General features: G+C 46.4%; 1 long non-coding RNA gene across 1 annotated transcript; it reads left to right on the top strand.

The window, feature by feature from the left end:
• Nucleotides 1-39764: 39764 nt before the first annotated feature.
• LOC310762300 lies at nucleotides 39765-56706 on the top strand. The gene is made up of 3 exons (XR_014547940.1): nucleotides 39765-39889; nucleotides 42771-42918; nucleotides 55038-56706. It is a non-coding gene; the product is annotated as an uncharacterized lncRNA (long non-coding RNA).
• The last annotated feature ends 15383 nt before the right edge of the window (nucleotides 56707-72089 follow it).

Genomic DNA, 72089 nt, shown 5'->3' with positions numbered 1-72089 from the left:
AAAGGGAGGATATTGTATTTCGTGGAAAAGTTAAGTGAGAATAGCCAGGAGGGTCAGCTTTCAGAAATGGCACAAATGCTGCCATTTTGGATCACACCCACCAAGTGTTCCTGTTTTCCAGGAACAGCCCTGGATTTACAGAAGCCTTAAATAGCTCAGGAGCTCAATAGCTCAAGAAATGCCTCTTTCTATATGAACCAACCCGGACTCTGTGCTTGGCATCTAGGACCCTTCTCTATGTCCCCCCGAGAGGTCCTGAGGGTGAGAACACGAGAATGGGCCTTTTTGTGGTGGCTCCCTGTTTGCAAGATGCTCTCCCCAAGAAGGCTCACCTGGTACCCTCTTTATGTATCTTTAGGCACCAGGCAAAAACTCTCTTCTAGGCCTTTGGCTAATTAAACACTCTATGGCCTTTTAAACCAAGGGAGGATATTGTCTTTGCTTGTTGCTGTGGGATATATTTCTGTGTTTTTGTATTGTAAACAGCAGTAGAGACATCACCTTGCCAACAAAGGTCCGTATAGTAAAAGCTATGGTTTTCCCAGTAGTGATGTATGGAAGTGAGAGCTGGACCATAAAGAAGGCTGATTGCCGAAGAATTGATGCTTTTGAATTCTGGTGCTGGAGGAGACTCTTGAGAGTCCCATGGACTGCAAAAAGAACAAACCTATCCATTCTGAAGGAAATCAGCCCTGAGTGCTCACTGGAAGGACAGATCCTGAAGCTGAGGCTCCAAGACTTTGGCCACCTCATGAGAAGAGAAGACTCCCTGGAAAAGACCCTGATGTTGGGAAAGATGGAGGGCACAAGGAGAAGGGGACGACAGAGGACGAGATGGTGGGACAGTGTTCTCGAAGCGACCAGCATGAGTTTGACCAAACTGCGGGAGGCCGTGGAAGACAGGAGTGCCTGGCGTGCTCTGGTCCAGGGGGTCATGAGGAGTCGGACACGACTAAACGGCTAAACAACAACAATTGTAAACAGCCCTGTGATCTTCGGATGAAGGGTGATATACAAAGTAAGTAAATCAATCAATATGGCATCAAACTGGCTAACCCTACGCTGGTCCAGCTAGCCAGTTTTGTCTACTCTGACTGTCAGTGGCCCTGCAAGGTCTCAGCCCGAGGGTCTCTTCTCCAGGGAAGCTACCTGAGATACTTCTGATGATAAATGCTGGGCTTTGAGCCCATGATATTCTGCATGCTTAGCATCCGCACTGCCACTGAGCTACATCGCCCCTCCCACAGCCTCGTTCAACCCAATTTTACTGCCCAAACCGGTATGATCCTGGCTGTCTGGCAACCCTGTTCCAGAAAGTGTTTCATCGCTTTCCTTCGCCTTTGGAATCCAGCCAAACGGAAGATTTTAGAGGCACATGACGCTCCTCTTCCAAATGTTATGTTACGAAATACGTTTCCTCTAGGAAAGTGGGGGGGGTCACATGGTGGAGAACTTCTCCTCCCCTCATAATTCCATAACAAGTCATAAATTGTTCATGCCACCGATCGTCGGAGATCAGAACTCCTTCACCAGAGCGGAATTATGAAACTGTTACTGTCTTAAAAGGGCTGGATCCCTGGGAGGGGCTGCTTGTGCAATCGGCGGCTAAATTTAGCCTGAGATTTTCCTCTTTGCCTACTGTTTTCACACACTGGGAGAATTAAAATCTTGCCCTTCCAAGTTCTTAGGGTGGGGTTGGGGTATGAGTGGCGCAACCTCAAGGGGTTGGAGGGTACAAAACAAAACCATTAAGGAGTTAGATTGCCTGTGTTTGTGGATCTCTTACCACATGCTCCTCTGCAGAGGGAGGACACAAAGATCAGTTGGCTTGTGTTACGCAAAGTTATGTAACTTTTATGCTAAGCATGGGAGAGCAGAAAAGGACCCAGGCGAGCAGTTGTTCTGTTGGAAGGCTCAAGTTAATAGAGACCATTTCCACCAAAAATATCACAGTCTGGAGGAGGGTGGAAGATTCCAAAGCAGTGTGTTTGTATGTCTAGGGCTGCAATATAATATCAGCCTGGTCCAGTCATTCAATAAGGTGTTTAATGAATCAGCGTGCCTGCATGTGTGCACCAGCGGCTAGAAATCTCAGGAGGAGAGTGTGCACCTGAGTTCGAATCCTGATTGCAGGTTTCCCACAGGCATCCAGTTGGCCACTGTGAGAACGGGATGCTGGACTTGGTGAGCCAACGCCTGATCTACCAGAGGCTTCTTATGCTCCGATGGGCAGAGGGCCTTCTTGGTGGTGGCGCCGGCCCTGTGGAATGCCCTCCCATGAGATGTCAAGGAAATAAACAATTGCATGGCAAGTTCCCGCCCCCCCCCATGGAAATAATGATACTTGACACAGTTATTAAAGTTAATGGGCTAAATAAGGCCACAACTTTTATTGGTTACAGGTGATGAGCAGTATTGGCTTAGGCATTGGTCCTAACTGACTATATCCAACTTCAGCCCGTCCGCTAGAAGTCCAGGAAGGGTTAACCACCAGTAGGGGGAGTCCTGCTGAAGCACATCAACTAGGAACCCCCCCGGGGTCACCGTTAGGATGCATGCCTTAGGCCCACACCTCCCTCAGCTTCGGACAGGGCCACACCCCCCAGAATCCTTTATCGGACTACCCTTCAATATGCGGGGCAGGTGATGGCGCTACCTCCCCTCTTCCATCTACAGAACAATACCTAACTGCCAATACCAAGAAAGTTGTGACGATTTGCTATGAGGTAGGCAAAAACCAAGTGGCTGGTGCCAATTTGCCAAGTGGCAAAAAACCTACCAGGCCCCTCAATGGCGACCAACCAAGGTCCATAGCAAGGTCAAGGAATGAAAACCTTAAAGGGCGGGAGGGTGGGAAAAGCAGGAACAGCTGGCAGGCAGCAAAAGAGGGAGATCCCCGGTCGCGTCCTGGTTTAAATAGGGCAGGCCACGCCCCCAGAGCCAGCCGATTGGCTGGCCAGGGGATGACGTGGCTGGGAATCCCCCCCATCGCGTGGGGCTGGCTCCAGCCGCCGCATGCATAGTGGGGCCACGAAGCCTGCAACCCCACCTCCTTGAAGTGGCTCCATCTGCCTTTTAGAAGACATCTGAAGGCAGCCCTGCTTAGGGAAGTTTTTAATGTTTAATGGTTTATTGTGCTTTTAATTCTGTTGGGAGCCGCCCAGATTAGCTGGGGAAACCCAGCCAGGTGAGCGGGGTATAAATATATTATTATTATTATTATTATTATTATTATTATTATTATTATTATTAGATTGCAGTGGCAGGATACGCCCCATGTCCCGCACCTCAAGAGCTCAGGAGCTCTCACTCGCATGGTTGCAAATCCTGCCTACATACATTACCCTGGTGGTGGACAGAGGCCATGGCGCATATAGCAGGATACAACAATGGCCACTGGTGTAGCTTGACTGCGTCTGTGGGGGCGGTGGCCCCGGGCACAAGATTCTGAGAGGGTGTGAGAGGGCACAACCAGGTGCCCCCACAACAGGCACCCTGCGGGGAGGTAAGCCGCGCCAGGGCTGGGCCTTTGGGGCTGGGACGGCACCCCCTTCTTATAGAGAGAGTGGCTCTGCATTGGCTCTCTGGGGTCTGCCCCACCAGAGTCAAGTGGGACCGCACTGCCTGCTCGCCCACTCAGTGCCCACCCCAAAGGATGCATCGGTGGCATCGGTGCCAGGGGCTCCGTTGACCCTCTGCTCCCTGCCCCCGCATTTGTGGTTTAGAAGAAGAAGAGGAGTTTGGATTTGATATCCCGCTTTATCACTACCCGAAGGAGTCTCAAAGCGGCTCACATTCTCCTTTCCCTTCCTGCCCCACAACAAACACTCTGTGAGGTGAGTGGGGCTGAGAGACTTCAGAGAAGTGTGACTGGCCCAAGGTCACCCAGCAGCTGCAGGTGGAGGAGCGGAGACGCGAACCCGGTTCCCCAGATTACGTGACTACCGCTCTACACCACTACACCACACTGTTTACCTTTAAATATACTCACAGCAGATGGGCTTGAGTTAAATAAATGGCTTCACCCCGTGCCTATGGCAAACCTTTCACATCTGGAGCCTATTTGAATCCCAAAACTAAGGTAAAGGTAAAGGACCCCTGGACGATTAAGTCCAGTCAAAGGGGACTATGGGGTTGCAGCACTCTTCTCGCTTTCAGGCCGAGGGAGCAGGCGTTTGTCCACAGACAGCTTTCCAGGTCATGTGGCCAGCAAGACTAAACCACTTCTGGTGCAACGGGACACCGTGACAGAGATTAGAGCACATGGAAATGCCGTTTACCTTCCTGCTGCAGTGGTACCTATTTATCTACTTGCACTGGTATGCTTTCAAACTGCTAGGTTGGCAGGAGCTGGGACAGAGCAACGGGAGCTCACCCCGTTGCAGGGATTCAAACCACAGACCTTCTGATCAGCAAGCCCAAGAGGCTTAGCGGTTTAGACCACAGTGCCACCGGCAGTTCTGTGTGCTCTGGTTTCCATTACAGTGTCCTGTTGTGCCAGTAGCAGTTCAGTCCTGCTGGCCACATGACCCGGAAAGCTAGCTGTGGACAAAGGCTGGCTCCCTTGACCTGAAAGCAAGATGAGCACTGCAACCCCATAGTTGCCTTTGATGGGACTTAACTGTCTAGGGCTCCTTTACCTTGAACCCCAAAACTACATGCGTCCCAAACCTATTCTATGCCACTTCTCAATACCAGTTGCTGCGAATCACAAGTGGGGAAGTTGTTCTTGCGCTCAGGTCCTGTTTGCAGGTATCCAGCTAGGACACCTGGGTTGCCACTGAGAGAACAGGATGGTGGACTAGATGGGCCCCTGGCCTGATCCTGCAGCCAGGCTCCTCTTAGGTTATCCGTTCCGTTGTCCAAATAAATGGCTGGTTGATGGAGCAGGGCTGGCCCAAGACATTTCGTCACCTGAGGTGAACACCCCAGGGAAGAGGCAAATGAAGATCTACACTGGGAACAAAGGTGGAGGATGTAATAATAATAATAATAATAATAATAATAATAATAATAATAATAATTTATTTATACCCCACCAATCTGGCTGGGTTTCCCCAGCCACAATGGGTGGCTTCCAGCAGAATATCAAACAGAGCTGCCTTCAGATGTCTTCTAAAAATCATATAGTTGTTTCTTTCCTTGGCATCTGACGGGAGGGCATTCCACAGGGTGGGTGCCCCTACTGGGAAGACCCTCTGTATGGTTCCCTTAACTTCACTTCTCTCAGTGAAGGAACTGCCAGAAGGCCCTCAGAGCTGGACCTCAGTGTCCAGGTAGAACGATGGAGGTGGAGACGCTCCTTCAGGTATCCTGGGCCAAGGCCGTTTAGGGCTTTAAAGGTCAGCACCAACACTTTGAATTGTTGCTCGGAAATGTACTGGGAGTCAATGTAGGTCTTTCAAGGGGCAGCCACTCCCTGTCACCAGTCTAGCTGCCGCATTCTGGATTAGTTGCGGTTTCCGGGTCACTTTCAAAGGTAGCCCCACTTAGAGCACATTTCAGTAGTCCAAGCAGGAGATAAACAGAGCATGCACCACTCTGGCGAGACAGTCCGCAGGCAGGTAGGGTCTCATCCGGCATCCTAGATGGAGCTGGTAGACAGCTGCCCTGGACACAGAATTGACCTGCGCCTCCATGGACAGCTGTGGGTCCAAAATTACTCCTAGGCTGTGCACCTGGTCCTTCAGGGGCACAGTTGCCCCATTCAGGACCAGGGAGTCCCCCAAACCTGCCCGCCCCCTGTCCCTCAAGAACAGTACTTGTCAGGATTGAACCTCAATCTGTGAGCCGTCATCCATTCTCCAACCGCAGCCATGAAGTGGGAATCTAAGGCCATCACAGAGGAGAGGCGCTCTGAATCGTGCCAGGCAGGTACAGAGCCCAGGAGACCCCAAATGGCAACGCCAGCAGCGCCTCCTATTTGTGAGGCAAGGAGAAGGGGACGACAGAGGATGAGATGGTGGGACAGTGTTCTCGAAGCTACCAGCATGAGTTTGACCAAACTGCGGGAGGCAGTGGAAGACAGAAGTGCCTGGCGTGCTCTGGTCCAGGGGGTCACGAAGAGGCGGACACGACTAAACGACTAAACAACAACAACAAGGAAAAGTGGGACATTCTGGGATCAAACCAGAAACTGGGACAGCTTCTTTAAATCAGGGGCGTCCCTGGATAACAGGAATACTTGGAGGGTCTGCCACAGTCAACACAGGCTTGGCTTCTCCTTGTTTCGAAACCTGTTCCTCTGTACAGATTGCAGGCTGGGATGACATTATCTGTAAATGCAGCAAGCCAGCCTGATAGGGCAAGAAGGAAATTTAAATAAATGAGATAGGATAGCGTGCGTGTTGCTGCTTGACTCTGCACACTGCACAAAGCTTCGTCTTTTTGCCTCAAGAAACCAGTTGCAAGGTTCAGGCAAGGAGCTTGGTAATGGGCCTTGGTCTCTTGCAACATCCCGGAGAGCTGAGAAAACAGCCCAAATTCTAGATCTGCACTGATTTCCTTCAAAGACTCCCCGACCCATCTCTGAGAACCTGTGAGGTTCCCAACAGGTGTAGCCTCCTGGTTCCCACCCTTTCTCCCCAACTAGAACGATTCTATCTTCCCTTCTGCAATATCCCACAGAACCAAACACACCCCTGCAGGGAAGAACAGGGATATCTCCAGTTCAAAACAAACCAATTGTGGCTTTTTAATTAAAGTCAAAGACAGACTTTCACTGGATTGAGGCAATGGGAGGAATGCAACAAAAACACACAGGAGGAGGAGGAGGAGCGGAAAGTTGCAATTGCTCCGTGAGAAAAGATCCTGCAGGTTACATCCAGCCCTTTTTGTGTCTCACGTAGGTATGATGTCTTGTGAGATAAAGCCCGCCAGCTGAACAAATTGGTTCCTTTGGAATGCATAACTAGAAACGCATTTGACAATCTGCATCCCTTTTCTCCCCTAAAGAAAGGTACTTTCCGGTTTCTCAGAACGATGCCCAACAGCTTGCGATGGCTTTATTTGTTTTATTTATTCCATAAAATTTATATGCTACTTGTTTGTTCTTTAACCCTCTAAGTGGCTTGCGAAGAAAATAAACAATAAAATTATCTGTGAAAGCATATCCATTCAAAACCCAAAAATCAACAATTAATTGAAAATGCATCAAAACATACCTACGTATTCTACACGTCTGCATAGGCTTGTCTGAACAGGAATGTTCAGAATACAGTGAAGGCACTTGCCTGATGTCAATAGGCAGGGAGTTCCACAGTGTAGCTGTTGAGGGCCAAGGCCCTGTGACCCAATAGCTCCCTATGGGTCATGACAGCAGCATATAGTTTTGGGGTTCAAACAGGCTACAGATGTGAAAGGTTTGGCATAGGCATTTATTTAACTCCAGTCCACCTGCTGGGAGTGTATCTAAGGGTAAACCACACATGCCCCCCTCCAAGACTTACATCAGAAAGGGGTACCCCCCAAAGGGTAGGAGGAGTTCTATGGCCCAAGCCCCCATCTGGGCATCGGACAGAAGCAACTCACAGATCCTTTCAATGAGATACCCTTAACCAAAGAGGGGCTACAACCTTCCCTCCAGCCAAGGCTAGGCTTAAAGGTAAAGGTAAAGGACCCCTGATAGTTAAGTCCAGTTGCAGACGACTCTGGGGTTGCGGCGTTCATCTCGCTTTACTGGCCGAGGGAGCTGGCGTTTGTCTGCAGACAGTTTTTCCAGGTCATGTGGCCAGTATGACTAAGCCGCTTCTGGTGAACCAGAGCAGTGCACATAAACGCCGTTTACCTTCCCACCGGAGCGGTACCTATTTATCTACTCGCACATTTTGGCGTGCTTTCGAACTGCTAGGTGGGCAGGAGCTGGGACGGAGCAACAGGAGCTCACCCCGTCGCGGGGATTCGAACCGCCAACCTTCTGATCGGCAAGCCCAAAGGCCCAGTGGTTTAGACCACAGTGCCACCCGCGTCCCAGTGCCTAGCCTCACCAAGTTGTGACGATTTGTCCATAGAGAGTCTGTAAACAAATAAATCTTTCTATATACACAATTCTTATTGTCTGTCTATCTAAGAAGAACAACTATATACAAAATGGATAAAGACAATGCGGAAAATTTAGAGACGATATAAAAAAGCCAGAAGAAGGAAGGAGGGAAGTCAACTCTTAGGAGCAAGTATAAATGTAAAATGTAATGTAATATGTGTATGTATAGTATGTAACTAAAAAACTAATTAAGATTATCTTGGGGGGGGGGGGGGAGTTGTGACAATTGCTTTGAGGTAGGAGAAAACCAAGTGCCCGTGCTATTCAACTTAGTGGGAAAACAGCTGCCCAGCTCCAAATATCACCATAGCAAGGTCTTAGCATGAAAGAAGAAACATTTGAAAAAGGGAGGGGTGAGTGGGAGATCCGACGAAAAAATCGAGGAGGCATTGGGCCAGCCTTGATTTATTCCCCCCGGGGCAGACCCAAGTCATGCCCATTCGGCAGTCGGACCAACCTTCCAGGGGACCCCCTGACCCAGGCCTGCCTGCCATTGGCTAATCCGCTGGCATGGGGACAGTGGCCCAACCGCAATGCTACCACGCCAAGGGTTCGATCTCTTGCAAATGCGAGAAAGGTCTTATGTGTCACCTACAATGGTGTCGGTTCCTATGTCGCTGTGAAGTGGACTGGCATGTGGTCAGAGTGCAGGTGGTGAATGCAGTGGCATCTCTTGAAAGGCGGCCATCAAATGGTCTCCAATACCTGGACTCTTTACCCAGCTCAATAATAATAATAATAATAATAATAATAATAATAATAATAATAATTTATTATTTATACACCACCCATCTGGCTGAGTTTCCCCAGCCACTCTGGGCGGCTCCCAATCAAATGTTAAAAACAGTACAGCATTAAATATTAAAAACTTCCCTGAACAGGGCTGCCTTCAGATGTCTTTTAAAGATAGGATAGCTGCTTATTTCCTTGACATCTGAAGGGAGGGTGTTCCTCAGGGCGGGCGCCACTACCGAGAAGGCCCTCTGCCTGGTTCCCTGTAACCTCACTTCTCGCAATGAGGGAACCGCCAGAAGGCCCTCGGCGCTGGATCTCAGTGTCCAGGCTGAACGATGGTGGTGGAGACGCTCCTTCAGGTCTACTGGGCATTTGAGGCCGTTTAGGGCTTTAAAGGTCAGCACCAACACTTTGAATTGTGCTCGGAAACATACAGATCTCTCAGGACCGGTGTTATGTGGTCCCAGAATCAACCACCCAGAATCCATTTCTGTCGTCACAGACGGAGAATAGCCCTTGCTTTTGACAGATGCAGCAATCTATCTGCAATCATGGATATGGGGATTTTTTCCTCTTTTTTTTTGCAGGATTTTATCAAAGGGCTTTGGATCCATGTATATTCTGCATTTCCCCTGATGGCTTTTGGGTCACCGTGAGGCTGATGATTATCTAGTCTGGGCTTTTCTCTGCCAGTTGCAAAATTCCCCATCATTGTCAACTTTGCTGCTCTTCTTTCAGAGGATGCAATAAAAATGCAAGTCCTTCACACTCCTGCCAGTGCTTATTTCAGACACTCCGTCTAGCTGCCTATTTACATCAAATGCATCACTGAACCCCTGTGAAGACTTTGATGCCAGCTTCTCTCTTGAAGTCAGCCTCCGCTCAACTTTCAATATGTCCCAGCATTGCGTCTATATCAGGTGAACAGCTTGGAAATACCTCAGCATAAGGCCTGATGGTCTGGTTCTTTGGTCATCGCCAACCCCAAACTTTGGACTGGTATTTCCTGTTTTCATCTGATCTGTCAGGTATCTTTTTATGTTCCTAAGCTGTGTTTAAGTACAGATTTCAGAGCAAGGGCTCCCAGAGTGGGCTGTGTGAACCCCCCCCCCGGGGGGGGGCAATGGGGTGGGCAAGCGCTCAGAGGCAAGGGGTTGGCAGGGTGGGTGTTGGAGGTTTAAATGACCATCAGCCTTTGAAAACCTGGTATCTATGGATCAAGTTCCTCCGCTCTGTTGTATTAATAAGACTAAATTGCTTTAATTGGACTCGAATGAATGTGTGATTAATTCTTCCCCTTCCGAATTTTACTGTGTCGTTATCTTCCTTAGTGGGTTGTGCAAACTGATATTCTGATTAATGCTTTTTTATGGGGTAGGAGGCACTTAAGGGGGTGAGTTCATGGATCCGAGAGGGCAGTGGCCTCAAAGGTTTTTGGGAACTGCTGTTTTAGAGAGCTCTCTCAGGCTGCAGTCATGTAACCTCTCACCTGGGAAGTCAAGGGGGTGGGGGGTGGGGTGGAATTATTTCCAAATCACCAGGTGTCCATGTGTACAGTTAGACTGTGGCCTCTTCCTCCCTGGGCTGGAGGAGCTGGGTGTTGCTCTCAGCTTCTATCTGCCTGCATTTAATGGCTCTTGCGTATATCTGCCACGCTCACACGCCCACAATGTGTTAATTAGAACGGTCCAGATTGGATGGTGACGAAACCATCTGCCAACAGCTGCCTCTGGTTAGACTCCGAACTAACCTGGCCCAGCTTCCATCATTCTGGAGTAATTAGGCTAATGACCCCAAGAACATGTCGTATCCATTGCTTATCTCCTCCTTTGTGGGATGGCAAGGATAACATTTTATTTATTTGATGGGATATGTATGCCACTTAAATGACGAAAACCTCTAAGAGGGGAAGGGAATGCTATTGGGTTGTTTTTGTTTTTATTATGTATTTTGTTGTAAAAGACAGGTCGGAGTCCTGACTGGTTACTCACGAGCAATCACCAGCAGCATCTGACAGTGGGGAACTTTGAGTGACAACCCTAGTTATAGAATGGTCACAGGGACCGTGATTGAGTTTGTTGCGTCAGAAGAGGATAAGATGCAAAGTGGGGAATCCTCTGAGTCAACCACACATCAGTCATCAGTTACGGATGCATTTAATAATGCTGACCTACATTACAGGGTTCTCACTCGCTGGATCATCACCTTGTCGCAGTGAGTGGGCTTGCATGTTCCTTTGACCCTTGTGAGCGAAGCCGTTGGGAATCTCGTACTCCCAGCCGGGTCACCCAAGGCGGTAAGGCCAAAGGGAAGGAGCTAGACAAAGAATGATCCAAGAAGTCCTCAATGGCAGAACAGGCGGATGATAACAAGCAGTATGTTACAACAGCTGTGAAGGCGGATGAAGGCTGCAGCGGATAAGAGTCTACCAGTTGTTGTGAGTACTCACGCCATCGGATCAGAGCCTTACTGCGAAGACTGATCTACACACATAAAACAAATTCATAGCACAGGCATCTTCCAAAAACCCATCCCAAACCCCAAAAGTCCCATGGCGATTGGCAAATGGTAATGGGGGCAGGATCGTGGAAGCCCCTAATAAATAATAATAATAATAATATTTTTTTATTTATATACCACCATCCCTGGCCAAAGCTGGACTCAGAGCAGCTAACAGTAAAAATAGCACAATTTACATAAAATCACAGTCAATTAATTAAAATACATTCTAAAATCAATTCAGAATCAAATTAATGGCAACCATTGGGCTATAGCTCTATGAGGATTACAGAAGGAGAGAGGGGGTCAGACTATGCCTTGGCCAAAGGCCTGGTGGAACAGCTCCGTCTTGCAGGCCCTGCAGAAAGATGTCAAGTCCTGCAGGGCCCTAGTCTCTTGGGACAGAGCGTTCCACCAGTTCGGGGCCACGACCGAAAAAGCCCTGGCTCTGGTTGAGGCCAGCTTAATCTCCCTGTGGCCTGGGATCTCCAAGATGTTTTTATTTGAAGACCGTAAGGTCTTCCGTGGGACATACCAGGAGTCATGAACAGGCACATGGGCGGTGGATACAGAGTCAGTCGTTCTGACTCAAGGAACGAGGCAGTTGAGCAGCTCGGCAGCTGTATCCACGACTGAGCAGCCCTTTTGGGGATCCACTCTGCTCACCCCTGTAGAGGAGGAGGGGCTCGAAAATGTGCCCTAAGGCACACTTGGCAAATCCACGCTGTGATCAACTCCCACCCATAAACCTGTGTCCCCACCATGGAAGGACATGTGGATCCAGAATTGGCCTTCACAGTCACTTACAGACTCAGTGTTAATGTTCATGGAAGACAATCTTACTCAGCTAAGAGGGATCACCAAAGAAGACAACGACATTACAGGGTTGTTTTAAGAAATGCTGGGATAATAATGCAGAAATCCTTGCACTTAGGGTTGCGGCCTTGGCTCAAGGTTATGGATGCAGAAGTTGCCAGGATCAGTCCGTGGCCTTTCCAGGTAGGACTGGGAGAACGTTCTGCTGAAATCCCTGAAGAGTCGCTGCGAGTCAGTGTGGACAATACTGAATTAGATGCACCAAGAGTCCGACTCAGTAAAAGGCAGCTTCTTGTTTTCCTGTGCACCTATCGTTGTTTGTGTGGCAAGTCCCCTCCCCCATGTGAAATGAAGACACAGGACACATTATTTAAGGTTAATGGGCATAAAAAGGCCACAACTTTATCGATTACAGGAATAGGAAGGTATTGGCCTTAGGCACTGGCTCCTATCGACTACCCGGCATGGGGACCGGGAAGGGTTATCCACAAGCCGTGGGAGTCCTGTTGAAGTACGCCGACTAGGATCCCACGGGTGTCACCGCTCGGGGGCGTGCCGGAGGCCCTCACCTCCCTAGGTTTCGGACAAGGCAACGCCCCCCGGAGTCCTCTACCGGACTACCCTTTTCATTGGGGGAATGTGATGGCGTTTCCTTCCCCCCCTTCATTTGCATAACAATTAACCCCTGCCAATGCCTAACCACTAATACCGAAGAAGTTGTGACGTTTGCTACGAGGTAGGCGAAAAAACCAAAAGGCTGGAAGTGCGCCAAGTTGGAAAAATTCCTACCAGGCCTCTTGCGGCGACCAACCGGAGTCCATAGCAAGGTCAAAGCTAGCTAAGCCTAAAGGGTGGGTGGGATGGGGAAACCGGCCAGCTGGAACGGGGCAAAGAGGGCGGTCCCCGGGCGTGCCGGCCTTAAATGAGCTACGCCATGCCTCCCCAGCCCGCCGATTGGCGGGCAGGGTCGCAGGTACACCCGGGGATTCCCTCGTTCTCGCGGGGGCTAAAGGCCAGCCCCCGCATGTGTGGGAGGGGGTGGGCCCGCAACCCGACCTCCTCCCAAGCTCGGAAGTTGGCTTTGTGTATTTAGCTCACCGAGCAAAAAGTTTGCAACGAAAGCAAATGCAATATTTTTCAAAATGCGGTGCTCAAATTAATGCAAAACCATTTTTAAATCAGCTAAATTGATAGATCGGCTAACTAAGGAGGCAATCCTGAGGGGTTGTTGTTTTGCAGCGGAACGTACTTCAAAGGAAAATATGCGCAGGATTGCACCGTGAAGCTTTTACAATGCCATTTACCTTGCATAAAGCATCTTGGTTGCTAGGTGCTAGGCAGTCATTACGTTTCTCCAAGAACCATCCAGCCTGCAAGTCTACAGTCTGAAAGGGGCATTAATCAGTGGGGCTTATTTTTAAAGGCATACTGATTTAACCTTTTTGCAGTCACCTTGGTTCCAGTGTGTTAATGCAATATCAGTCGGTGGGCTTGGTGGTGCTTACCTGACCTCTTGCCCTGGTGCTAATGCAGCTTCCCAGCAGGGAGAGAGACGCAAGGCAGCTGGGAGGTCAGCGCGGTGCGCGCACACCGGCAGAAATGCCAGAATGCTTCTGCACTTGTTCTGGGCCAAACTTGCCATGGCCTTATTGCTCCCCCTCCTTGGTAAATGATGCTGGTGACTGAAGGCTGGGTAATTGCAGCTGCTGCTGCCACCACCCGCTTCTGTGCATGCATCCCCTCCAACATTTCTCCGGTAAAAATAGGGGTGTCCTATTCTACACCAGGAAGCGTCTCCTGAGTTTGATCTCTTGCGCAAATGGATATCCTATACATACTGACACCGGTCACCTTGAGCCAATGACAACCTCTAAGTTGAACCTACCTTGCAAGATTGTTGTAAAGAAAAAAAATGTGTGAGGGACAGGATCGTGTACAACACCTTCCACAGATAAATGGAGTGAAATTGTAGCTGTAAGTTGCCTTGACTCCCTGTCTAGGGAAAAGGCAGGATATAATAATAATAATAATAATAATAATAATAATAATAATAATAATAATAATATAGATAGTTAGAGAGAGAGATCCAAAAAAAATGACCCTTGAATTTTTGATTTTTTCTTGATACTGATGCTGCATTTTATGTTGTATTTTATGTTGTATTTTATGCTGTTTTATGCTGTTCTTAAGTTGCATTTTAATCAATGTTTTATATTTGCTATTAGCTACCCTGAGCCTGGTTTTTAAACTGGGAAGGGCAGGGTATAAATAAAAAATTAATAAATAATAATAATAATAATAATAATAATAATAATAATAATAGAAACTCTGAGAATGCTCAGGAACACACCAGAGAGTAAATCCTGTTGAACTCAGTGGGACTTACTTCTGAGTAAAAATGGTTTGGATTGCAGCTTAAGGCTGCCCAGTCTTCACCCAGTTACCTGGGAGTGAGCTCCATTAAATACCTTGGGGCCTACTTCTGAGTAGCCAGAGGAAGGCTTTTTTAAATTTTAATTTTTACAATAAAGGAATAAACACTCCGTGCATTTCCTAAGAAACGGCTGACTGCTGAAGCATTGCAAAGAAAGGATATAAAATAGATTGGTTACCTTTTCCTTCAAAATTATAGGAAGAGCTTTATATGCCAGCTTCACTGTTTCCTTCACTCGGTGCAGGAATTTTATGTATATTTTCATCTCCTCTCACCCCTCACTGTTGGTCACACTGGTTGACTTCACCACCCCGATGTAGGGAAAGAAAAAAACGTAGAATTGCAGAGTTTGAAGGGACCCCAGAGGCCATCTAGCACAACCCCCTGGGACGCCCCTGCCTGCAGTACAGAGAATCCCTTCAGCTAATCATTTCCTAAGAACACTCCATGTTTCCAATTCTAAAATGGAGATTGTCGTGTGGTGGCTTTCTTTGTCCCCTGGATTGGGGCAGACTTGTCACCGCTAAATTGATTTTTGAATTCTAAATAGATTTTTGAATTCTGAATTTATTGTTATTCACGTTTTATACTGTATTTTATGCTGTTTTTTGTTGCATCAATTAAGTGTTTTAAATTTGTTGCTAGCTGCCCTGAGCCCGGTTTTCTGAACCGGGAAGGGCGGGGTATAAATAAAATTTTATTTATTTATTATTATTTTTATGCTCAGTCCTGAACAGTTCCTTCCATCTCTTCAAGAGGCAAAGTTTCCCGAAGGGCCGCTATGAAGCTTCCAAACAAACAAATGTTATTGCATAAACGTATTTAAATGTAATCAAGGAAATAATCAATTAGCTGATTACAAGGGAGATGGCTAATCAACGTAAACAATCCCTAATCGGTTGACGTTGGCAGCTGTTTTTATTATTATCATTGTCAGGGTGCTGGAGATGCAAAACAAGGCCAGGAGCTGAAGAACTCAGAATCCAGCCAGCCCCCTGGAAACCTGGGACTGTCCGTAGCTCCTCTTACAGATAGGTAGCCGTGTTGGTCTGCCATAGTCAAAACAAAAAAAAAAAATTTCCTTCCAGTAGCACCTTAAAGACCAACTAAGTTAGTTCTTGGTATGAGCTTTCGTGTGCATGCACACTTCTTCAGATACACTGAAACAGAAGTTGCCAGATCCTTCTATATAGTGAGAAGGTGGGGAGGGGTATTACTCAGAAGGGTGGTGGGAATAGGTGGTTGGCAGATAGCTGTGATGAGCCTGTTGACGACTCTTAACGACTGCAATAGGTCTTACAGGAAAAAGCAAGGGGTGAGAAGGTGAAAAATGGCTTTGTCATGTATAATGAGATAAGAATCCAATGTCTTTGTTCAGACCAGGTCTCTCCATGGTTTTAAGTTTGGTAATGAGTTGCAATTCAGCAGCTTCTCTTTCCAGTCTATTTCTGAAATTCCTTTGTAGTAATACAGCTACTTTGAGATCTTGTATAGAATGTCCTGGGAGATTGAAGTGTTCTCCTGCTGGTTTCTCTGTCTTGTGATTCTTGATGTCCGATTTATGTCCGTTTATTCTTTGGCGTAGCTCCTCTGAATAGTTTGTCTAGGGTCATCTAGTCCAACCCTCTGCAACGCCCGAATCCCAAACACTTGTTCAGATCAGATAAGGGAAATGGCTGCAGGACTGGAGCAGCTTGTCTGGCTGGGTGTGTGTCTGTTCCAACTTGCTCCAGCTTCTGATGTATCCATTGAAGCTGTAAACAAAGTGAATGTCATTATGGAGTGGGCAGGAGTCCTCAACGCAAGACTGCTGACCATGTAAACAAGCCCAGAGGCTTAACTGCACCTGAATCTGGCAAGCTGAGGAGTAACATTCCTAGAATTTCTCCTTCCAGCCATTTCCTCCCTGGCTTTGTTCTGGGTTACTTTGAGGAACTTGGGCTCCCAAGAGAAAAGGCACGGGTTTGTGATTCCTCCGGCCTTCTCCGTCCCCGGGAAATGGATACCAGGCGACCGGTTCCATTGCAGCAAATTCCGAGGTCTCCTTTCCTTTGCGACGCGGACAAGTCAGCCTGAAGGATACGGAACAACCACCCCCAGAAATTTCACTGAAACTCATTGGGTCCCCTTGCCTGTCACCCCCTTTTATTATTTAAATTTGAACAAAAATCTGTATTGATTGCAGGGAAACCTCTAAGAAGGAATAACAAAATGATCAATGAAAGCAGATGAAAACAATTTAAAGCATTTGGAAATAGTACAAACTGATAAAGATTTAAAAAAATTAAAACATCTACATGTCTGGATAGGCTTTCTCAAAGGAAAAAAAAATGTTTTAAGCAGGAGACAGCAGAAAACAAGCTTGCTCCATCTTCCATGTGAAGTGGCTCAATCGGTCAGTGGATCTTAATTGGTCAGTCTGTTAACCTGAAGGTTGGTGGTTCAAGCCCACCTAAGGATGGCTGTGGGCAAGATTCCTGCATTCCAGGGGTTTGGACTAGATGATCCTTGAGGTCCCTTCCAATGCCACTCTTCTATAGGAAGGAAGTTGAGCAGTTGGGGGAGTGAATGGAGAGGTTTGATCTTCTTGCAGTCCATGGGACTCTCAAGAGTCTCCTCCAGCACCAGAATTCAAAAGCATCAATTCTTCAGCGATCAGCCTTCTTGATGGTCCAGCTCTCACTTCCATACATCACTCCTGGGAAAACCATAGCTTTTACTATATGGACCTTTGTTGGCAAGGTGATGTCTCTGCTTTTTAAGATGCTGTCTAGGTTTGTCGTTGCTTTTCTCCCAAGAAGCAGGCGTCTTTTAATTTCGTGGCTGCTGTCACTACGAAACAGCAGCATAGCAAAAGCAATGTACAATGGAAGTTCCCAGCAGACTGTGCTGGAAGTAAACAGACATGTGACATACAACAATCTAAACATCTGTTCTAAAGGTGGGATGGAACTATATCCTAACAGAGTTATGGCTCTCCAGCCCCTTCCTAAACGCTTTGCCCCTTTGTGTGAGTAACGAGGGAAGAGGTTTTCTCTTAGCGCAACACGGAGGAAACATCTCCATGACGCAACCTGCAAGGGCCGTAAGCAAGGTGGCAGCGCACCTGCCTGGCATTCAGGTCACAAGTTTGATCTGCAGCATTGCCACTGATCACGCCTCTTCTGCACAGTGGTTGGATACGATGGGCGCCCAAAGGTCTTTGTCCTTCACAGCTGAGCAGAAGCGTCCCCACGAGGGGGTGGGGGGGTCTGGAGGTAGCATGTGACAGCCCTGCTTGCAGCCACACCTCCTCCAGGTGCGACAGTTTGGAATTATAACCTGCCATTCCATTGGGATGATCTGCTGGCAGAGATTGGGGTGGATTTGCATCCATCGCAGGAAGGGGAGAGGATCTAGTGCTGCGTGACTCACTGGGTGATGTTCCAATCGTGGGGAGGGGCAAAGCTAGATAGCACCCGTCAGGTAGCTGATTGCGCCCACACTTGTTCATAAATCAACAAGCGCTGGCTTTAAACAAGGGCCGCAACTTAATTACCAGATTTACAACAACCTAATTCCTACTCTTTGCATCAACCTCATTCCTGCTCTCCTGCCTCCACCGTGCAGCTACAGTTCCCTGAACGGAAGCAGAAGTCCTACTGTCTCGCCCCAACTTTGAGTGAGGACCCTTGTGAGAATGTAAGAAAGGCCTGCTGAATCCGGCCAATGGCCCACCCAGACCACATCTGGAATACTGTGTACTGTTCTAGTTGCCTCACCTCAAAAGGGAGGTTACACAGTATTCCAGATGTGGCGGCACCCAAGATTTGTATACTGGTATTATGATACTGGCCATCATTTCCATTCTGCAAGTACCATGACTTAGTTAGACGCAAGCAGTGCTTTTTTCTGGGGGGACGCAGGGGTATGCATACCCCTAAACATTTCGTGAATCTTCGTACTTTTGTCCATTTACTGTATTTATTTTTCCTGATTTGAACTATAAAACGGTGATTTTCTTGAGTCAAAATGAGGGTGCCTCTAAATATTTTTTTTTAGAAAAAAAAACACTGTCTGCAAGAATTGTTTTTCTTCAAGCTACCTGCTTTTTAAAAATGCAGCTAATTTTCACTATTATGAAATGTACTTATGATGGAAAGACTGTGCAATCATATTCTTTAGGCCTCACCATGTACCGCAACCCTTCCTGCTTTTTAAAAATAATCTTAGTCCTGATTCACACATGCATGGACGTCACATGCGGTCCCCTCATCGGATGACTCACAGCTCAACGTGTGAACTACCTCAGGTGAAAAGATCTCAGGAGCTTGCAGTGGCACTGAAAGTGAAATGCAAACTTTCTCTCTCCCTTTCTTCTCACTTTTCATCTATGGCTGGTGAGTCAGAGGTGGGTCAAGCTGGAAGGTGTGCAGAGGAGGGCAACCAAGATGATCAAGGGTCTGGAAACCAAGCCTGATGAGGAACAGTTGAAGGAGTTGGGGATGTTTAGCCTGGAAAAGAGGAGACTGAGAGGAGAGAGCCCTCTCCAACTCTACAATTTAATGAGATTCAGGACAGACAGAAGTCGCCACCATCAGTACCCGGTAACCTCCCCCAAAACACAGCTGTTCTTACTATTAATCATTATGGATTATTACAATTATTGCCTGTTGTCTTTGTCCATGGAGTTTTCTTGGCAGGGATACTAGAGTGGCTTGCCGGTTCCTGCTCCAGGTGGATCACGTTTGGTCAAAACTCTCCACTATGACCTGTCCATCTTGGGTGGCCCTGCACGGCATAGTTCATACCTTCTATGAGGTATTCAAGCCCCTTCGCCATGGCAAGGCAGTGATCCATGAGGGTGAAAGAGGAGAGTGCAAAATATGGTTTGAAGCTCAACATCAAAAAAATGAAGATCATGGCCACTGGTCCCATCACCTCCTGGCGAATAGAAGGGGAAGAAATGGAGGCATGGGCTCCATGATCACTGCAGATGGTGACAGCAGCCACGGAATTAAAAGACGCCTGCTTCTTGGGAGAAAAGCAATGACAAACCTAGACAGCATCTTAAAAAGCACAGACATCACCTTGCCAACAAGGTCCGTATAGTTAAAGCTATGGTTTTCCCAGTAGTGATGTATGGAAGCGAGAGCTGGACCATAAAGAAGGCTGACTGCCGAAGAATTGATGCTTTTGAATTCTGGTGCTGGAGGAGACTCTTGAGAGTCCCATGGACTGCAAGAAGATCAAACCTCTCCATTCTGAAGGAGATCAGCCCTGAGTGCTCACTGGAAGGACAGATCCTGAAGCTGAGGCTCCAAGACTTTGGCCACCTCATGAGAAGAGAAGACTCCCTGGAAAAGACCCTGATGTTGGGAAAGATGGAGGGCAGAAGAAGGGGATGACAGAGGACGAGATAGTTGGACAGTGTTCTTGAAGCTACCAGCATGAGTTTGACCAAACTGCAGGAGGCAGTGGAAGACCGGAGTCCCTGGCGTGCTCTGGTCCAGGGGGTCACGAAGAGGCGGACACGACTAAACGACTAAACAACAACACAATTATTGCGTTTGTTAGTCGCTTTCTACAGTCTGAAGCAACCTAACAGCATCATAAAAGTATAATCAATTAAATGACAAATCAAAAAAACAATGTGTAATACTACATTCCCTGCTTCTTTGTTTCTCTCTTTCTCCCGTTCCCACTTTACCAAAGGGGAGGTCAGAGGAGCGATTTTTCAGCCATAACCGGAGGGCCAAGCAGAGTCCTTTCATTGCCCCAGATTTGGCGTGTGGGCCGCAGGTTGCTGACACTCGTCACACCTGCAAAGAGCGCTCATCCGGTTATAAATAGGACAGGGGTCACATTCTAGCAGGAGGTGGTGTTTACAATAGCTGCGGCCTCCCTCCCAGGCAGCTGTGGTACCAAAAGGCTGTATATCGTGGAGGCCCCAGAGGGCTCATGCCAGGCCACCTCATCTCCCCGTCTCCTCCCTTGACAGCTGTGCTGATAGTGGCTTTCCGTTCTGTTTGGCGGCAGCCCTTACCTCATTCCGTCCCACCTACGGAGGGAAGAGCCCCCAGCTAAGCCAGTTCTCAGCTGACTGAGCAACACCCGGCTCACTTGCATTCCAGTAAATTTCCAGGCGCAGTTGCTCTGGGTTGTTGTCGAGCCAGCAAGGCTCTGCTGCTGACTTCACTTGTGTTGGTGATCTTGCTTCCTGGATCTGCTGTAGATGGTGACTTCTGGAGAAGGGTGGCAGCCCTTATCCACGGCTCTCCTTTGGCTCTGGGGCACACAGTGAAGAACAATGCATGTTCTTACACATTTGCAGAGCCCTGAACAACTTAGGCTCCATCCTTATATCCCAGGTCAGTCACCGAGATCACTCGCTGGAGCACCACTGAACATTCCCCAAGTTGGTAAGGCTCATCCGATAACAAGAAGTTGATCCTTTAGCGTCATCCACCCAGTCCTGTGGAACTCCCTGCCACTGGAGATTCAGCAGGCTTCTTCTGTGCCAACTTCTAAACACCCACTGAAAACTTTTCTATGCAAGCAATTAAGAACGCGTCCTTCCACAACGGTTGATTGATGCCTGTTTTAAGCTTTTTCACATGGTTTCTGTTGTGTGGTTTTATAGTTTCATCACGGTAAACTGCATTGATATATATTTTTTGTATGAGCTAGCGATGTGTAAGTACTTTCATGAATAAAAAAAAGGCATGAGGAGAGCCCTGCTGCATCAGACCACACTCAGTCCAGCATCTAGTTCCCACAGTGGCCAAGCAGATGCTACTTTTGACTGTGGAGGCAGAACATAATCATTGTTGCCATCAATAGCCCCTCTCCTCCGTCGTGAATCTGTCCAAACCTCTTTTAAAGCCATCCATGTTTGGTGGTCATCACTAACTCTTGTGGCAGAGAGTTCCATAGTTTAACTCCATGCTGTGTGAAGAAGCAGCTGCTTCTTCCAATGTTCAGCTTCATTGGATGGCTGGGACTCTTGCATTATGAAAACACTTTTCAGCTGGGAGGGAGGAGATTTTGCCCAAAGACCTCCACTTCCTACCTTAAGGACAACTCTGAATTAGAGATGGAGGAGAACGGTGCTTGAGTCACATTTTGATCAGGATAAACCAAGTACGCCGTTCCTGAACCACTACAAAACCCGAAACACAACTGTCCTTCAAAACCCACAGTTCTCCAAATTTCTGGATGTACTTCTCCAGCCAAAAGATGTGTACAAAAAAAGAAAGATGCGTTTTAGGGAAAGTGTTCACAAATGGAAGTTAAAATAATGCCTAAAAAATGTGTAAGATTCGGGGAAACGGTTTCCAAGAATGAGGAGAACTGTGTACAAAAAGGAGTACAATTTTTGTGAGTGCAGACTTGGCCAAAATAAATCGCCGACTGATGTAAAAAAGGAGGCCAGTTGCGCTTTAAGGAGGAAAGACAAGAAACCAGAACTGACCGCCGATTTGCCCATTCCCATCGAGACCTCCTTTTCAGGCTGTCCTCTGAATGACACATCTTCCTAATTGTGAGAAAGGGCAGGCAGTCGGAGATTCAGAGGGCATCACTCTGTTGCTCTCCAGGTACCGAGGCTTTGGCAGCTGCACTCATAGCTGAGGCTTTCAGCCTTTCTGCCTGCCTTCACCCTGCAAGTCTGGAGGCCGAGAGAAGTCTAATTTCACAAAGACAGAGAGATGCTGGTTGGTGAGTCACTTTCCACGCTCAGTTTCAGCGGCGCGACTTCCTGAAGGCAAAGCAGCCGCTCGCATTACAAAGGCCAGGTGACCGGCCCACCAGCTCCGGAACTGAAACCTCTAATTCATTTTCACGGAGAGATCTTGCTCTTTGGCGTGCATCCACAGCTGTGCGTCCCGGAGATAAATAAGTCTCCCCAAAGCATCCTCCAGCCTGAGAGTCACATGCTCGCCTGACATTTTCCTGGGTTAATAGGGACTTTATAGGCACCTGCTCAGCAACACGGCTGCTCGGGATGTTTGCTCAGCAAACCGAGTGTGAAATTTCCTTTATCACACCCTTTTATATTCCTTTTCTGTTTTCTTCTTCTGCACGGAACGGCTCCTTTCCAATATAAAATCCTTGGAGGTGAAGGTGACATAGAATCATAGCGTTGTGGCAGGAAGTGCAGTTAAAGGGGCCGTTGACAGGTGGAAACTCAACCCAGCCACTGTTTAAAAAACATTCCATGGAAAAGCAGAAGAAAGCAGGAGAGAGGAAAAGGAGAGAGAGAGAAAGAGAGAGAGAAAGAGAAAGAGAGAGAGAGAGAGAAATATTTAGAAGTGAACAGAAAGGTCTGTTGTTTTTTTGTTTAGTCGTGTCCGCCTCTTCATGACCCCCTGGACCAGAGCACACCAGGCACTCCTGTCTTCCACTGCCTCCCACAGTTTGGTCAAACTCATGTTCGTAGCTTTGAGAACACTGTCCCACCATCTCGTCCTCTGTCGTCCCCTTCTTGTGCCCTCCATCTTTCCCAACATCAGGGTCTTTTCCAGGGAGTCTTCTCTTCTCATGAGGTGGCCAAAGTCTTGGAGCCTCAGCTTCAGGATCTGTCCTTCCAGTGAGCACTCAGGGCTGATTTCCTTCAGAATGGAGAGGTTTGATCTTCTTGCAGTCCATGGGACTCTCAAGAGTCTCCTCCAGCACCAGAATTCAAAAGCATCAATTCTCCTACAGACCTTTCTTCGAAGAATTGAAGAAAGGTCTGTAGATGTACTGAATCAGTGTCATCTTCAGCCCTCAGGTAAAAAAAATCCTCCATGAGCCTTCCTGCCCATCTCCTCCCTGCAGCTGGTCCAGGGACCCAACTATGCTAACCCCTGATGTACAGCATGGGTGAATTTAGGGCAGCGCAAGAGGCGCAGTCACTCCAGGCATTCAGCCAAGAAGGGCGCCTTCTCAAAGCCTGGTAAGCACATGCCAGACTTCAGGAAGGAGATGTGAGGGCTCTGGCAGGCTCCTGGAGTCCTCCTGCCTCTTTTGCAAATTTGGGCAAGCACTGCCAAGGAGGGAGGAGGGCTCCAGGACCCTGCCAGAGCCTCGCACCTCCTTCTCCGAAGCCCAGCTTAAGTCAGTACCATGAGGGCTGTGGGGAGGGCGTCAAATGTTGGGCCTCACATAAGGCAGCATATTGCCAAGGCATGCCCTGTGTTCAGAATTCCAGGTGATTCAGCCAGTCTTTCTGCAGTGGTGGCTAAGGACACACTGAACAGCTTGATGCAAAAGAGCAATAAGACATTTTTGAATGGATGAAAATTATTCATGCAGTGCATCGTTAAACTACGGAACACTCTCCAGCAGGTGGCACCAGCCTGGATGGAGCTATAAGAGGATTGGACAAATTCATGGAGGAGGAGGAGGAGGAGGAGGAGTTTGGACTTGATATCCCACCTTTCACTCCCCTTAAAGGTAAAGGGACCCCTGACCATTAGGTCCAGTCGTGACTGACTCTGGGGTTGCTCATCTCGCTTTATTGGCCGAGGGAGCCGACGTACAGCTTCCGGGTCATATGGCCAGCATGACTAAGCCGCTTCTGGCGAACCAGAGCAGCGCACGGAAATGCCGTTTACCTTCCCGCCAGAGCGGTACCTATTTATCTACTTGCACTTTGAGGTGCTTTTGAACTGCTAGGTTGGCAGGAGCAGGGACTGAGCAACGGGAGCTCACCATGTCGCGGGGATTTGAACCGCCGACCTTCTGATTGACAAGTCCTAGGCTCTGTGGTTTAACCGACAGCACCACCTGCGTCCCTGGCACCAGCCTAGATGGTGCTGTAAGAGGATTGGACAAATTCATGGAGGAGGAGGAGGAGGAGGAGGAGGAGGAGGAGGAGGAGGAGGAGTTTGGACTTGATATCCCACCTTTCACTCCCCTTAAGGAGTCTCAAAGTGACTAACAATCTCCTTTCCCTTCCTCCCCCACAACAAACACTCTGTGAGGTGAGTGGGGCTGAGAGACTTCAGAGAAGTGTGACTAGCCCCAGGTCACCCAGCAGCTGCATGTGGAGGAGCAGGGAATCGAACCCAGTTCACCAGATTACGAGTCCACCGCACTTAACCACTACACCACTGCTGGCTCTCAATGTCTATTAGTCATGATGGAGGCTATGCTCTGCCTCCACAGTTCGTAGAATTGTAGAGTTGGAAGTGTTCCCAAAGGTCATCTAGTCTAAGTCCCTGCAATGCAGGAAATTGGAGGCAGCAATGCTTCTGATTACCAGTTGCTGGAAACCACAGGAGGGGCAGAAAGAGCCCTTGTGCTTGGGTCCTGCTTGCGAGTTTCCCACAGGCATTTGGTCAGCCATTGTGAGAACACAATGCTGAGTGTCAAGAATGAGCCAGCTCCTGGAGAAGGCGTGCAGCCAACTGCAGAAAGCAGCCAGGAACAGGGAGACTCAGATGTGAGACAGGCAGGGGAGAACCGGCAGCTGCAGACTTCGGCTCTTCCTTACCTTGACAGGCTGGCTGATAAGGCAGTAATGGAGTGCAGGCTAGAACACAGCCAAAGCTCGCCAGAAGCATGAAAAGGCACCAAGAGTCTCAGAGGCAGCCTCTCAGACCACTAAGACCACTGAGTCCTAAGAGTTGGTGAATGGGAGGGTTGTTAGACAGGAAGCAAAACAAGAGACGTAAGAGTCGTAAGTTCAATATCTTCTGTAGATCCCTTTTTAAAAAAATAATAATATTTATTAAAGTTTTGAAAGGTTACAAAATTAAAAAAAGAGAAAAGAAGAAAAAATAGCAAAAACACAGAAAAATAGAAACAGTTAAGAAAAAAAAAATCAATCCTTCCATAACTTATCTTTCATTTGCTTGTTTCCTTGGCCTCCTCACACCTCCCTTTTTTGTATTCTAGTTCAATTAGCTATTTCAGCAAATCCTTTCCATCTTTGTTTTTATCCTAATAATTTATCTTATTATAATGTAACTTTACATTCTCACCAGGTAACAATCTGATTTTGCTTAATCTTTTGTAACATTTCTGCTAAAACCACGTAACTTCATTCCAACATCCTTCTAACATTCCTTAATTTTACAATGTTTCTGTAAATAAACTTTAAATTTCTTCTAATCTTCTTCCACCGACTCTTCTCCCTGGTCTCGGATTCTGCCAGTCATTTCCGCCAGTTCCATGTAGTCCATCACCTTCATCTGCCATTCTTCCCGGGTGGGTAGATCTTGTGTCTTCCAATACTTTGCAATAAGTATTCTTGCTGCTGTTGTAAGCATACATAAAAAAAAGTTCTATCCTTCTTTGACACCAATTGGCCGACCATGCCCAGGAGAAAGGCCTCTGGTTTCTTCAGAAAGGTATATTTAAATACCTTTTTCATTTCATTATAAATCATCTCCCAGAAAGTCTTAATCCTTGGGCATGTCCACCAAAGGTGAAAGAATGTACCTTCAGTCTCTTTACATTTCCAGCATTTATTATCAGGCAAATGATATATTTTTGTGAGCTTGACTGGTGTCATGTACCACCTGTAAATCATTTTCATTATATTCTCTCTTAGGGCATTACATGCCGTGAACTTCATACCTGTGGTCCATAACCGTTCCCAGTCAGCCATCATAATATTATGTCCAACATCTTGTGCCCATTTAATCATAGTTGACTTCACCATTTCATCCTGAGTATTCCATTTCAACAGCAGGTTATATACATTCTTGACAAGTTCTTAGTTTTGGGGTCTAACAGTTCTGTTTCCAATTTTGATTTTTCCACCTGGAAGCCAATTTTCTTGTCCAAATTGCAAGCCTCCATTATTTGATAATAATGAAGCCAGTCTCGCACTTTGTTTTTTAGTTTTTCAAAACTCTGCAGTTTTAATCTATCTCCCTCTTGTTCCAAAATTTCCCAATATTTTGGCCATTTGGCCTCCATATTGAGCTTTTTCTGAGCCTTCGCTTCCATTGGTGACAACCACCTTGGGGATTTATTTTCTAGCAAGTCCTTATATCTTATCCAGACATTAAACAGTACTTTTCTGACAATATGGTTTTTAAACGCTTTATGTGCTTTGACCTTATCATACCACAGATATGCATGCCAACCAAATACATTGTTAAAACCTTCTAAGTCCAACACATCAGTGTTTTCAAGAAGCAGCCATTCTCTCAGCCAGCAAAAAGCGGCTGATTCATAATAAAGTTTAAGGTCTGGCAGGGCAAATCCACCTCTTTCTTTAGCATCAGTTAATATCTTAAATTTTATTCGAGACTTCTTGCCCTGCCAGACAAATCTGGAAATATCTCTCTGCCACTTCTTGAAACAGTCCATTTTATCCAAAATTTGCAATGTTTGAAACAAAAACAGCATCCTTGGCAGTACATTCATTTTTATCACAGCAATTCGGCCTAGCAATAATAGCTTCAGATTTGACCATATTTCTAAATCCTTTTTCACTTCCATCCAGCATTTTTCATAGTTATCCTTAAATAAATTCACATTCTTAGCAGTCATATTAACCCCTAGGTATTTCACTTTCTTAACCAGTGTTAATCCTGTCTCCTTCTGAAACCTCTCTCTCTCAATCACTGTTAAATTTTTCTCTAAAACCTTAGTTTTCGTCTTAGATCCTGGAAGGAGTCTTCAGAAGGGTCATCTTGAGCAATGATACCGAAGGCTTTGTGCGAGCCGTCCGGAGTTATCTGTTTGTTTTTGCAATAAATCCTCCTTTTAATTATCTACGCTTACTGTGTTATCAAGCTGGGAACTTGGACTCCTGACATTGAGCTAGATGAGCTGCTGGCCTGATAAGGCAGCCTCTTCTCATGCTGTTACAACTCATTGTTAGGGAGGAAAGACCTCAACCATGAGTCCCAGTTTGGATCGCACTCTAAGCCAAACCTTGGTTTAGCTTGGAACAGAAGGACCTGAGAGGGGAAAAAGTGGCCTCAAACACCTCTTTGGGAACCCACATGTTGTTCACACAGTCTGAGTGAGCCCTGGTTTGGCTTAAGATATCCCAGACAAGACCTTCTGCACTAGGAAGCCATCATTCCATCTCGCCAAGTCAAGATACAGCTTTGGCCAGAGGGCAACCATTAGGAACGGCTCTGCTTTGCAACCCGTCTCTCGCTAGGTTGGTGCAAAGGACCTATTCCCCTCTCGGTGGCCAACCCTGGTCTATTTCCAGATATAAGTGAGAGCTGAATCTTTTAATACCCTTCCTGCAGAAGCAGAGAACGCACATGGACTGACATTTAGTGAAACCTGAGGTTTATGTAAAGCATCTGATTCAAACCCCGATTCTCTCAGCAACCTGGCTGGAGATCGAAATAGCGAGATGCATTCAAAACAAGCCTCAGGGCTCAGCAAACGGGAAACCCAAGTGAAATTGCACATCCTGGCGATATTTATTGTTCTGTGAGATTCGTTCTCTTTCTCTCTGTGTGTCTGTCTGTCTGTCTCTCTCTGCCAAATCTGGCATTTAGTCATGTTCTCACAATATATGATCAATATATGTTGCTTTTAAATCTCCTTTCCCCCCTTGTTTTTTCCTAAACGGGTGGGCTGGCTAGTGACTGGCAAGTATTGCTCTCTGGGGGAATTGACATGTGTGCCCACGAAGAGCCTGACTGTTCCCAGTTGGTAAGATGAGTGCAGCCTTCAAGATAACCTATGAGAAAAGGGGATTGGGGCCCAGGAGTCTCCACCACTGCCTTCTCCAACACAGCACCCTCCAGATCTTGTTGGAGTCCAACTCCCATCATTCTTGACCAAGAATGGCTGACATCTGGGTGGTGGCACATTGAGGAAGGTTTCTCAGCTCTTCCTCGTATCAATAGATAACTTGTGATTCTGAAACCCCTAGAGCTCTGCTGCAAAATTATGGGACTATAGCGGGTAGTAGTCAAGTAAGTTTTACTCAGAGTAAACCCACTGAAATTAATGGATCTAACTTAGAGCACACCTACAGTACGGCTTCCCCCAAAGAATCATGGGGACTACAGTTTGTTATGGGTTCTTGGAATCATAGCTCTGGGAAGGAGAAGCTACAATTTCAAGGATTTTTTCATGGGAAGCCAAGTGATGCAAACATATGCTTTACATGTACGGTGCAGATAACTCTTTAGTCACTGATTTCACCATCATCATCACCATGCATACATTCTCCCCATCTCTGATGAAGAGAAGAAATCAGAGTATCATTCCTACACTGAGTGGAAGTCTGAAATAGTAGAGACAGGAGGAGGAGCTCAACGTGGTGGACACAGGATCTCGCATGGTTAGGGCTGACAACCAGGCACTGATATTCTACCAGTACTACCAACAAATCTTTTCTCAGACAACCAGTTGAAGGTCTGAACATCAATAAACTCGAGTTCTGACCCGGCTCTGCCCATCACCCAGCCAAGTCCACCAGTGACCCACCAGAGTCTATTGTGATGCATCACCTCTGCCTTGCAAAATCCATCCATGCTCTCTCCTGACTCGACAACTGTGTGTGTGTGTGTGCGGGGTTGCAAATATACTGCAGAAAAAGGGCCTGTTTGCCTGCTCTTTTTAGCAGACCTTAAAGGTGCCATAATTCTGACCAATAAAGTTTCAAAGGAAGATTCAGTGTGAAGCCACCAAACCGAAACTCATTAGCACTTCGGAGACAATTTAATTTGACCTCAATAAATCCTGCCTCTCGCTCATTACAGCAATGAATTGTCCCTCTTTAGGTGTCTGCTTACACTGTTGCTCTTTCTGTGTCTTTCCACCGCTAAATGGTTACTTAAATCCAATGCAATTAGCAAAATCTGAGGCCCAATCTGGACATTCAGACTAAGGGTGGTATCGCACCGATTTTTAGCTGGCGTGGAACCACCGAAATGAGTGAAGACGACCAAGTTAGGTCCATCAATTTCAGTGGGTTTGCTCTGAGTAAAACAGAAATTGAAAATGGCATATCGTGTTCATTGGGTAACTGTGATGAAGTTACTAAACAACAACAAAAAATCCCCCCAAATTCAGTTTGGAGAAAATGGTAGGGTTTGAAAATTTCTCTCTGTTTGGCTAAATGCACCCATGTTCTAAAACAAATTACCTAAGTTGGACACTCTTGTGTGCATTCTGGCCAGCAAAGCTCAGGGAACAATTCTGGATAGGAATTTACAGTCTTGGGTTTGGAGGAATCGTATAACAAGCATGAAAGTAACAGCCCCCTGCAATATAAGAAGAGGTTGCTGGATGAGGGCACTGGCTAATCTAGTCTAGCATCCTTTTCTCACAGTGACCAACCAAATGTCTGTGGGAAAGTCTTAAGCAGGATCCGAGCACAAGAGCTAGTAGCCAATGACTATAATGTATTTGTCTTCCTATTGGTTTTAATGTATCTGTGTCGAGTTTATTGTCTATTTGTTGGGTTGTAAGCGGCTTTGGGTTGCCCTGGGCAAGAGAAAGCAACTGACAAATGTAATAAACAAACAAACAACAGCTAGTAACAGATAATCAGAAATAAAGAAAACTTTAATGTAAACTGCTTAGAGTTGGGTTGTTGTTGTTTTTTTGCAAACAGGCAGTTCATAAATTCTATTAAAGAAAACATATCTGATGTCAGAATCATTATTCCCTCCCACCCCAGTTGTAATCAGATTGTTATATGGGCAGCGGTTAATAGATGTGTGGACATTTAGCTATCATCTCTTCCAAAATTGCATTCCGATGAAGCGGGCAGGGAAGATGTCAGCAGCTGCCTCGGTCTGGTGGGGCTGGAAAAGGTTAATTTGCTGGGGGACAGTCGGTCTCCCCAGGTCTCAACTCACAACTCGCGGTTTGAGAAAGTGCATTTGGCATATCTGAAAAGAGGCTTATGAAGCCACAACCTAAACTGGCCCAGCCAGCATTGCAGTTGCAGAATGACAAAAGTTCTTAAAATGGCAAAAGGAATCTACTGAAAATTTCGATGCAGAGAGGAAAAGAGGATAGAGAAACCAAGACTAGTTTTGGTAAGTAGGAGGTGAAAACCAGCTCAGAGAAGTTCTGCTATAGCTGCAAGACTCAGCACCCTCCTTAAGCCGGAGAGTTTCCAGTTTACACCAAAAGCAGGGTCAGATCAACTCTGCTTTGTTTTCACTTTTTTTCCTGGTTCTGAATTATTATTATTTTTAGTCTATTAGCAGAAACTCTTGCCCCTCTTTCATTCCATTTGTGTGTTGGTATGACATATATAATGGGGAGGAGTTGCTGTTTTTAGCTGCCAGAAGGGGCATGTGGGTGGGTGAAAATTAGCAATGATACTTTAACTGTGGAACTCCCTGCTACAAGAAATAGTCACGGCCACTGACTTGGGTGGCTTTAAAGGGGCTCAAGACAGCTCCATGGAAGATGAGGCTATCGATAACCACCTTCCAATATCTACAAAGGGCTGTCACATGGAAGGTGGAGCAAGCTTTTTTCCTTGCTGCTCTGGAGGGTAGGACTCGAACCAATGTCCTTGTTCTCCTTGCTCCAGAAGCTGCCGCCACTGCCTCCCCATCTGCCCCAGCCACTGCAGGCAATTGCCTCACTTTGCCCAATGGCAGAGCTCGGTGTGTTCAGGGGAACATTTTAAAATAAAGTCAGGAATCAAAGACGGGAATCAAATTCAAAGTGCTGATGTTGACCTATAAAGCCTTAAATGGCTCAGGACCGCAATACTTCAAGGACCGCCTCTCGCCAAATAAACCGCCCCAGACTCTGCGTTCAGCATATGAGGCCCTCCTTTGCATGCCTCTTCCACAAGACATCCAGAGGGTGGCAACACGAGAACAGGGCCTTCTCTGCAGTGGCTCCTCATCTGTTATATATGGGGAAGGTCTGGCACCTTCATTATATATTTTTAGATGCCAGTCAAAAATGTTCCTCTTCAACCTGGCCTTTGGCTGATTAATATTCTACGGGTTTTTAAATGTGTTTGTGGGAGCAGGGATTAGAATCATAGAATCTTAGAACTGAAGAGTTGGAAGGGACCCCAGGGGTCATCTAGTCCAACCCCATGCAAGACAGGAATTTCAGCTAAAGCATCCATGTCAGATGGCCATTCACCCTCTGATTAAAAACCTCCAAGGAAGGAGATTGTTTTGTTTTGTTTTCTATTTGTGCTTTTATCCTGTATTTTGTGAACTGCCCTGGCATCTTCAGAAGAAGGGGGAGGTATACAAATTTAAGAAACAAGAATAAGAGCAAATAATCCATATCGCTTTCTCCTTTATGCAAGAGCCTTGCTTCTTTTCTTGCTGCATTTATGCTTTCAATAAAACGGGGGGGGGGGGGGAGCACACAGTTACTTGACCTATATCTTTATCTCCTCCTGCCTTAAAGCATCTATATTTAGTTTGTGGTTAAGAATGTTTTTTTCCTGCGTAAAGGTCAGACCTCACACATCTAGGGAGGGGGCAAGGAAGAAAGAAAGAAACCTGCTTCTTGTTAAAAAGCAGGCAGGTGCATTTGCCGAAATGAAGGGGGGGTCGCAGAAGAGGGGAGGTTTCTCATCTCTGAGCTGCCAGCTGCAATGGAGCAAAAAAACACAAAACTCTGTCCCACTCAGCTTGCTTGGTGCTCTGTTGAAAACAAGTCAAAGAATCCCTCTCCTTTCTCATTGCAAACAATTGCATTTGCACTGAACCACAATTGCAGAGAGGCATGAAACTCCTACAGGGAATTATGCCGTGGAATCCATTCCCTTGGTCTGCAGACACATTTCATATATATATATATTCATTCACTTTAAAATTTTCATGCATCCTGTCAATAGCATTGTTTGTCTCAGTTCACATGCCCTGGATGCTGTTGCACAAGACCAAACATGCAAACACTAAAAAAAAAATGTATCTCACCAACACTGCACCATGGTTTGTGTAGTCCGCTAGCTTATTTCGCCCTGCATCATGGGTTCTGTAGTCTTCGGTGAGCAAAGGCCATTAGTACATTCATATTAGAACTTCAAGCAAAATATCTCGGCTTGAAAGTTGTACTATCATTCCACGGCAAAAGTCTGTCTGGTTATTTTGCTGATGGAAGCGCCACAGGTTGCTAAAAATCTGCCAGGGGTTATGAAATACAAGCGGGAGAAATGCAATTACACTCTGGCCCTGCTTTCAGACTTCTCACTGAGGCCTCTGGGTGAGAACAGGATGCTGGACTAGATGGGCTTGATCCAGCTGTCAGGCTCCATATTGTCGTCGCTCTATGCTGCCAACCAGTGTAGGCAGAAGCCAGCCAACTAGCCGGGTCTCAGGGGGGTACTGGCCTGGAGGGTCCAGTCCAGTCCCAAGGTCAGGAGTATCTCAGTTCATGTAATCAGATGATCCAGGGGTCAAGAAAGTCGAGGGTCCAAGATCACGAGAAACATGAAGCAGCAAGGTCTGGCCAGGAACAACGAATGCTGTTTCCAACAACTAACTGAGGCCCCAAACCCTGCTTAAGAAACCTGGAGCCAGCTGGTTCTCATCAGGATCAAGAAGGCTGATCAGCAGCAGGTGGAGTCACTTCGCCTTCTGCTCCTTCAGGCTGCTGCTCAACAGGTGAAGCCGACTCCTGGCCAATGACACATATATCAAAGCAGCAGAACAGCAGAACTGTATCTGAATAGTGACGGGGTCTTCTTCTTTGGCGATCACTCGTAGCCGAGTAAGATTGTCTTCCATAAACACGGTTTTAACAATGAGTCCGTAAGTGACTGTGGAGGCCAATTCTAGACCCACACTTCCTACCACAGTGGGGACATTGGTTTCTGGGCAGGAGTTGATCACGGTGTGGATTTGCCAAGCGTGCCTTCCTCTTAGTGTGTTTCTCCCTTTCGTCCTGAGTTTGAGTGTCTTCAAAGCCCATGACACCTTTGGTAAAGGCTGCTCTCCAACTGGAGCGCTCGCAGGCAAGTGTTTCCTAATTGTTGGTGTTTATACTACATTTGTAAAAAAATTGCCTTGAGACAGTCTTTAAACCTCCTTTGTTGACCACCAGCAGTGATGTGGTAGAGAGGGGGAGGCAGCACTTCCTTGAGGGAGGAGCTCCAAAATTGGGGTGCCACTACCAAGAAGGCCCTGAATTTGGAACACCAACCCTCAGCGCCAACATCTTGAATTGGGCTTGGTAGCTCACAGCCAGACAGTGCAGAGCTTTGAGTTGTGGTGCTCCATGTTCCCCTTGAATCGCCCTGTTGAGCAGCTGGGCAGGTACACTAGCTGCAGTGGCGGACGTTCAGCTTTCAAATTTCAGCTAAAATTGGCACACTCACCCTGCCTCTTGCCTTCCATTCTACATCACTGTTGTGGCACCCCCTCTTGGCTTGGCACTCAATGTGGCAAACCGGTCATGCTCCTCTAAATCCGCCTCTGCTAGCTGCACTTTTAAGACTGTCTTCAAGGGTTGCCCCCATGCAGAGTGCATTGCAGCAGTCCAGCCATGAGGTCATTAGAGCATGGCTTACTGAGGCCAGGTTGCACCACTCAACGAATCAGCCACAGCTAAAAAGACCCTGTGCCTCCAGTGAGAAGATTGAGATCAGATTGAGAAGAACCCACAAGCTATGTACCTGTTCCTTCAGGTTGCGTGCGACTCCATCGAGGATAGGCAACCTCTATAAATGCTGGATTCGAGAACCATCGAGCCATAGCATTTCAATCATACTAAGATTCAGCTCCAGTTTATGGGGCTCCATGATGACTGCAGATGGTGACGCAGCCACGAAATTAAAAGACGCCTGCTTCTTGGGAGAAAAGCAATGACAAACCTAGACAGCATCTTAAAAAGTAGAGACATCACCTTGCCAACAAAGGTCCGTATAGTAAAAGCTATGGTTTTCCCAGTAGTGATGTATGGAAGTGAGAGCTGGACCATAAAGAAGGCTGATCGCCGAAGAATTGATGCTTTTGAATTCTGGTGCTGGAGGAGACTCTTGAGAGTCCCATGGACTGCAAGAAGATCAAACCTCTCCGTTCCGAAGGAAATCAGCCCTGAGTGCTCACTGGAAGGACAGATCCTCAAGCTGAGGCTCCAAGACTTTGGCCACCTCATGAGAAGACTCCCTGGAAAAGACCCTGATGTTGGGAAAGATGGAGGGCACAAGGAGAAGGGGACGACAGAGGACAAGATGGTTGGACAGTGTTCTCGAAGCTACTAACATGAGTTTGACCAAACTGCGGGAGGCAGTGGAAGACAGGAGTGCCTGGCGTGCTCTGGTCCAGGAGGTCACGAAGAGGCGGACACGACTAAACTACTAAACAACAACAACAACATCCAGCTAAAGGGTCTCGAAATCAAGCTTTCCAGGAACGGTTGAGGGAGTTGGACAAGTTTAGCTTGGAAATGAGGAGGCTGAGTGGAGATATGATAACTGTCTTCAAAGATCTTAAGGGTTGTTCCACGGAAGATGGAGCAAGCTTGTTTTCTCCAGCTCTGTAAGAGAGGATCTGAACCAATGGCTTCAAGCTACAAGAAAGGAGATTCTGATTAAACACCAGGAAGAACTTTCTGACAGTGAGAGCTCTTTGACAGTGGAGCGGTCTCCCTCGGGAAGTTGCAGACTCTTTTTCCATGGAGGTTTTTAAGCAGAGTTTGGATGGACATCTGTCTTGGATGCTTTAGTTGAGATTCCTGCATTGCAGGGGGTTGGACTAGATGACCCTCATAGTACCTTCCCTCAAAGCAGTTTATGAAAACTAAAACAATAAAGTCAAGAGTCAAAAAGCAAGCATACTTAGAGGCACATGAAGATTGTTGATAGCACTTTGCCCCCAAATCCTGAGATGAAAGCTCCCAGTGCTATCATTTAGGTAAAGGTAAAGGGACTCCTGACCATTAGGTCCAGTCGTGGCTGACTCTGGGGTTGCGGAGCTCATATCATTTTATTGGCTGAGGGAGCCGGAGTACAGTTTCTGGGTCATGTGGCCAGCATGACTAAGCCGCTTCTGGCGAACCAGAGCAGCGCACGGAAACGGCGTTTACCTTCCCGCCAGAGTAGTACCTATTTATCTACTTGCACTTTGTGCTTTCGAACTGCTAGGTTGGCAGGAGCAGGGACCGAGCAACGGGAGCTCACCCCGTCACGGGGATTCAAACCGCCGACCTTCTGATCAGCAAGCCCTAGGCTCTGTGGTTTCATTTACTTGCTATCATTTACTTATTGATTAAATTTGTATACCAACCTGCATCTGTAGATCTTAGGGGGGTTCCCAAGATGCAAGAACAAAAACACAAAATGCACAATAAAAACAAGAGCAAAAGAAGCAACAACCACAAACCAATACACACACACACACACACACAAGCACCCTGCTGCCACAAGCATGTTTAAAAGGGTGTGATTCATTCATGACAACAGGGTGACTATTCCATTGGTTGGCCCACTCCAAAATTTGCAAAAAACAAAACAAAAACCACTTGCGAGTGTGAACTGCAGTATGTGTGTTGGGCAAGTGGGGCATTGAGTTTTGTGGCTAGAACTTTAAGACCAGAGAAGAATGGCAAACCAAGTTGATGGACTACGCTGAAATGGCAAAATTAACCGGGGAGCTCAGAAACCAAGAAGACAAGAACTTTAAGAAAGAATGGGAAAAGTTTATGATTTATTTACGAAACCTCTGTAAGCAGGTTAAAACACTGGCAGGATTTTAACCACACTTTTAAAGTAACAGAAAGTATGGATAATTTAGGAGGAAATTTAAGGACTATTTGAATAAATATTGTAATATAAAAAATTAGAAACTACTTGAAAGAAACAAATAGGCCTAGGATTAAACTAAGTTATAATTAAGTAAATGGGATTTAGAATATTAAGAAAAGTGAGTAAGATGGAATATAATAGGAAATTGTTTTAGTTTAATAATGATATTGGAAAGTTGTTACTTTTAATTACAAGGAAACTCAGAAGGGAGGGACTAGAGGAAGTCAACCAAGATGTTTAAAAGGTTGGATTTGTAAAGAATTAACTTTGTTGTTATTGTTTATCTGTTTATTGTTCCTTTTTTCTTCTTTCGTTCATTGATGTATTTTTCTTTTTCTTTGTTTTTGTGTGTCATTCTGCTTTGTGGCTTTTGTTATAATTGTGGAAAATCTAATAAATTTAAAAAAGAAGAAGAAAGAAAGTATGGATAATTTAGAAGGATAAAAATTTGGATAAGTAAGGCTGCACTTTGCCTCCCAGGATCCTTCAGTACATGCTCTGGTACACCCCCCCATATTATTATTATTATTTAAGTCCAAGGCCTGACACTGAGGTCCCTAGGCTTTGTCTGAAGGCAGCTCTGCTTACCTTACCCTGAAATGTTCCAAGTTCCTTGAAAGCATCCGGACTGGAAGCAGGACAGGGATCAGAACAACAAGGAAGGCGCACAAAGTGAGCTCGATTTGCAGAACAGCTGCCAAGCTGCACACGGAAATGCAGGCACACACTGGCATTCCTTGCATCCTCATTCCGGAACATTTCTGTTCAGCAGAGTGTGCAAAAAAAGTAAAAAAAAAAGTGGATCCAATTCTTTGGAAAGCTGCAGAGAGAAACTGGAATGCAGCCCATTTTGTGCTTTTGTGTGTTTGTGTTTGTGTGTGTGAAGAGACAAAGAGAGAGGGAGGGGGAGGCCCAGTATCATTCGGATGTGAGGTGGGGGGGGCACAATGCTCTGCTATTTTCAGCAGAATCAATCAAAGGTTCGGTTTATTGGGGATTCCCAATAAAGCAGCCAAGCCTGTTTTCCCCCTGGCTGACCTGCTGTGATCCTCATGCCATGTCTGGCTGCAGCAGCTGTGGATGTGACCAGGAAGCTGCATGCACGCACATGCACACATTGAGAGATTCACCCCGCTGTGACCTTGCAAGCATTCACCCCATTTGCCCTTCCCTGTTCCCACCATCTGGCCACCGGGAGAAGCGCTAATTGACTCCAAAGGATGGGATTTAGGCAGACAGAAGGAGGTAGCAGCTGAGGGACCAGGAATGCCTTGCAACCTGAAGGCCTGATCCGAGCAAGGTTGGAGTTGAAGGGTGCTCAACCCACAGAAGGTGCTGGGTTCAATTCCTAATGGCAGCTCCAGGTAAGGGCGAGGAATGTCCCTTTTCTGAAATCTCGGAGGACTGCTGCCAGTCAGACAATGCTGAGCTGAACGGAGCAATGGTCAGACTCGTTTTTAATTTCTACTGATTCAGATACCACCTACTAGGGTCTCATCCTGCGTACCAGATGGAGCTGGTAGACAGCTGCCCTGGACACAGAACTGACCTGCGCCTCCATGGACAGCTGGGCTTTCAAGGTCAGCACCAAGACTTTGAATTGTGCTCGGAAACGTACTGGGAGCCAGTATAGGTCTTTCAGGACCGGAGTTATGTGGTCTCGGCAGCTGCTCCAAGTCACCAGTCTAGCTGCCACATTCTGAATTAGTTGTAGTTTCTGGGTCACCTTCAAAGGTAGCCCCACAAAGAGCGCATTGCAGTAGTCCAAGCGAGAGATAACTAGAGCATGCACCACTTTGGCCAGACAGTCTGTGGGCAGAGAGGGTCTCATCCTGCATACCAGATGGAGCTGGTAGACCACTGCCCTGGACACAGAACTGACCTGCGCCTCCATGGACAGCTGTGAGTCCAGAATGACTCCCAGGCTGTGCACCTGGTCCTTCAGGGGCACAGTTGCCCCATTCAGGACCAGGGTGTCCTCCACACCTGCCTTCCCCCTGTCCCCCCAAAACAGTGCTTCTGTCTTGTCAGGATTCAACCTGACCTGATGGCCCTTGATCCCTTCCAACCCTACAATTCTACCTTTCTATGATTCGCCCCTTGCCTCCGTAAAGGGGAGAAAACTATGCATGTTCATCTCAGCCACAGTTAAGCAACCAGAGTATGGTCCTCATACAGCTGACACGAGATCTGCACCTGCAGACCCATCTTCTGTTTATTTCACTGCTAGGTGCCTTGGACCAAGGAGAAGGCAGTGGGGAACGACCATCCGCTCTAGTGAGCCTGATCCACCTGCAGGCCCCAGCTGCATCTCCTGGCGGGCAACTGGGACCCGGGCAAGGTGAAATCGAGCCCAGGCTTGTGGCTGGCTGGTGGCGATGTTGCAGGGATGTTTTCGCACTAATACCAAGAGCAAAACAAGAATTATATCTGCTGTTGTGAGTCAAACTGAGAATCTGTTTGTGCGACAAGCACGGCTTGAGGCAGGAAGAGAAACTGTGGGGCTTAGTCAAGACAAACGTTGGTTGCAGACGCTTGCAAGGGGCCGGGGAGTTTGGCCTCGGTTCTACCCTGCGACGGTCTCTTTACTCCTTTGTTCAAATGTGCTTATTTGTTTATGTATCTCTTCCCATCACCCACCCAAGCGCTCGGTGCAGAGCGATATTTTCAGAAAACAGCTTTGCATATTGAATATCACAGATGCACATAACTCATTTGCAGGGCCTGTTAACAGTGGCGGGAGAATTGCACAACAGCTAGAAAGTTGATAGTGGCTCTAGGCGCCGTGATGATGTGATGTGGTCGAAGTCTGTGGGAACCCAGGTTCAGTTCTCCAGGAACTTTATTTGGGAAAACACTAGAGAGAGAGAGAGAGAGAGAGAGAGAGAGAGAGAGAGAGAGAGAGAGTTTTACATAACGAATTTGAACTCAAACATTAAACATCAACATCATCATTTAGGATTCCCTGATTCCATCAACTCCCCTCCACCCTTCCACGGTTACCATTATCGATCTTTTTTTCAACTGCCTTCCTTATTTTCTCTAATTTTCTCTAATCCTTTTTTACCATAGTTCTTTGTATATTACAAGCATTACTCAAATCCTTCCAAAGTTTTTAGTTGTTTGCAGTGTTCTCCTAAGCACCGTATTTTTCCGTGTATAAGACTAGGGTTTTTTTACCCAAAAATTAGGTTTACAATTGGGGCTCGTCTTATACACGGGTAGTGCTGAGGGGTGTTTTCTTAATTTGGACTCCCCCAAAATAGGGGGCATCTTATACATGGTGGCGTCTTATAGAGGGGAAAATACAGTATGTTGTAAACTTTCCCCATTCCTTCTTAAAGTTCTTCTCTTCTTGGTTTCTGATTTTCCAGGTCAATTTCACCATTTCGGCACAGTCCATCATCTTCATCAGCCATTCGTCTCTGGTCGGAACTTTATCATCTTTCCATCTCTGGGCCAGTAGTAATATTAATAATAATTTTTATTTATATCCCGCCCTCCCCAGCTCAGAGCAGCTAACAACAGTAAAACGATAAAACATTCTAAAATCATTTCATTATAAAATTAACTCACACTGCTGTTGTCATATTCGGGAAAACTCTTGAACCTGCCACCATTTTGCAGCCTAGCCATCCTTGCAGGCTTGTGCAGAGAGAGCTGTGGAGGGAAACCATGTTTGCCACCCTGAGCAACTTGGAAAAGGGATGGGATAAAAACAGTTGGGTAGCTTTATGTACAGAAATAAAGGTCCCCCCCCTTTCCTTTTACTGTGTACACTCTTAGAACAACAAACACTTATTGCGGTGTAACCAGTTGCTGGAAACCACAGGAGGCGAGAGTCGTTGTACTGGTATACCTCGCAGAGGAGCCTAAGGTCCACAAATAACAACACTTTGGAGGTCCCGAGCCTCAAGGTTAGATTGGTTTCAACTAGGGCCAGGGCCTTTTCAGTCTGACCTTTATGTTTCCCTCCCCTTAGAGTCTTGATTTATCAGCTACTTTAAAATGAGACTGCATTTTAAATTGCTTTTTAAATTGGTTCCCCCCTCTCTCTTTCCCCCCTATTATGTTTTTACTGTGATTTCATTGGTGTTAGCCGCCCTGAGTCTGGCTCTGGCCGGGGAGGGGGGTACAAATAATAACAACAACAACAACAACAACAACAACAACAACAACAACAACAACTTGAACCTTGCTTGTGGGTTCCCCGTGGATATCTGGTTGGCCACTGTGAATAAAGGATGCTGGACTAAGTAGGCCATTGACCTGATCCAACAAGACTCTCACTATTTTCTCATCCAAGTTGCAGGTATCGGTGCTTCCAAAAACCAGTTTGCTGATGTTCTGGACATGACAAACAGTTGACATCATGTTTTCAAGATCTGGCTGGCTGGGAATATGGAGGTAGAAGCACAGCCATCCTAGCGAGTAGCCATCAATAGCCTCTCCTCCTCCATGAATTTGTCCAATCTTCTTTTTAAGTTGGTGGCCATCATTGCCTCCTGGGGGAGGGAGTTTGAAATATACTCAGAGTCGCAAAGTGATTTCATGCTCTTTATTCAGCTCATAGTGGTGCATTTCGACGAGCCACCACTGAGGGCTGTGGCGAAAAGTGCCCCTTCAGCTGTTCCATTATTGTTTTGTATGGAACAGTAGCAACGTCTTCAGGCGCAAGGAGAGCCCGGGCGATTTCAAACGTCTCCTCTCCGCAGACGCTGAAGAATATTGCCCTCTTCTTGGAGTCTTCTTCATCGGTGACCCCTTTGGCTTCTAGGAGGAAGATGAAATGGGAGGCGTACGCTTCCCAGTCTCCAGATGCTGGGTTGAACGGCGAGAAGCTGCTGTCGGTTGCCATTCTGAGTTCCTTGTGTCCCGGAGCTGAAGCCTGGATACACGGTGCGAGGCAGCGGTGCGGCAGGTGGCGGTGCTGCGGTGCTGTGTGTGGCCGTCAGCTCAGCGGGATCCCACCTTCGTCGCCAGTGAAATATACTCAGAGTCGCAAAGTGATTTCATGCTCTTTATTCAGCTCATAGTGGTGAGGAGGAATGAATGAAAGTCCCCTCAAAGTATCTGCTTTATATACATTATTTACACAATGGGCTGCACATGATTGGCTAATTCCGGAATTCTACTGTAAGCCAATCAGGTTGTGGATTCACTTCTATCTGGAGCATGATTGGGTGGTTCCTGACAACCAATCATACTGCTGCATTGTTCTAGGACCAATCAGACTGCTGCATTCTGAATCCTATTGAACTCAGTACATAACAGAGTTCCATAGTTTAACTCTGCGCTCCATGAAGAAGTCTTTCCTTTAATCTGTCCTGGATCTTCCAGACTTCAGATTCATTGGATGTCCGCAAGTTCTAGTGTTAGGAGAGAAACTGCTGCCAGTTAAGGATAAATAATATTAAGCTAATACTAATACTAAGACCAACGATCTGATTCAGTGGAGGGCAGCTGACGATATGTTTGGGTGTTCTAGAAAACTTTTTGATCTCACAATACAATGAGTATTGTTTAGACTTTCCCCATCCAAAAACTGCCGAAGTGTATCTGTACAGGAAACAGATGAACAGCGCTCCCAGGGGATCAAAGGACAGAGAGAAGCGAAAGAAAGAAAGAAAGAAAGAAAGAAAGAAAGAAAGAAAGAAAGAAAGAAAGAAAGAAAGAAAATGAATATATACCGGTAATAAATCTCCAGAAAGGGGAAACAATTATTTGCATGACTGTTACATTTTTATTCCTGCCCTTTGCACAATGGGAGAACTCATTGCCACATCATCATCATCATTCTTTATTATGGTCCAGAGACCCAACATATCGTTACAAAGCAATACACAATTCATACAGCCTACCTCCAGGTTAAACAAGCATTTTGTTCAGAATATAGGGATCATTGGTTCTTGCAACCTCCGATAAAAACTTGGCCACTGCTAATGTTCTAGCGTTTGTCCGGTCTTCCAATAGGAACCTGACATAGTGAGCCTCTGATTTTCCCGGGAAAGGAACCAGCAAGGGTAGTATCAGTTCAGCCCTGGCTTGCTCATATTTTGCACAGTGCAACAAAATATGTTTTATGGAATCGATGTCTTGAGCACACGAGCTAAGTCTGTCCTGGTAAGGAACTCCTCTCAACCTGACATCCAACACTGCAGAAGGAAAGATGTTGAGTCTGGCTTTGGTGAAAAGCCTTCGATAGTTTGGTACTGTCAGGTTTTTAATGTAAGATGTTAACTTAAAGACATGCCCATATTGTACTCCTACTGCCAGCGGACTACAGACTGCGTGTGATCGAGATTGCAAGTCACTGTCTGCATTGCCACAAGAAGATGTGAAGACCACTAGAATGGTATTTGAAAGACAAGCAAGAGCTGGAACAAAATGTTGCAGCGTGGAGTGATGCTGTTCAGGCAGCCTGCCGTCTTACAAGATGCTGCACTCCAGTCTCTCTCCCAGGGCAAATCTCAAAGCTGTCCAGCAACCATGAATGCAGTTTCCCCTGTCCTAAGGCATTTCACAATTAGAAGCAAATCCAGAAATAAGAATGGGGGAGGGGAATAAATAAACAAAACTAATAAATGCATATTTTTTTGCAGCCACTGGGCAGTATGCTTCAGGTTCTATGGGAAACCTTTCTAGCCAGCCCTGATGGGGCAACTTCTGGAGTTTCCCTTCTCTGATTTCTTGGACGCCATGATCAAGCCTGGAATGATCCTCAGGAACGTTGAGGAGCCACTGGAGAAGGTAAATGACCCTTGGGAAGAGGAGACGTTCTCTGGGCTGGATTCCATAGGAGGTTCCAAGTCGCCTCATTAGTCATCGCCAGAAGGCAGAGCCCTGGCCTGGCTTCCCGATTGGCCAGACTGACTGCTGTGACCCTGTGCTTTGGAGAACACTGAGTTAGCTTTCGTTAGGGATGACCTCGTTGCAATGGCATCATTCTCCGACGCCCAGAATAGATGCGAGTGAAGGCCAGAGGTGAGGTTCTGAACTCGTTGGCCCGAATATGAGACCAAACTGATTTTATGCCAGAGGGGGATTTTTCATTTTCATTAATTTTCAATATATTAACAAACATGCAACCAGTTACAGCTCCCCACCCGTAACAACCCCAGATATGTCCAGCTGTAATAGCAATAATAAAATAAAACATTAACTCAAGAGCTAGTAATTTAGAAAGCGTCGTTCCCGTGCGTCTCGGTTTGGTTTCTAAGCATGTTCTTCCTTTGCTACAAATGAAATAAAAGCGGACCACATTTTGTAAAAGTTTTGTAGATTCTTATGTTGTCTTCTTTCTCATGAAATCATAGAAATGTAGAATTGGAAGGGATCCTAAGGGTCATCTAGTCCAACCCCCAGCAGTGCACTTTTTTTGTAGAACCCAGCCCTGTCTTTAGCATATACGCCGCCAGGGTGCAAAGATTTGCCCAGCATCCCCAAATTTAGTTTAGCCCCCAAATTAACTTTTATTGTGCTTGTGTCAGACACCATGCTTACGCCTTATCTCTTGTTGTGAATGACAAGCGCCATCATTGAGTCTGACAAGCGCTGTTAAACCCTAGGCTGACCTATGCTGGAATCCTGGCTCAGCGCTACCTGCAACGGTGCAGGGAGCTAGTCGAACCAGAGCCTATGCAGCCAATCATTTTCTGTAATCCATAAAGTTGTGGCCTAAATTTTGCCAAAAACCAAAACCAAAATTTGAGTCAAATGTGAATTTATTTAGGGGGGAGGTTTCTGGGTCTGAACACGCAAATGTGCGCACAAAGTCGAAAGTCCTTTAGTGAAACAGTAGATATACATTTCAGTAATACCTAGGTATATATGAATTTTGTTTTTCTAGCTTGATCAAAATTATTTATTATTTCATAACAGGTAGATAGTTAAGAGCTTAGGCGGCTTCAGTGGAGGGCGCCTTGTGCCCCCCAGAATTCAGTGCCTGGGTGCCCTGCACCCCTTGCACCCCTGGGTAAAGAACTGAGACACCACTCAAACTTTTGGGAAGTGGAGATTCCAGCACCCTCTTCAATGCAAGGTGGTGTTGTTGTTGTTTAGTTGTTTAGTCGTGTCCGACTCTTCGTGACCCCATGGACCAGAGCACGCCAGGCACTTCTGTCCTCCACTGCCTCCCGCAGTTTGGTCAGACTCATGTTTGTAGCTTCGAAGACACTATCCAACCATCTCGTCCTCTGTCGTCCCCTTCTCCTTGCGCCCTCCATCTTTCCCAACATCAGGGTCTTTTCCAGGGAGTCTTCTCTTCTCATGAGGTGGCCAAAGTATTGGAGCCTCAGCTTCAGGATCTGTCCTTCCAGTGAGCACTCAGGGCTGATTTCCTTCAGAATGGAGAGGTTTGATCTTCTTGCAGTCCATGGGACTCTCAAGAGTCTCCTCCAGCACCATAATTCAAAAGCATCAATTCTTCGACGATCAGCCTTCTTTATGGTCCATACATCACTTCCATACATCACTACTGGGAAAACCATAGCTTTTACTATACGGACCTTTGTTGGCAAGGTGATGTCTCTACTTTTTAAGATGCTGTCTAGGTTGGTCATTGCTTTCCTCCAAAGAAGCAGACGTCTCTTAATTTCGTGGCTGCTGTCACCATCTGCAGTGATCATGGAACCCAAGAAAGTAAAATCTCTTATGCAAGGTGGTAGCTTACTTTAAAAGTTGACTTGGGGAAAAACAAGCTCATCGAGCCGTTCTGTTCATGCTCATTTGCCAGGAACTCAGCCCTGCCTGGCCCTCAAACCTGGGGTGTCCTAGAGGAGGAGCAGGAGAGGCAAGACTCCCCAAAGCATGCACACACACACACACACACACACTGCCAGGGGCCCTGAATAGCCACTAGATCCAAGCCCCAGGGCTGGAGGTCTCCACCCCAGATATCTGGCAGTCCACTGTGAGAAGTCCACTCACCTTTTCCCAGTGAGTGGCGTTGTGGCCAGGCTTGGGGGGCAGAGGGTTGCCGCCTCCTTTCAGTGTCATGCTGGCTGTGTTGTTGTTGTCCCTTGCGGGACAGCCCCAGCCAATCAGGTATCAGTGTGGGCGTGGCCGTGGGCGATTTAAGTGCGGTGTGGCCGGCCGGCACCCTCTCTCTCACCCATCACCAGATCACCCAACCCACCCACCCTCTTTTCATGCTTTGCTCAGATATGACCTTGCTATGGACAATTTGTCGGCCGCCGTGTTGTTGGCAATTTTCCCACTTGGCAAATTGGCACCGGCCATGGTGGTTCTCGCCTACCTAGTAGCAATCGTCACAACTTTTGTGAGGTTAGGCATTGGGTAAGGCTTTGTTTGGTTGGAGGGGAGATTGTAGCCTTCGCCTGCCCCTCCTCAGTACGGGTACCCTGTTAAAGGGATCCATGGTGCGAATCCTGTCCAAAGCCTGGGCATGGGGACCCTTCGAGGTGGTGCCACTATCTGATGCAAGTCATAAGGCACCCCCTATTGGTGGTTTTCCCTTCTGTGGATTCCCTGCAGATGGGCAGGAGTCAAGATATAGCCTGGCTTCACCCCAATGCCTAAGCCAAACTGCTCACATCTGTAATCAATCAGGTTGTGGCCTATTTGAACCCATAAACCAAAATACTTTGTGTTCGTTTTCTTTATTGTTCTCCTGGGAACTTTGTGGTCCAGTAGAACTGAAGGAGCATCTTCACCCCCATCGTTCTGCCCGGACACTGAGGTCCAGCGCCGAGGGCCTTCTGGAGGTTCCCTCCCTGCAAGAAGCAAAGCTACAGGGAACCAGGCAGAGGGCCTTCTCGGTGGTGGCAGCCGCCCTGTGGAACACCCTCCCACCAGATGTCAAAGAGAACAACAACTACCAAACTTTTAGAAGACATCTGAAGGCAGCCCTGTTTAGGGAAGCTTTTAATGATTAACAGACCACTGTATTTTAATACTTTGTTGGAAGCCACCCAGAGTGGCTGGGGAAACCCAACCAGATGGGTGGGGTATAAATAATAAATTATTATTATTATTATTATTATTATTATTATTATTATTATTATTTTAAATGATATTTATTCAGAGTTTCAAAAGTACAAGAAAAAGGACAAAAAATGAGAAAAAAGGAACAAATACATCACAAAAAAGGAAAAAAAGACAAATCCCATATTACATCTTTTCATTTGCTTAATTCTTTGACCTCCTCACACCTCCCTTTTTGTATTCTAATTTAATTCGTTGTTTCAGCAAATTCTTTCCGTCTTTCTCAATTCTTATTTAGATAGTCTAACCTATTAGTTGACTCAACGAGTCCTTTCCATCTTTTGACATATTCTGTCATTCAATTTACCTTGATTTATTTAAACTTGTCTTACCATAAAAAGAAAACCTTAATGTTCAAAATTTAAAACATATTTATACATAACTCCTTATATCCTTTCTACTAAAGCCAGATAATTCCATTCCAGCATTTTCCCTAATATTTCATTAGTTTTACACTAATTCCAAAAATAAAAAGAAAAATTTTCCTTATATAGGCTTTTAAAAAATTTTTTTGTCCAACGTCCCTTCTTCCTGGTCTCGGGTTATGTCAGTCCTTACTGTCCATTCCATCCAGTCCATCAACCTGGTGATCTTATGTCCGAGGCCCTTAAGTCTCTTCTATGCCTCTTCTGCAGATTTTCTTCTTCTTGTTTATGCTTACACTTTTCCTTATCTTTCGTTGGTTTCTTTCTTAATTTCTTCCCTTTCTCCTTGAGGAGTAGGTCTCTGGGGGATTCCAACCGATAGTTATATCCATCTTCCTTCATCAGACTAGCCCATTCCCCACAGTCCCACTCCCCGCCATCATCATTATAATCCAAAAAGTAACTATCCAAAAAATAGTTGTCAGCATATTTCCAAGTCCTCCCAAAGTTAAGAGCCTCCTTAACTCCAGGCTCTCCCAGGCCCACTCCAAATTCAATCTTCCAAAACAGCGGCTTGTACTCCTGCAGGGCTTCGGATCTCTCCATTTGTGTTGCTTGGGGTGCGATCGCAGCCTCCTCCATCTTCATCTGCCCTTGCACTTGCCCAGTCGAACCAATTTCCTGAGTTGGTCGCTGCATAATTTCTATGTTTCCTATTAATCCATATTCACTGGCTACAGCAGTCATCAAGTCCAACTTCTCCTTCATCAAACCCGTCTTCTCATGCAACTGCTCCAGCAAAGCATTTATCTTGCAAAAAGCAGACACCAAAACTTCCTCCCCACACATTTCTATTCAAGGTCAAACGGCTGGTCCCACGATCCCAATCTCGCAGCTGTGAGGTCACCAAGTAAACTGCAGCAACAAATTGACAAGCTCCCTCTAGGGGACACAATTTCTATTTGTATCCATCTTTTTAAAACATGTCCAACAAAAGAAAGTTACTTTCAATTTTCAATTTTCAAATACTTTGTTTCTTTAAAATGCAGAAGGCAGCATTGAAGTCAGTTTGGTTCTCTTTTTTAACTATCTGTCAAAATGCTCCACGTACAATCAATGGACGTCTCCGGCAATTTCTGTCCTGACACCCCGTTCCCAGGTTTGAGACGATGGAAACTTATTTTCCTTTACTCCCTCTCCTGCAGGCTTAAACAGTCAGATTCCCCCCCCCCCTTTTCACCTGCTTCCAAGGGGGTTTTATTAGTTGTAAATGCAGGAAATTCCAACCTTTAAAAACAACTTTCCAGGCTATTAGATTGTAAGGTTTTTGCTTCAGTCTATTTACAAAAAGCGGGAGGCGGACTTCCTGTTTTGAACCTTCCCACTTCGGAGCCTAATTCAAGTATTTCTTGATCCAATTTTCCGTTTTTACTCACGGGTACTTGTTTAGAATCCAATTGTCAACAGGAAAAAGTCAGCGCTCTCCGGCGATGGCTGTGCGACTTCCCTCCATGAAAGTAGCAATCAGTTCGCAGCACTGCGCTGCTCACCCCACTTCGCTCCGGAGCCCCAAATTGGGGTTCCCCGCGAGTAGGGGAGGCGCTCCTAGTGCTCTGCCGAACCCCACATTCCCAGGCTCCCTCCGCCTGGGATTTCTAGCGGGTCCCCACCTTCGCCACGGTGGGCAATTTCCACGGAGCCCGTTCCCCCGAACGGAGGAACTCCGCCATTTGCCGATGGCGCTAACCCGGAAGTCTATTATTATTATTATTATTATTATTATTATTATTATTATTATTATGGCTTGGGTGTCTTGGCACACAACAGGACACTGGACTTAATGGGCGATTGGGCTGATCCAGCTAGACTCTTGTTCTTGTGGAAGGCTTTAATAGACAAGAGATAGAATCCTATAACTGTAGAGCAGAAGGGATTGCCAAGGGTCATCTAGTCCACCTCCTGCAAGAATCCTTGGCAGATGACCATTCAACTTCTGCTTAAAAACTTCCAAGGGATGAGAGTCCACTCCCAAGGGACTCAATTCCACTGTTGAACAGCTCTTACCATCAAAAAGCTATTCCTATTGTCCAAGTATCTAGATCAGCCTTTCTCCACCTGTGGGTCCCCAGATGTTGTTGAACTACAACTCCCATCACCCCTAGCTAGCAAGGCCAGAGCTCAGGGATGATGGGAGTTGCAGTCCAACAACATCTGGGGACCCACAGGCTGAGAACCGCTGATCTAGATAGATAGACCATTCATCTCCCCAAAAATTGCAAAACCACAGTGAAACATCACACATGACAACTTCCCTATGCAGGGCTGCCTTGAGATGTCTTCTGAAAATCAGATGGTTTTTTATTTCCTTGACATCGGATGGGAGGGTGTTCCACATATAATAATAATGTATTCTTCTATGTTTCCATTATTATTTTGGGAGGAGGGTTAATAGAGAAAGTCGGTTTAGATCAGCATCAGCAAAAACCTGACGCACAGGACACATTTCTGCACCAACTGTACCAATCTGATTGCAACGAATTTAAACGAGAGGCCGTGACCACAGCCGTGCAACTCAAGCCATAGTCAAAGCCAGCATAACTGTACTTTGTCATCTGTCTAATAAACCACCACAGTTCTGGTGGAATGGAAATCACACACAGTCGAGAAACAGAGCTCCTATTTGCTGTTCAAGATTATTTCCATAAACACTCATCCCTTTTCAGGAGCACAGAAAACAGCAGAGCCTTCTCTTGGCTCATCCCCCCCCCCCCGCAAAAAAACCGCAGACTTCAATGGGAATCCCCACATATAATTGATATGTAAATACTGCAAGCGAATTGCGAGAAATTTCAGAAGCCCACGCCTTTCCTGGGCACTTTTGAAGATAAATCAGATAAAACCAGTATGTACCAAATGTTCTCCCATTTTGATTTTCAGACGAAAAGTCGCCTTTTGTGGTGACGTTGTAAATAACATTTGCTTTTCTTTCACTCCTGTTTTCTTCTATTGTTTTCTTGATCTGCCGCAGCTGTTTCCCCCATTTTTGTAATTCCTGCTCCTTCTACCTGGCTGTAGACAATCAGGGAACACATTCACAGGAATGTGTGTTATTGGGTTCTTGTTGTTTTTATTTTGATTATGGTTTTTGTGGTTTTATATTTTGATTTTACTCTGTAAACTGCCCTGAGGCCTGCAGGTATAGGGTGGAATATAAACTCAACAACAACAACAATAACAACAACAACAGAAGGGGGGGGTTAGGTCTGGGTTATCAGAAAGACCACATTCCCTCATACGAAAGTGTCTGGGCTCAGAGATATTCAGGGAAGCCCTTTCTCTCTGTTCCACCTCCCTCACAGCCCTGCTTGGTAGTGACATGGGACAGAGCCTTCTCGGTGGCTGCTCCCAGACACTTTCTGCTGAAGGAAGTTAACCTGCCTCCCTCCTTGATGTTGTTTTGCCAGCAATTGACGACATCCTTGTTCCAACAAGCCTTTGGGAACTGACAGCTTTTAAGGAAAGAGCTAGTGCTGCCATATTTTTATTTTATTTATCTTTATGTTTTAATAGAGCTTATAGATCTCATTTTATGTGTGCGTAAATTAATGCTAGGGACGCAGGTGGTGCTGTGGGTTAAACCAAAGAGCCTAGGCCTTGCCGATCAGAAGGTCGGCGGTTCGAATCCCCCAACGGGGTGAGCTCCCGTTGCTCGGTCCCTGCTCCTGCCAACCTAGCAGTTCGAAAGCACGTCAAAGTGCAAGTAGATAAATAGGTAGCGCTCTGGCGGGAAGGTAAATGGCGTTTCTGTGCGCTGCTCTGGTTCGCCAGAAGCGGCTTAGTCCTGCTGGCCACATGACCCGGAAGCTGTACGCCGGCTCCCTCGGCCAGTAAAGTGAGATGAGCGCTGCAACCCCAGAGTCGGCCACAACTGGACCTAATGGTCAGGGGTCCCTTTACCTTTAAATTAATGCTAAACTGTTTTTAATGATTGCTCCCCGCCCCCAACCTTTTCCAGCTGTTTCAGTTTTAGCTGTAATCCACCTTGGGTTAACTAATAATAAGAATAATTAGATAATAATAATACTTTTGAGACTCAGAAGCCAGTCGAGGCCAAACACAGAGGGCAAAGGATGCCAATGGAGAGGAAGTCTAATACTTCTGTGTAACAGTCACATGGGTGATTCCAGCCAATCTGGGAGCAGGAGGCCACATAATGAGCATGATGATATCACAGTGTCCATCAGATTTGGCGATCTGGTGACATCACAGAAGACAAACAAAATGGTGGGTTTCCCATTGAGGCATCTGGTTGGCCACTGTGAGAAGAGGATGTTGGACTGGATGGGCCATTGGCCTGATTCAGCTGTCTCTTCTAATGTTCTTACTGTATTACCACCTAAAATGGTACATACCGTAGAGGTCTTTTATAGCTACCCAACAATCCTGTGAATTACCTTTTGAACACAACATTTGTTGTTGTTTAGTCGTTTAGTAGTGTCCGACTCTTCGTGACCCCATGGACCAGAGCACGCCAGGCACTTCTGTCTTCCACTGCCTCCCGCAGTTTGGTCAAACTCATGCTGGTATCTTCAAGAACACTGTCCAACCATCTCATCCTCTGTTGTCCCCTTCTCCTTGTGCCCTCCATCTTTCCTAGCATCAGGGTCTTTTCCAGGGAGTCTTCTCTTCTCATGAGGTGGCCAAAGTCTTGGAGCCTCAGCTTCGGGATCTGTCCTTCCAGTGAGCACTCAGGGCTGATTTCCTTCAGAATGGAGAGGTTTGATCTTCTTGCAGTCCATGGGACTCTCAAGAGTCTCCTCCAGCACCATAATTCAAAAGCATCAATTCTTCGGCGATCAGCCTTCTTTATGGTCCAGCTCTCACTTCCATACATCCTATTGTCTTTGTCCATGGAGTTTTCTTGGCAGGGATACTGGAGTGGCTTGCCGGTTCCTGCTCCAGGTGGATCACATTTGGTCAAAACTCTCCACTATGACCTGTCCATCTTGGGTGGCCCTGCACGGCATAGCTCATAGCTTCTCTGAGTTATTCAAGCCCCTTCGTCATGGCAAGGCAGTGATCCATGAAGGAGGAACGCAACATTACTTCATATCTTACCCTAACCTGAACCTCCATAGACCTTGCCACGTAACAAGGCACCATCCAACCGCCTTAGGGACACCATTCCAGATTTATGTAGGGTGTACTCCTTAGCCTTTTCTTCTCCTGAAGACATCCCACAAGGCAGTGGAAGCTTAGCAGCAGAGTTTTCCTTCTCCTAGATGGGCTCCCTTCCCAGGTGGATGAGCCCCATCTGCCCCTCACTTCCCTCTACAGCACTTGCAGAAACTGCCTTCTTGACCATGGGACTCACTCTTGGTCTTGTCCGCTGAATCTTCTGGAGCCTATCTTCACATGTATCAGAAGTCCCCAACTCATTGAGGGTTTGAGAGCCATTGGGTGCCCTCATGTGATTTAGCTGGCCAGTCAAAGCCATTCCCTAGGTGTGGTCATTGTCGCATGCTGACATCTTCTAGGAGCTGAGTGAAGGGTGGGGTACCAAAGGCGGACAACTACTCCAGAAGGAGTGCTGTGCCCCCCCCCACCAGAGGTGCTACCCATCCCTAACAGCCATACACCCCAGTGAGCTTCATGGCCAAGGGGGAACTGAACCCTAGTCTCTCCCAGGTTCTAGTCCAGGGATAGCAACCTAAGGCCCATGGGCCGGATGTGGCCCAATCGCCTTCTCAATCCGGCCCACGGACCGTCCGGGAATCCACGTGTTTTTACATGAGTAGAATGTGTCCTTTTATTTAAAATCATCTCTGGGTTATTTGTGGGGCATAAGAATTTGTTCATCCCCCCCCCCCCAGTATAGTCCAGCCCACCACATGGTCTGAGGTATGGTGGACCGGCTCACGGCTGAAGAAGGTTGCTGATCCCTGTCCTAGTCTAACACAGGGTCTAAAGTTTTCCAGAGGACAGTACTTTCTGCGGTGCTGGGTAAGGCTGAATGGGCACACCCACCCATCCAAATAAAATTTCACAGTAATATTTCATCCCTGGCAGCTGATGGGCTGTAATTTTTATGCCCCACTTTCCAGAGGGGAGCAGAAAATTGGCAACCTGACAGAAGGCTGGGCAGTTAGCTACAGATTCAGATCTTGGGAGCTGTCTGCGGAGGGAGGGATATTTTTTGGGGGGTCATTGGAATGATAGCAAAGTGGTGAGCCTGCTTTACCTGCAAGGCCCACCTGTGGATATTTGCAGATACTTAACAAGCAACCCCTCCCCAATATGTTGTTCTAGGTAGCAATGAACTCATGTCCAAAACCAAATAATAATAATAATAATAATAATACATATTGTCAGGGTTAGATTAGATTACCCTTGGGGTATCTTCAAACTCTACTATTCTGTGACAGATTTTGGTTTCCAGTTTCATTTTCCCATGCTGGGTGGGCCTCCTGGGATCACCCTGAATTCTGAGCATGTTCCCCAAGCCTTGTGCATCTTCTCCTTGCTTTGAGCCCCCCTTGCATTCAGTAGACGCTGACAAGTTTGCGGGCCCATGCGCTAAACCCTGTCTGTGGTCCTATTACTCCAAATGATGAGACAAGAGACCAGAGTATGGGTTCAAATTGGCCACAACTTTATTGAGCTTCAGAAGTGGGAAACTTGGCACAGGCCTTGGCAGGTAACCCTCTCAGCCCGTCTGGGTGAGGATATGCAGGCAGATGAGGTCCAGTGAGAGGGGAATGCAAAGCGCAAACTTACACAGCATGCCCTTCCACCGACCTCGTCCTGGGAGTTTGACCTACATGCCACCGCTCTAGGGCCAGGGACTCCCGGTTTTTGCCCTTTAATGGGCCCTGCACGCGCCGCCGCATGGGGAGGGAGCATGAATGCACCCCCCGACTTGATGTTAGAATAAAGGATACCTTGCCAAGGCCTAAAATCACCAGCCGAGGCCCTAAGGGCCTCGCCACCAAGTCCCACAACTGAGGACCAATCAAACCCTGTAGTCTACTGTTATGTACTGAGTTGAATAGGATCCAAAATGCAGCAGTCTGATTGGTCCTAGAACAATAGGATCCAAAATGCAGCAGTCTGATTGGTCCCAGAAGAATAGGATTCAGAATGCAGCAGTCTGATTGGTCCTAGAACAATAGGATCCAAAATGCAGCAGTCTGATTGGTCCCAGAAGAATAGGATTCAGAATGTAGCAGTCTGATTGGTCCTAGAACAATAGGATCCAAAATGCAGCAGTCTGATTGGTCCTAGAACAATAGAATTCAGAATGCAGCAGTATGACTGGTCTGCAGGAGACACCCAATCCAGCTCCAGATGGAAGTGAATCCACAACCTGATTGGCCTACAGGAGAATTCCGGAATTAGCCAATCACGTGCAGCCCATTGTGTAAATAATGTATATAAAGCAGATACTTTGAGGGGACATTCATTCCTCCTCACCACTATGAGCTGAATAAAGAGCACGAAATCCACTCTCGACTCCGAGTATATTTCATCTACCCAGTCCCTAAGGACTTGTCGCAAGTCGTGCAGCCAGAGGTCATTACCCAGTGGGGTCAGGTGCTCTCCATCCTCCCGGAATAGGTCAACCTTATCTGCCCTGATGCTGGGATGTGGGATAGAGAACCCGCCAATTTGCCGCATGGTTTTGCGCATGGTCCTGTTGATTTTTTCCACAGCATAATTGATGTGAGAGGGATTGGAACCCCCCCCCCAGCTCATGTCCCAAACCAAATAATAATAATAATAATAATAATAATAATAATAATAATAATAATACATATTGTCAGGGTTGGATTAGATTACCCTTGGGGTATCTTCAAACTCTACGATTCTGTGACAGGTTTCGGTTTCCAGTTTCATTTTCCCATGCTGGGCGGGCCTCCTGGGGTCACCCTGAATTCTGAGCATGTTCTCCAACCCTTGTGCATCTTCTCCTGCTTTGAGTCCCCCTTGCATTCAGTAGACGCTGACTAGTTTATTGGGTTATGGGAGCAAATGAAAGAGGCTGGACGCAGAGCTCTAAACGAGGGACAAGGAGCAAGGGGGTATGCAGGGAAGTTGGAGAAACGAGGTGGTAGACTGTGAAGCAGACTCAGTGAGCCAGGGCAGGAGGGAGTGGGGTTGGGTGTGGGGAGGAGTGTCGGTAGATGATTCACAGATCATGGCCCAGAGCAGGGTCCCGTGAACGCTGAGCCAAAAAGGCGGAGAAGGATTCAGGAAGAGGGTAATTGGAGCCAATGATGAAATCTAAGCACATCACACAGATTAGTTTCAGTTGCATAATGAATTCCAGTTGAAGAATTTGATCTGCATGGGACTTGGACGCTCTTTTTGCAGAAGAGGGTGTCTGACATTGGAGTGCCTTTCAGGATAAGGCCCATAACTCATCGGGAGAGCAGGCAGGTTGCATGCAGAATACCTCAGGTTCAATCCTGGTCATATCTCCAATTGTTCTTCTTCAAGCGATCAGGTAGCTGTTGATGGCAAAGCTGAACGACAACTCTTCAATGAGACCTTCGAGCTGTGAACCGGCTGCTTTGAGGGAACTTTGAGGGGACTAGTTAAACTACGGAACTCACTCCCACAAGATGTTGTGGTGGCCACCAAACAATGTGAATGGCTTCAAAAAAGGACTGGACCAATTTGTGGAGAACAGGAGCTACTAACTGCCATGAGCCATGACCTTTAAAGCTCTAAACGGCCTCCGCCCAGTATACCTGAAGGAGCGTCTCCACCCCCATCGTTCTACCCGGACACTGAGGTCCAGCTCCGAGGGCCTTCTGGCGGTTCCCTCCCTGTGAGAAGTGAGGCTACAGGGAACCAGGCAGAGGGCCTTCTCGGTGGTGGCACCCGCCCTGTGGAACGCCCTTCCTTCAGATGTCAAAGAGAACAACAACTACCAGACTTTTAGAAGACATCTGAAGGCAGCCCTGTTTAGGGAAGCTTTTAATGTTTGATGTATTACAGTATTTTAATATTTTTTGGGAAGCCGCCCAGAGTGGCTGGGGAAGCCCAGCCAGATGGGCGGGGTATAAATAAAAAATGATGATGATGATGATGATGATGATGAGCCACCATATTCAGTCATAATATACCCGTTGCTGGAAAGGGCAGGATGGGAGAATCCTGTTGCTCTGAGGCCTACATCAAAACTGCCTTATACAGAGTCAGACCAATGCTCCACTTAGCTCCGTATCCTCTAGCTCAGACACTCTACCGCTGAACTTTCCCCGTGTTCATCTTGGAGGATGCTGGACTAGATGAGCCACTGACCCTATCCAGCAGGATCTCCTTACATTCTTACAGAATAAGTAGGTGATGATGTCTTCATTACAGAGGTGCATTCCTGCTGGTTTACTAGAGAGAGCGGGAGGCTTGTTTTGTTTTTCCCTCCTCACATCAGCATCTGAGTCACCCTCTTGACCAAGCCGACTAAACTCTTGCTGGAGACGTCTGTTAGCCCTAACAGTCTGAGCAGCAAGCCCATCTCTTCTGGTACTCTGCAAGTCACAGATAACGAGGAGGAAGCGAAGGGAACTTGACACCGAGGTGGAAATGATGAGCGTTTGGATCCAACAGGGACTGAATAATGCACGAAGGCTAAGCAGATCCCTGCCCTTGATGGATCAGGCCAAGGGTTCATCTGATCTAGTGTCTGGATTCCAGCTGTGCTCAGCCCAGGTGGCTTGGAGAAACCCACAAGTCCCCCGTCGTTTCACCCAGTGCCTGGTACTTGCAGGTACACAGCCGCTGCTCCTGGAAGCTCCATCTCACCACCCTGAACCCATAAATAGATGATGAAGAAGAAGAGTTTGGATTTGATATCCCGTTTTATCACTACCCGAAGGAGCCTCAAAGTGGCTCACAATCTCCTTTCCCTTTCTCCCCCACAACAAACACTCTGTGAGGTGAGTGGGGCTGAGAGAAGTGTGACTAGCCCAAGGTCACCCAGCGGCTGCATGTGGAGGAGCAGGGAAGCGAACCCGGTTCACCAGATTACAAGTCCACTGCTCTTAACCACTACACCACTGCTGGCTCTCATGTATCCTCCATGAATTTTAATCCAGGTCTGCAATGTGATTGAGGCTCCCAACCTGAGAGTATACAAGCCAGCATTAACTGGGGTTTCCCCACACCCCATGCAACTGTCTTTTTTTATTTAATAAAGTTTATACATTGCTCAATTGTTGTTGTTCTTGTTTTTTTTTTAAAAAAAAACCAAAGCGGTTTCCGAAAAAAGATTTTAAAAATAAAATTATCAATAAGGAGTAACAACGGATATTCAAGACTTTCAAAAAGTTAAAATAACAGTAGACTAAAAACAGATGAAAACTCACATTCACTTTCTAAACTTCTGGGTAGGTTTGTCTAAATACAAATGTTTTTCGCAGGTAAAGGGACCGAGAGGGCTCTGCCTGCTGAATTAAGGGAGAGGTTCTGCTGCTGAAACTCTGGCAACTCTCACTAACAGAATTTTAATTCAGAGTTCCCAAAGGTGTGTGTGTGTGTTGGGGGGGGGGAATAGCATCAAACAGCCACGGGGACATTTAAAAAAACACTGGGGCTCTCCCTGGTAAATAGCTTATGTAAACATGATTAGGATCTGGTTGTAAGGGAGGTGGCTGGATTGTAGCAGGGCTAAGTAAACCCATTGCATAAACAAAGGCAAAGATCGGATGGGACTCAAATGTTATGAAATGGTTCACAGCTGAGAAGTTAATCATTGTGTGCGTTAATTAGCAAGCCTGAGAGGGTGGCAAAGGAGGCTGCAATACGATTCACGTTTACCTAGAAGTCAGTTCCACTGGACTCAGAGCTCCTGTTCTGGAGAAACATGCCAGGGTCATAGCTGTCAAGCGTCCCTTATTTGGCGGGACAGTCCCTTATCCCAGCACCATGTCCCGCTGCTGTCCCTTATTGATGAGGCTTCGTTTGGCTGCTGGCTGGGCTTTCTGCCTTTGGCTCGGAGGGGCTCAGAAGCTAAACATACCTGTGCCCGGAAAATCCCTTATTTTGGCTGCTGATCCCTTATTTTCGAGGCTGCTGGTCCCTTATTTTCAAATCTGTAAGTTGACAGCTATGGCCAGGGTTCGCCTCCAAACTCTCTGTGTAGGGTGGGAGGTGGAGATCGAGATGAAGTCCGTTAGCAATAGGGACAGCGAGGGGTCGTTTCTGGGGAAACCGATTTACCCGTTAAGGGCTGTGCCTGGTTTCGAAAGACCTTTCTTCGCCGCAAGCATCTTCTAGGCATTTGTGATGGACTTTAGGCTCGCTTACCATGAGTTAAATCAAAGGTCAGCCGGAACGGATATGTTCTGTTGCTGCCCCTCCTTCCGTAGAAAAGATTCGGGTTTCCTATATGTCTGAGAGAGGACGTTGCTGCAACAGGCTTTCACCACAGGGAGAAGTGGAGTTTGTTGGCTTACAAGTGTTATGACATAAAGTACCTGGTGATGCAACACGCAAAAGAGGACACTGGAACATGCAGATAAATATCTGTTATGACTATCTTGATCTTATGCATGTTTGCAGGCTGGCAGTGACGTTCCCTGGAGTGTATTGTGGGCAGAATTGTAGGCCAATGCCACAATCCTGTACAACATGTTTCCTTGGAACAATATTTCAGAATAATGTCCAGTGCTGGCCCAAGACCTTTTGCTACCTGAGTCCCCCTCTCTCTCTCTCTCCCTCCCTTCACAATCCATGTACAAAAGCCAATACTATATAGTGGGCACCATCCTCTGTTATGCTCAAGAGACGCTGGCTAGATTAGGGCAAGCCATGTGATATATAAGATGCCTCCCCATTGCTGTCTGCCCTGCAGCATCTGCCGCCTGAAGCAGCTGCCTTGGGAAGGCCTTGGGCAGAATTTCATAGCAGTCTATTTCCCATTTTTCCGGGGTTGTCCAGCTCTCCACATTGCTTTGAAAATTAAAGCCCTCATGAAAATTCAGCAGCATTTTAGTGTGAATTCCCCCCTGCATGATCCGAATCCCTGCAATGCAGGAATTTTTTTCCCAACCTGGGGCTCAAACCCACAAACTTGAGATTAAGGGTCTCTACTGCTTTACTGACTGAGCTATAGAGGCCATCTCAATCTTCTACACTGACTGCCAGTACGTTTCTGAGCAAAAGTGTGTGTGCTGATCTATAAAGCCCTAAATGGCCTTGGCCCAGAAGGAGCGTCTCCACCCCCATCGTTCAGCCCGGACACTGAGGTCCAGCTCCGAAGGCCTTTTGACAGTTCCCTCCCTGCAAGCAGAGAAGTTACAGGGAACCAGGCAGAGGGCCTTCTCGGTGGTGGCACCCGCCCTGTGGAACACCCTCCCATCAGATGTCAAGGAGATAAACAACTGCCTGACTTTTAGAAGACATCTGAAGGCAGCCCTGTTTAGGGAAATCTTTAATGTTTGATGTTTTATTGTGTTTTTATATATGATGTAAACTGCCCAGAGTAGCTGGGTAAACCCAGTCAGATGGGTAGGGTATAATAATAATAATAATAATAATAATAATAATAATTATTATTATTATTATTATTATTATTATTATTATTATTATTATTATTTCCTGAACTTAGAAGAACACCCACACCCACCCTATGTTGTCTAGTTAGTTAGTTAGTTAATTAGTTAATTTGCTTTTACATTGCTTTATTGAAACTATAAAAGAAAAATATGTAACAAAATTATATGTAATAAAGAATTTTTTTTTTTTAGTAATTATTACATTGTATTAAATTCTTGAAACTCCAGTGACTTCCCGCCAACCCCTTATGCCTCTAAACATTGTTTTACCCATCACACCTTTTATTTCGGTCTTCTTATTCATTATATCTCATGTATATTATCTTTTCTAGTACTCATCCAATCTATCACAGGAGTTATTCTAGAGCTGCCACAGACTTCATATTATTACGATATTCCTTAAGATAATTTTTGTACGTACTCCATTTTCTAATAAAGGTTTGTTCCATACGCTCTCTCAGTTTTTCTGCTAGTTTTGCCAATTCAGCATACTCCAACAGTTTATTTTGCCAATCCACTTTTGCTGGTACTTTATCACCCTTCCAGTTAGGGGCTAGCAATAGTCTCGCAGCCGCCATAGTGTAGAGAAATATTTTCCTTATATTTTTTGGTATATCTGGGCTTGTAATCCCCAGGAGGAAAACCTCTGGTTTATTGTGTGTGTTTTTTTAAATGATATCTTAAACATTCTTTTAAGCTCATTGAAGATTATCTCCCCAAATGCCTTAATTTTCTTGCATGTTCTCTAGTTTAGACAACCTGCCCCCTGAAGAAAAAACTCCACGGCTTCTCTTGCAAATGCTTATTGCCCAACTCTTGGTGGCTCGGCGGGTCGGGAACTTGGCAAGCTCCGAAGGGGTGTGCTGTTTTACGAGTCAGCAGCCAGTGTGCGTGGAGAGGTCTGTGGGTGGGTGTGCCGTGGCCAACACACCTCTTTTCTCTCTGTCTCCGGCAAAGCAAGTTGCTGATCAGAGCCCTTCTCCGATGCTTCTCCTCTGGTGCAAAGCCTGCGCAGGCCTTGGCACAGGCTCTCCGAGTTATCTTTATGGGCCTTGACCTTCGGCCGACGTGGAAGAACAGCCCCACCAGCTCTTGCCCCCAAACCCTAATCCTTGCTGTCTCAAATTCCAACTCCATTCCCTGCGGAGCAGATGTTTTGCTCCTTGAGAGGGAATAGGCAACGTTCTGCAAGGGACAGGCTGTGGCTCAGAGGCAAAGCGTCTGCCTTGCTTGCAGAAGGTCCTGGGTTCAATCCCACCTCCCCATGGCATCTCCAGGTAGGGCTGGGAGGAACCCCTGCCTGAAATCCTGGAGATCAACAAACCCCTGTGTCGCAAACTTCGCACAACAAACAATACAGGCAACACGAAGACCAGTTTACTAGACAGCACTGCAGTTCTTATTGCATAGTATACATGATTTAGTACACCAAAAACGAAATATGTACACTGGGTGTCCATCAATATGCAGATGATACCTAGCTCTACCTCTCTTTCAAATCAGAACCAGTGAAGGCAGTGAAGGTCCTGTGTGAGTGCCTGGAGGTTGTTGGAGGATAGATGGTGGCTAATGGATTGAGGCTGAATCCTGGCAAGACAGAGGTACTGTTTTGGCGGGCTGGTGTGGAGGACTCCCTGGTCCTGAATGGTGTAACTGTGCCCCTGAAGGACCAGGTGCGCAGCCTGGGAGTCATTTTGGACTCACAGCTGTCCATGGAGGCACAGGTCTATTCTGTGTCCAGGGCAGCTGTCTATCAGCTCCATCTGGTATGCAGGATGAGACCCTCCCTGCCCATGGACTGTCTCGCCAGAGTGGTGCATGCTCTGGTTATCTCTTACTTGGACTACTGCAATGCGCTCTATGTGGGGCTACCTTTGAAGGTGACCCGGAAACTACAACTAATCCAGAATGTGGCAGCTAGACTGGTGACTGGGAGTGGCCGCCAAGACCATATAACACCGGTCCTGAAAGCCCTACATTAACTCCCAGTACGTTTCTGAGCACAATTCAAAGTGTTGGTGTTGACCTTTAAAGTCCTAAATGGCCTCGGTCCAGTATACCTGAAGGAGCGTCTCCACCCCCATCATTCTGCCCGGACGCTGAGGTCCAGCGCTGAGGGCCTTCTGGCGGTTCCCTCATTGCAAGAAGCAAAGCTACAGGGAACCAGGCAGAGGGCCTTCTCGGTAGTGGCGCCTGCCCTGTGGAACGCCCTCCCATCAGATGTCAAAGCGATAAACAACTACCTGACATTCAGAAGACATCTTAAGGCAGCCCTGTTCAGGGAAGTTTTTAATGTGTGATATTTTAGTGTATTTTTGGTCTCTGTGGAAGCCGCCCAGAGTGGCTGGGGAAACACAGCCAGATGGGCGGGGTACAAATAATAAATTATTATTATTATTATTACTTGTGAATACTCTAATATATTTGAAAGCGAATGAACACACGTCTGCCAATCTTTGAAAGTCCGTAGAAGTATAATAAGTCTATGGCTGAAACAAAGTAATAGATGCTATCCTGTGGGCTAAGCGGTAAAACTTTTTTTAGGTGTTCATGGTGCCGAAGTAGTAAGTGGAGAACAACGAAGGAAAATGATCCCAGATAATCAGACTGTTTCGCTGGAATCTGTTGCCTGAATTGTTTGTTGAAATCCTGGAGAGAGCTGCTGCAAGTCAGTGTACTGGGCTAGATGGGAGCAATGGTCTGACATGGTACAGTGATACCTTCAGGGCCATCTTTACCAAGGGGTGTGGGGCACCCGGGCGCTGAATTCTGGGGGCAGCTTCAGCCGAAATCCTCCACTGAAGCTGCCTAAGCTCTTAACTATCTACCTGTTATGAAATAATAAATTTTGATCAAGCTAGAAAAACAAAATACATATATACCTAGGTATTACCGAAATGCATACCTACTGTTTCACTAAAGGACTTTTGACTTTGTGCGCTCAATTACCAAAGACGCACTGCGGCAGCTTGTCATTCACAATGGCGGTGCTTTTCAGACTCAACAACGGCGCTTGTCATTTTCAACGGTGCTGTGCACACGAAATTAACTCTTACAAAATATTATGTTACGTATTGTATTGAGCTGCTGTGAGGCAGCCGGGTGAGGCAGCGGAACCTTTGACACGACTGATGTTTCTCCTAAGTAGGTGTCTAAACAATACTTATAAATTTAAGTGTGGTGGTGTTGCATACTTAAGTATAAGTGTATTGTAAAGAAATGAGCAAATAAAAAAGTTTGTTTCTTTTTCCTCCCTTCTTTCGTAAACGAGAGATATGGTGTAAGCGTGGTGTCTGACATAAGCATAAGTTAATTTGGGGGCGCTGGGCATATCTTTGTACCCTGATGGCACATATGCTAAAGAGAGCGCTGGGTACCTTAGTTCTCAAACTTAATCCGTTCCGGAAGTCTGTTCCAAAACCAAAGCGTTCCAAAACCAAGGTGTGCTTTCCCATAGAAAGTAATGCAAAATGGATTAATCCGTTCCAGACTTTTAAAAACAACCCCTAAAACAGCAATTTAACATGAATTTTACTATCAGCGAGACCATTGATCCATAAAATGAAAGCAATAATCGATGTAAAAAAGGTAAAGGACCCCTGACAGTTAAATCCAGTCGCGAACGGCTCTGGGGTTGCGGCGCTCATCTTACTTTACTGGCCGAGGGAGTGGCGTTTGTCTGCAGACAGCTTCCGGGTCATGTGGCCAGCATGACAAAGCCGCTTCTGGCGAACCAGAGCAGCGCATGGAAACACCATTTACCTTCCCGCCGGAGCGGGACCTAACTATTGTAAAAGAAATAAGTGTTGTGTTGTCATTTACCGTATTTTTCGCCCATAGGACGCACTTTTCCCCCTCCAAAAATGAAGGGGAAATGTGTGTGCGTCCTATGGGGCGAATGCAGGCTTCAGGAAGCTATCCGCAAGCCTTGCAAGCCCGGCGGGAGTTCCCGCGGGCTCACAAGGCTTGCGGGCAGCAGCCTGCAGCCCACAAGCTTGGGGGACAGCCGACCTGGTTTGTTCCCCGACCTGGTTTGGAGGCTGGCGCTCGTTTGGAGGTAGCGCGCTTCTCCCCAGTGCCAGCCCCACAAGCTCGCAGCGCCGCCATCCCGCTGTTCCCCGACCTGGTTTGGATTCCCCGACCTGGTTTTGGGGGGGAAATAAAGGGGGGGATTTCTTTTCTTTTTTTTTTATAAGATTTTTATTAAAATTTTTACATTACAAAAAATAAAAACAAACAGAAAAAGAAGAAAGAAAAAAAAAGTCTTTCCATCACATTATTTTTCATTTACTTGTTTCTTGGACCTCCTCATACCTCTCTTTTTTGTATTCCAGTTCAATTTATTAGCTCAGCAATTTGTTTCCCTCTTTATTCTACCCAAATCTTTATTCTTAAATTATTGTGATCTTGAAATTTTACTTTTATAAACCCATTTTTTTCATATTCTTTTAACCCATTACAGCTAGAAACCTCTTAATTTTAATCCAACATTATTCTAAAGTTCATTAATTTTACAATATCTCTGTAAATAATTTTTAAATTTCTTCCAATCTTCTTCCACTGACTCTTCCCCCTGATCTCGGATCCTGCCGGTCATTTCCGCCAATTCCATATAGTCCATCACCTTCATCTGCCATTCTTCCAAAGTGAGTAGATCTTGTGTCTTCCAGTATTTTGCATCCTATGGGCCGGTGCGCCCTATGGGACGAAAAATACGGTATATTAATTTCCTTTATCACTGATATTCTAAAAAGATATTGGGTATGTGATATTAACTTTCTTCAAACTTTAATAACAACTATGGGAAATAAAAAATAGTGAGCGTTCCAGCAGAAACCAAGTGCTGTTTCTTCACTGAATTAATATACCACCGAATACTACCATTTCTTAGTGGAGTTCAGCATGCATATCAGGGGAAAATGTGCGTAAATTTGCATATATTTATGAAAATGCCAAAAAAAATGCACCACAATAAGGGAAATTGCTTGCATAATTGTGTATATTACAGAAAACTGTGTGCAAAAATGTATGTAGGAAGAGGAATCTGCGCTAAAATACAGATGATTTTTATGCGGGCTTTTTTTTTAAAAAAAGGGGGGAATCACAAAGTGATGTGGAGAACTGAAATTACAGTTGCGAAGAATGAAGAACACCCTTCCACAATGGCTAACTGATGTTTGTTTCCTTTTGTGGTTTTCGTCGCAGGGTGTTATTATTTTTTACTGCTGTAAAGCTGTATAGAAATATTTTCATAAATGAATCACATAAACAAACACATGAAGAGAAACATTTAATGATGATGATGATGATGTAAAGAAGGACATTGCCTCCCCTCAAGGCACCTTCATGCTTCCAGATTTCTTCCAGAGCTGTCTGTAATAACCTGGGAATCCAGGAGAGATCAAGGCACAGCCTGGTGTTGCGTGTCGAGACCCCACAGCCACCCCCTCGTTGGGAAATAACTCACACAAGGACACGGATATTGTTGTTTAGTCGTTTAGTCGTGTCCGCCTCTTCGTGACCCCCTGGACCAGAGCACGCCTGGCACTCCTGTCTTCCACTGCCTCCCGCAGTTTGGTCAAACTCATGCTGGTAGCTTCGAGAACACTGTCCCACCATCTCGTCCTCTGTCGTCCCCTTCTCCTTGCGCCCTCCATCTTTCCCAGCATCAGGGTCTTTTCCAGGGTGTCTTCTCTTCTCATGAGGTGGCCAAAGTATTGGAGCCTCAGCTTCAGGATCTGTCCTTCCAGTGAGCACTCAGGGCTGATTTCCTTCAGAATGGAGAGGTTTGTTCTTCTTGCAGTCCATGGGACTCTCAAGAGTCTCCTCCAGCACCAGAATTCAAAAGCATCCATTCTTTGGCGATCAGCCTTCTTTATGGTCCAGCTCTCACTTCCATACATCACTACTGGGAAAACCATAGCTTTAACTATACGGACCTTACACGGATATTAGGTTTTTGTTATTGGGCAATATTGGCCACAACTTTATTGAATTACAGAATGTGAGCGGTATTGGCTTCGGCATTGATTGGACCTGACTATATCTGACTCCTGCCCGCTGCGCAGGAAGTCCTGTAAGGGTAAACCACCGGAAGGGGGAGCCCTGTCAATGTGTACCAACTCGAGCTCCCCCTGGTGTTCCCATCGGGGTTCTGTCATGGCCGTAGCCCCCAACCAGGCTTCGGACAAGATCAACACCCCCGGATTCTTTTAACAGAATACCCTTAAGCATGGAGGGGCAGGTGATGGCCACACCTCCCCTCCCCCATCACAAGGTCAAACAATGCCTAACCGCAACCCTAACAAAGTTGTGACGATTGCTACGAGGTAGGCAAAAACCAAATGGCCAGTGCCTATTTGCCAAGTGGAAAAATTCCTACCAGGCCCCTTGGACAACCAAGGCGACCAACCGAGGTCCATAGCAAGGCCAGGTGCTGCAAAATAGGAAGGGAGGGCAGGTGATTGAGGAAGCGAGCCAAAGAGGAAGTCCTCCAGCTCACTCCTCGGTTTAAATGGTCCCAGCCATGCCCCCCTGCTCTGACATGGCCAGGATCCCTGGGCAACGGGGGAGGGGGAGGCCACACAGTCCACCGCAACTCCTCCCCACTGGGAAGTGGAGCGGATTTGCCCACATCTCAGGAGCTTCCCAGCTTTACTGCTGCTCCATGAAGGAGTCCCAAGCCATTTATCTCCCCATCCCATCCCACCCCATCCTATCACTTCCCTTCCCTTCTCACCCTTCCACCTCCTCTTTCCCAGATCCCTCAGATGGGCACAAAGCCCTTGATGTCCCAGCCAAGCATCCTAGCAGGCACCAAATTGGCGCAGCTCTCTGGGTGGCTGGCTGCCAACTGCTCCCAGCCTTGCTTCTCATCTTTTTGCTTTCTTTTCTGAAGCACCTCAACTTGCCCAAACGCAGAGGGAGCGATGCCAGGGACCCACCCAGGCTGAAGGGGGGGAACGGGAGCAGGATGGACCGGTTCTGTTGCCAGAAGAAAGGAGAACTGGCCAAGGCTTCATCTGATCTGAGTTGACCTCCTGGAGCTGTCCTCGGAGAACCCAAGGTGCTCAGCTGTGTTTGGAAGGTGCAGCTTCCCTTCAGGAGGTTAAACAAGGATTGTTAGGGAGAGATCTGTCAAGTGGTGTTTGTCGCCCTCATCTCGCCAGACGGCAACATGGCTGCCTCCTTCAGCTTCCACTCTTGATCAGATGCCAACTTTAGGAAGGCAAGCACGAGGGCGACCTAGATATTAGCCAGCACTGACATAAATGTGTGGGATACCCCACCCATGGAGAGGTTGGGTGTCCTCTCACACCTGATGCAGCTCAATTCATTTCCTGTTTGCTCAGTGAGATTCTCAAGTGCCTCTGCCATGACACACAAACCCTGCTACTGGGCACCTCGAAAGCCCAAGATTTGGGAAGGGCTATAGCTCAGGGGCGGAGTATCACTGCTTGGAATGCAGAAGGTTGCCGGTTCAATACCCCCTGGCTGCTAAGGCTACCAGATTTTTTTCAATGAATCTGGAGAGACTTTAATTAATTAAAACAAAAAAATTTTTTCCTTCCAGTAGCACCTTAAAGACCAACTAAGTTAGTTCTTGGTATGAGCTTTCGTGTGCATGCACACTTCTTCAGATACACAGTGGTAAATGTTTTGTTTTTCCTTTTGGAACTCTTGCCAAGCTTGGTGGTTCCTGATAGAGTTGTCCAATACAAGGAGTTCCTCCTTTATTAGCTTCTGTTTAGAGTAGAGAACGCTGATCAGATGTTTGAGCAGCTTCTTAGAGAAAGTGTTGCATAGTTTTCTTGCATATTCAGTGGGATACGTGGATTGTAGAGGGTTCTTAATTCTAAGACCCTTGGGTATAATGTCCTGGTTCTTGCATTTAGTAAGAAAGAAGATATCAGTCTGTACCTGTGCAAGTTTCTTGGTGAGGTTGATGGACTTCCATTTCATGCGGCTCAATGTGGTGCCTTCCATAGTTCCAGTTACAGATAGGTAGCCGTGTTGGTCTGCCATAGTCAAAACAAAATTTTTTTTTCCTTCCAGTAGCACCTTAAAGACCAACTAAGTTAGTTCTTGGTATGAGCTTTTGTGTGCATGCACACTTCTTCAGATACACAGTATTTAATTTAATTAATTAATTAAATACTACACGTTCAGGACATTGATGCTGCAGCGATGGCGGTGGCAGAGGGGCGGCCGTCACCTTGACCTCAACCGCCACGTTTCTCCTTCCTCTGAGGCGTCTATCTTCTTTTTCCATGAGCCTGAGCCCCTGAGTTGTTGGTTCTTTGGTGGTGGTGGTGGGGAAGCGGTGCACGGTGGGTCAGGCATGGAAGGCAGAGAAGGAGGACCAAGAGCGGTGGTGGTGAGGCTTGGGCAGCGCAGTGCCTCCCTTCCCACTGGGGCAGCCCCAATCCCACTCCTACTTGCATGCAAGCAGGAGGAGGCGGGGATCCCTCAGCTGGGAAGCGAGGCTTCACACTGCCTAACTGAGAAATCCCTGCCCCCTCCTGCTTGCACGCAAGTAGGAGTTGGGAAGCTGCTCCAAAAGGCAGCATGAAGCCTCCCTTCACAGTTTAGTTGCTGGGGTCAGGGAAGGTGGAGGCAGCCCGGAAGCTGCATCTTTGAGCCCCTGCACCACCATCGTATGGAGACTTCCAAGCAGCTCCTGAAGCCAGCCAGAGCCAACTGCTCCGGGCTGCTGAGACCATCTAGGTTGGCCATCACTGCTTGCTGTGGCAGCGAGTTGCATAGTTTAACTTTGTGCTGCATGAACATGGACTTTATTTTTCTGTCCCGAATCTTTCAACGTTCAGCTTCATCAGATGCCCACAATCGGAAACATAGCTCCTCAAGAGTCCACATTCACATGGAGAAAGCATTGCATCCCACATATATAGGTGCTCTGCAGATGCCCAGATAAACGTCCAAAGGTCAAAGGATGGAGCGTGCTTCCATGAGGTCACACAGTCTGCCCTTCAGTGAGCATGTACAGAAGGCCCACCAGGGTCTTCCTGTGTGTTTCAAGCTTGAACTTGACTGCCTCAGTCACTGTCAACAAGGGTAGGAAAATCTGAGAAACCCAGATGCAGTTTGAATCTTCACTTGAAGGCTGAGATATCAAAATGAAAGTCAGTGTGTTTCATTTAGGATATTGAAAAGATGAGCCAGTTTCACCCACAGGGCCATTTTCCAGTTGTGGTGATTTCTTTGGGGGGTGCAACTGTGCAAAACACAACACATTGTGGTTTAGCTTCCTTTTAGAAAGGTTATCCTTTCATTCTTTCTCTCTCTCTCTCTCTCTCTCTCTCTCTCTCTCTCTCTCTCTGGTATGATGGCTTGAAATTTGATTTTCTGGGTCCTTTCATAAACATGATAAATAAATGCGCTAATCTCAGCATGAAAGTTAGCCTGTATATTTAGGACAAACTTTCTCTTTCAGTTGATGTATCAATGTACTAAATCTCATTTGCGAATTGCTCACAAGAAATCTCTCACAGGCGATTTTCAAACTTTCAAAGGTCAGCAACGAGAAGATATATAGAAAACAATCTTGTGTATAAAAGCAATTAAAAACAATCTCATGCAGAAAAGCAATGTTCACATACAAATATCTAAATGGATGAAAACATGTTCAGAAATGAATCCTCGCCCCCGGTGTGGTTTCAAGAGGGTGAAGTCAGCCCATGGGTTAAGGACAGGAGAATCAATTTCACTTTCTCTCATTTTCTCATTATTCAGATCTTAAGTCCATTTGTCCACATTTTCACATCAGTTTCTGATTTAAAAAAAGAAAGTGCTCATGAAAATTCATCAGTATTTTTAGTGCAAATCCCCCCTGATATACACTTGATTGATTGATTGATTGATTGATTGATTTAATTTCTGTACCACCCTATACCCGGAGGTCTCAGGGCTGTTTGCATTCTTGCTTTAAGCACGTAGGCAAGCATTCTACCCTAACAGAATACATTTTTTTGTACGCTATTTCCACCAATAGGCGCATTTTTGCCCAGATTACAGGACTGGAGAACTGCATTGCAAAATTCAGAGAAGTGTGGTATCTCAAAGGATGGCTGTGCTTTCCTTCGTCTGCTGCTTCAGAAAGTGAAAAATTGAGTAGTTTCGCCTTTAAATGGGAACTGAGTTGAATTCCTCCTCCATCCATTGTTCCTTTGTTTTCCTAAATGGATTAACTTGAGAAAGAACTTAAACAGATTCGCCTTCCTAGATGAGAAAGAGCCCACTGTGTTTGATCTCTCTCTCTCTCTCTCTCTCTCTCTCTCTCTCTCTCGCCTTAAAAAGAAAATACATATACCATCCTCCACCCCCACTTCCTAACATCCAAGCAGGAATGAATTCTGCAGCAAACTCTCTCTGCTTACGAGTGCCACACAGTTTGTTGTTTGAGATGGCTGCAAATTGGCAAATAAAGCGTTGGGTGATTCTTAAATCCCGCACAAGGGGAGTGAGGCTTCCCAGAGGTGGAAAAAAAGCATTTCTGTGGGTGGGACTGTCCCAACAGCCTCTGACATGGCTAGATTCAGCTCATGGCGTGTCTCTGTCCCAGTGCAGCACAAGTTGGAGATGGTGTTTATGTGGTCCATGTTGCAACTACACTATTCCGAACTTAAAAATGGAAAGTGTAACGCTGGTGGTCAACAAAAGAGGTTGAAAGACGGTCTCAAGGCAAATCTTTAAAAATGTAGTATAAACACCGACAACTGGGAAACACTGGCCTGTAAGTGCTCCAGTTGGAGAACAGCCTTGACCAAAGGCGTCATGGGCTTTGGAGACACACGAACTCAGGATGAAAGGGAGAAATGTGCTAAGAGAAAGGCACGCTTGGCAAATCCACACCGTGATCAACTCCCGCCTGGAAACCAATGTCCCCACTGTGGAAGGACGTGTGGATTCAGAATTGGCCTCCACAGTCACTTACGGACTCACTTGTAGAATCTTGTTTGTTGTTGTTGTTTAGTCGTGTCCGACTCTTGGTGACCCCCTGGACCAGAGCACACCAAGCACTGCTGTCTTCCACTGCCTCCCGCAGTTTGGTCAAACTCATGCTGGTAGCTTCGAGAACACCGTCCCACCATCTCGTCCTCTGTCGTCCCCTTCTCCTTGCACCCTCCATCTTCCCCAACATCAGGGTCTTTCCCAGGGAGTCTTCTCTTCTCATGAGGTGGCCAAAGTATTGGAGCCTCAGCTTCACGATCTGTCCTTCCAGTGAGCACTCAGGGCTGATTTCCTTCAGAATGGAGAGGTGTCTGGCGTGCTCTGGTCCAGGGGGTCACGAAGAGGCAGACACGACTAAACGACTAAACAACAACAGCAACCCCCCCCAAAAAAACCTGCCAGTATACTGATGGCACTTAGCTCCACATTCAGGGGAAACAAGCAATCTCTCGGTTTCGTGACTCGGGGTCCCGCGTGCTGGAACACCTTTTGCAAGTCAGGGAGAAACTACCAGCTTCCTTGATCAGATAGATCATGCAAGACTCTGAGGGTAATCCCAGGACAACCAGATCCTGTGTGTCACACTCAGAGGCTGGGGGTGGCGTCACTCTGATGCGGACCCAAACAGGAAAACACCTCTCTTGCCCAATCTCTTGGCTTCTCTGCTGTGCGTGAAGCCTTGACCAGGCATTTCCCTTTCTGCTTTCAAAGGTTTTGGTTTTTTCCTTTCTATTTCATGTGCAATGCTTTGAACTTGTGAGTCTCGAGCCTTAAGAGGGGTGTTGTGCTGTAGTGGTTAGAGTGTCATACTAGCGCCTGAGAGAGACCAGGGTTCAGGAACCAGCTGTCTGACCTGCACATTCGCTCCATCCCTGTGGATCTTGCCCTAGGATTGCTCCCTTATTGAATTGCCTGGAAAGGTCAGTGGCAGTGGGATATTCAGAATTACATTAGATGCAAGAAGGATGCTTTGTTGGAACACAGAGTAGCTTGCACACTCCCTATTTGAGAATATTTTGCATCTCTCAGCAGATTGACACATCACCTTAGAGAACAAAAACCAAGGTGTGCAGGTTTTGTGGTGAGATGGAAAAACTTCACTGCGTGTTGCAGAAAACAGACGGTCGTTCCCCAACGAAAGCTACCCATTCAAAATGCATCGAGATCCTGGGAATGTAAAAAAGTAAAGAACTTCTGGGAAATGATATATAATGAGATGAAAAAGATGTTGAAACATACATTTTCAAAAAAACCAGAAGCATTTTTACTTGGTATTATAGGTCAGGACATTAATAGGCAAGATGTTAAATTGTTTTTATATGCAACAACTGCGGCAAGAGTATTGTTAGCTCAGAAATGGAAACAAGAAGAAATTCCGACAAAAGAAGAATGGCAGATGAAATTAATGGACTATGCAGAATTGGACAAAATGACAGGAAGGATTCGAAACCTGCAGGACCAGAGATTTACAGAAGATTGGAAGAAGTATATGAATTATTTGAAGAGCAACTGTAATCAACAAATTACGCTAGTAGGACTACAATAAGTTTTGTAAGGAGAAATATACAAAGTGTTACAAAGTAGAAAAAGAAAGAGATATTGGTTATGAGTTTGAAATGTAATAGGGAAGATAAGAAATGCATACTGAGAGATTAGATTGGAAAATTTTCAGACAGGATTGATGGAAGTCAAAAATTTGAATAAGATGTAAAAGTATGTTTAATTACTGTTGAAAATGATATGTTAAAAAAACCAAATATATATATATATATATATATATATACCAAATATATATATATATATATATATATATATATATATATATATATCAAAATGCATCGAGAGCCGACGGAAATAGCTCTGGAAATATTATAATTCAGCAACTATTGTGTCTTCAACAAGGCAACACCATTCTCCTTATGAGTATGGCGTGATTTGTCTGAGTTGGTGACATTTTGCAACCGATGGCGACCTTTGATAAAAACTATGCTGTATCAAGCATGTTCATAAGTTAAGG

This window comes from Podarcis filfolensis (assembly GCF_964270895.1).
Source record: "Podarcis filfolensis genome assembly, chromosome: 5".
Classification (NCBI taxonomy): Eukaryota; Metazoa; Chordata; class Lepidosauria; order Squamata; family Lacertidae; genus Podarcis; species Podarcis filfolensis.
This window is presented reverse-complemented; position numbering and strand designations above follow the sequence as displayed.